This window comes from Cyanistes caeruleus, chromosome 2, assembly GCF_971803275.1.
Source record: "Cyanistes caeruleus chromosome 2, bCyaCae1.hap1.1, whole genome shotgun sequence".
NCBI classification, from domain to species: domain Eukaryota; kingdom Metazoa; phylum Chordata; class Aves; order Passeriformes; family Paridae; genus Cyanistes; species Cyanistes caeruleus.
The window spans coordinates 13,934,258-14,006,346 of record NC_141702.1 but is presented as its reverse complement, the minus strand read 5'-3'; the positions used below and the strand labels follow the sequence as shown (position 1 = coordinate 14,006,346).

Below are 72,089 nucleotides of genomic sequence, written 5' to 3'. Positions count from 1 at the left end.
TAATCTGGAGTGATAACAAAGAGAACAAACTTACCAACAGATCTGACTAGTAGTAAATTTTAAAGGACAAAATTATTTTTTGGTTTTGTTTTGCTCTGTTTTTAAACATGATCAAGAAAACTAAACTAATGAATAAAAAATACAGGCAGCTTGAAAACATTCTGGTTTTATAATTTGAATGTTAACTTTAATTACAGTAAAAGCTCTTGGAAGGACTAAACCTCCAGTGAAAATGTCCAAGAGAAAAAAACCCTACTTTGTTTGCTTTTAATTGTCAAGAAAACATTGATTAAAAATGTAACTTTTAGAAAAATTAGAAACTATTTTGAAAAACTAAATTGAAACACAAATTTTCCCCTGTGATTTTTCAGAAAACTGAAATTTTGCTTGTTATTTTCAAAGCTATGACAGCTACATCCTTATGAAACCAAATCCTCCTGTAAGGTAAATAACGTGCCTTCTTGTACCATCATTTCTACTGCATAAAGTGAGCTTTATGTGGGGTTTGGGTTTCTTTGGCCAGAGCATAGGAAGAGCTAATTAATATTTATTTATGTGTTTATACAGCTTTTTATTTATTGTTAAGAAAGATAACTTTCTATATGCACAGGCTCCACTTTGAACAAGTAGACCTTCTTTTTAATTGTTTCTCAAGAAAGAAGATGAGGTGCAGAGATTAAAGATATTTAATTTCCCTCCCGTGAGCACACATTAGTGCAATAGATTGTATTTTTGAGATCGAGTATTTAAGCAATTATTAAAAAAAATAAATAACCAGTTTATTGGTTTTTGAAGCATCATTAACAACTCAATAAATTAAAAGTGACTTCTAAAAGACAAAATAAATATTGCCTAAATAATTTTAAATTATTCATTAAGAATGAGAGATAGTCAAGGAACTGGAAAAAGCTTTGAAGAATTTATCCTACTGTTTACTAGATTTTATCACCTTCTTTACCCATTTTTTGCACTCACACAACTCCTTTTTTGTCTTTTGAGACTATTAAAGTGTGGCCCAAACTCAGTTTTGGAGCCTGGCCTTCATGATGGCAGCAAACTACTCTGTGCACTTATTAGAAATACAAAGTAAGCAAGTAAATATCAGGTGCTGAACTTCCTGCTTTCATTCTTCATAGTGAGAAAGAAGCAATTACTGTATTTTTCAAGACTGCCTTCCCAGAAGATACTTAAACTGGCATTACCATCTCTTTTGTATGTTGAAAATAATACAAACAGACTAGTATGGCTGAGTAAGGTCTAAGAAGAGACATATAACGTATGTCCTCCTTGTCTATCCTTTCATCCTATCCTAATCATGTTTCTTACTTGCCCTTCTTACTTCTTTGTGCTGAAAACTGATAAGGGAGAATTCAGCCCAAAGCTAATATCTCATTTTAAAGATAATGATTATGAGTATCAAACGTTTGGCCTGCATGTTTGGAATAGCAGACATATTAGATCACTTCTTTTTGTGGTGCCCTTGTTTATTTGAAAGCAACTTGTACTTTATCTTCTCAGTCACAATCATGTATAATATTTTGGGCATCAAAATCTAGTTTTGATAATGAAATTATACATTTCGAGATGCATTCTTATTGAATTTCCAGGTTAACTTTTTTTGTTGTGACTTTCTATTTAAGTTATGACTGCAGTAGGCAACAGAATGTCTCTGTCCTGACATAATGTCATGCATAAATAGGGAAGTTAGGAAAAAAATCCATTTCACAAAATAGCAATCTTACCATAGCATGTAAATTCTTTTGGAAAGACTATGATGTTAGCAAAGAATCTTAGTTGGCAGTGCATTGTTCATTCCTGCCCGAGACATTCTTCCTGAGCAAATCCTGCCATCAGTCTTTTTACATAATAGGACATAAAAAATAAAACAGCATACTGTAACTCCATGGTCAATGTTTACAGGCTCCCTGACAAGTTGCACTGTCAGACATATGGATATCTGCAATGGGGGATGCTGAAAAACAACCATAAACTGAAATGTGGCAAAGTGTGGAGACATAACATTAAGAAAGACTTCAAAATAATCGTGTATAAATTCTGTATGACTCAACAACTGTACAGGTAGAGAAAGCCCAGCATGACACTGGCTGATTTAAGAAAACTTGAAGGTAGAATTAATCATTGATGTGGCTATTTCTGGAAATGAAAGGGATTTTGAAAGGAAGAAAAATGTTAGAACCATACAGATTGAGTGACTGTACCATAAAATAAGATTTCTCTTGGTAATATAACAGTAAAAATAAAATGTGGCCAGCTCTAAGATCTCACAAGAATGTGTTGGACACAGAAATTGTCTGGATTTACATATGATATTTGCCAAGTCTACCATTCTTGGAAATCCCTCCTGCATTCCTGTTTCTCTAAAGGGAATTCATGGTTCATTTGTTTGCTTACAAAAATGAATACGAGCAAAATTTATATTCTTGTGGGAGGATGCACAATGTAGCCCAAAGTATCAATGCAAGCAAGTTCTGTTCCTTTCCTCACAAAGTCAAAGAGCAGAGACTGTCATCAGCAATCATAGAGGAGAACACCTGTGCTTCAGATATGTTCAACTTGATCTTCCACATTTCAGGTAGTGACTGCATTGGAAAAAAAATAATTAAAAGACTAAATAGTAGGATAAAACAAAACTAATAGGAAAGAATAACTGAAGTCAAAATTGTCTGGAGGCATAAAAATTTGGACAGAAACTATAAATTTGGACAGCATTACTTGCAGGGCATGGTGGTGAGGGGAACCTCCCACCAAAGAACCATGAAAATATTTTGAGATTTGTGACTCTGTCAGATGCAGTTTTATAGCTGAAAGATCAGCAAGGAAGAGACTTGCCCACACCTGTGACTATATGTGAAGCAGACTTGGTAGGAGTGTTACAGAAAGAACCTGAACTGAGTTTCCAGGGTCTTTGGTGTAGAAGTGACAATACTCATTTGAAAAGGTATTCTTTAAGGACCTGAAGCAGCACAGAATTACCAACTCCTAACAGGCTGTATGGACCATAAAAAATACCAGCAGGGCCTGATTCTGGTCTCAGGGTCTCCAAATTGTACAGCCAGAAATGCCTGCTCCCTTTGCAGATCTTATGGAACTGAGCAAACCAATTTCTTTCCAACAATGCTCCCTCAAGCTAAACTGCTAGTCCTGCTTGGTGGCAATGCTGAGTATTGTGAAAGGCTGCAGGGGGAAAACCCTTTCCTGAAATATGTGGGGAAACAGGTTTTAAATTCATCGAAAGCTGAGTGCGTTCTAACTTTACCCTCTGTCTGTGCTTACAAGTTAAACAGGTTTAACTCTAATCAGAGCTATCTAGGGTAATAACTGACTGCAGTAAAAAATACCAAGGCACACTAAACCAAAGAAATCCTCCAAACCTTCAGACAACCCTTCTCCCTCCCCAGCAGGTTGCTGTATTTTTCCTGAACTGATGCTCCTGCATATTAAGAACAGGCTGCTGCTAGAGCCATTGCCTTTGGAGTGTGAAATGGAGTGGCATTAAGTTCTGGCTGCTGTGACTCATATTTGTTTGTCCTCGTACAGCTCGGATTGCCTGCTGGCATCCTGGATTGCAGGAACCTACGCACGGAGCATCCATGGAGCAATGCCTGTTTCCTCAGACAAAGAACTGAACACTGTGTGACAGCAGGCCCACCCCTCTGGAGATCAGAGCATGCAAATCTGTTGTTATGATGAAATCCACAGATGACTTCATGGGAGAGGACAATGAAAGGAAACATTTCAGCAACCCTTTAGTAAAGTACTGTAGCACTCTTTCCAGAGGAGAGGCTGCAAATGAAAAATGAATATGTTAGTAATTTCTGATGCTGTAGATTCAGGGCAGATCTACAGCTGCTGATCTTTTTGCATCATTTTCCAATAGCCATACATTTTGATCTTCTAGTTCTTACTAATGAAAAGTTATGGAAAAAATGCTACATGAGAATAATTTAAAAAAAAACAACAACAACAAAGTAACAACCTTTTGAAGACTTCCTTTGTGATAGAAAATTTGTCTTGGCTCTGAAGGTGTTGACACTTACAGTTTATTTTCTTCATCAAATTGTGCTCTCAGTAATACTGTACAAGTTCCCACACCATGAAAGGCTCTGTGCTTCTTTTCCTGTGCTGCCCACTCAGCAACCTGACTGCTGCAGAATCACAGAACCAGCTAAGTTGGAAAAGACCTTTGAGACCATTGAGTCCAGTCTGTGACCTAACACCACCTTGTCAGCTAGGAACAGGAAGTCATTCAAAGTGTGACCATCACATTGGCAGGTGTAGATGAAGCACCTGAGCAGACTGCAGAGATGTGCACCATTGAATAGAAATGTGCAACATCAGGAGCAGGCAAGGGTCTGGTTTTCTGCTGGGTTTGGGACAACAGAATCACAGTGTTTTGTTGACTCAAAATTCTGGAAGGGTTTAATAAGAGAGGAGAAATTGAGCAATTAATTCCTTTTATAACACTGAATTTATGCAGCTCTAGGGATTGTTCCCCTGCACTCAAGTTCTCATTTCTGTCTGCAGCAGCAGCCCTACAATCACAAATCCAGCTAACCCAAATCTCATTAGGAACTGGAAGTCACTGACTCCAGTGTGAGGACTGATTAGCTAAAACTGCTTGTTATTGCTGTATAAGGCAGATATTTTTTCCTAGCAAGCTGGACATCCAGAGATCCAAAATCTATTTTTTCTTTACAGGTGGGATACTGCTTTGCTTCTGTGCAGGGAAATAACAGCCACTTTAGCAGGAACTGCATGATATTGTAACTAATGCCTGAAAATCAGTGATACCATATTGTTCAAATCAAAACAGTGATTTAACATACTGTTAAAATACTGAGCCTATCTGATCTTTGAGTATTGTTATATTTCTAAATTTACCAGCTTAATTTTCCTGATATACACTATCTTATGAATCACCATGTGGACAGATATTTTTTTTTCTGAACAACTTTAGAACTGAAACTCCCAAATAGCACTTCTATTCTGGAAAGTTACAAGATTTTTATATATATATATATATTTAATGTTTCAATCTTTTACCACTTTCTCAAATGTAGCTGAAATTTTGGAAAAAATGAGGAGTGTTAGCAGACAGCAGACAGGCACCTCAATAGACAGACAGCATGATCACATAAGCACTGTTTTCTTAGGAAACTGAATTATATTGGAGTACCAGCAGACTAGTTTTTTGGAATCTCTCATCTATAACTCTGGGGTAAAAGTAGTGTTCGTTTCTTGGTTTTTAAAGGTGTACTCCTAACAAACATTTGCTTAATAACTTTGCTGATCACTAATGGATATTCAAAAAACTGATAGAAACTAGGATGTTCTGAAACCTGCATTTCTATATTGTTATTAACAAATTTTATTTGCTTCATTTAATCAGTAAGCCTGTGATACCATCAGCAAAAAAAGGTTGGCTCTTGGCCAAATTTTCCTTTCTTGACTGTGGAGCAATGGCTTTTTGGCTTCTAATTATCACTTCATATTCTCTCACTTTTTGTTTTCATTTCCCACCTACTCAATATTACCCATTCTTGCCCTCAGTTTTGGGAAAATAATTATTTAGAAGGTTGTGTATGCAACTGATTAGGACTGTCCTATGTTTAGTTATCTATTGAATTGAATCAGATCATGATCTTCGCTCTGTAGGCAATCATCTTCGTAAACAATTAAATGTTGCCCTTCTTAACAGCAGATAAAATAAACAATTATTGAGTACCAAACAATTTATACAGAAAATCATGTTCTAAACTTTTAGAAATTGTGATGCCTGTGCTCCACAGCCTTCTCTGCCCAAACAGGGTATAATTAGTTTTCTGTAAATGACAAGAAGGTATGTGTAGACATTTCTGGTGTAAGAGTTCTTTGATCTGCTACAGACCTTTTGGTATCACCATCTTTGGAGCTAAGTCACCCTGTTCCCAAAATCCCCAAATATTTTGCTGCATCTCCATGCTTAATCCTACTGTGTCCTTACAACTTGTAGTCAAATATTTTAAAATTGCAATCACTTGAAACAGGCATACTATAACATAACTTTGCCAACTAAAACACACTTCTGCTTTCCAAGAAATTTCTGTTGGTTTTAGCCTAAGCATGAGAATAAAAAAAGTACTTTCTTCACCTTATTTCTCCCCTAGTTTAATAAACAAAAAAGAGAAAAAATTGCAATATATTAGTTTTATTATCTCTATTGATAGAAACGTTATCATTGTCATCACTATTAATCAGATCTTCCAGATTACTTAATTTTGCCATTGCCCAAGGAGGCTGGTTTGTACTCCTTATTTATAAACCTCTTCTTATATGAATTGTTGTGAAAAATTCTCCAAATCCCAATATAAACTCAACATTCAATTGCTTTCTCACTAGTGAAGTGAAAGTATCTACAGGGAAGTCAGATGAATGCTGTTTAACATCCTGAAGACTATAATTTGCATAATTCCATGTGGTATCTCTTTATGGAAGAATGTTGTAATTGCTGTAAGCACTTACCAAACTTATTGTGCAGATATATTTTTACTCCAGTGAAATGTTACAGAATTTACTGTCCATGTGAATTCTGTTGATTTCTGTCCTAGGAGTCTGTAGTAACAGGGCTTTCAATAGCTCCTATGCAATGTTCAATATTAACACTGAAATTGATCAAATTTCACTGGAAAATAAAAAAGACTGATCTCCACTCCCTAGTTCTACTGAGAAGATGGTCCAGAGAATGACTCCTCAGACTGTTGCCATCCAGTTTACAAAACCTGTAAACTGTGTGAGTTTAAAAAACCTGTTATTCTTCCGTCTTCCCAGCACGCAGTGATGAACAATGGATCTCTCTCACAAGGATGCTGAGATGCCTCTCTTGGTTGCTGTTTGCTCCATCCCATCAGGATTATTATCACAGAATTTGTAACTCTGGGTTCCTTCAGAAACTTGTTTGGTCTCTGGCTCACTGAGTAGGTGGCAGTGCTGCTGCACTTGGAGTAAAGTTGAAAGCATCCATTTATCATTCTCTTTTTGTCACCAGAAAACTTAGTTTCCTTGCAGTTCCAGTCTGGTGTTGTCCCCAAAACCTCTGCCTTCTTGGGTGTGAAATGGCATTAAATAACTGGTTCTATACAATATGTATTTTCCCTATGATATGGTGGCCTGATTAAATTTGATGTGCTGAAAAGAAGAATACATGAAATAAGGTTTCTCTGTACATATATAAAAGAAACAAAGGCCCTCTCTTGTGTTTTTAAGGCCAGATATTTGCTAGACTTTGACTAGTTATTATCTTTCGAGAATATCAGCTTAAAGCTGTTTTCTTGACTGCAGTGAAGGATTCACCACAAAGGATAAAATTTTTATAACCTGATTTTGGATGTATAAACCCTGGGCAATTTTTCCTGTTAGTAACATATGCCACTTATATAAGACAGAAGTATAAAGAGAACATCCCACGTATTATATCTATTTATTTTAAGTTACTTGAAGTGTCTCTCCCTCATTTTACCACACAAAGACCCTATTCAACCAGCTTAATTAAATTTCTAAATTTTAGACATGTCTTAGATAATTATCCCCCTAAAGGTTTTCAGGCACTGCCACAAATTTTGACTCTTTAATTTTGATAGACAACATTTCATACTTGTATTTTCTGGGGAAAAAACACCATTCATACAGAAAATGAAAAACTCCTATGCAGTCTGAGAGCTGGTTTTGCACAAGGGTTTTGCAGAGAGGAGGAGGAGGCAGACTGCAATGCTAAATGAGCTGAAATCAAGAGGCAGAGATCATAAGTGAGAGAAGAAAGATGCTCCTCATCAACAGAACATATGAATTAGTATCTTACCTCTCGTTTTGAGACTGGGAATTGCTGCTTATTTTGTCTCAATAGTTAATGTTTGAAATAAAAATGCATTCTTTAAATTTAATGGCACTAAGTGATATTTATTACTTTTCAGGTGCCAATGATTTAATTGGACATAGTTATGTCATCAAGGCAATAGACTGTACAGTATGAATAATGTTCCAGAATTCATTGTGAATTTTCTAAATTCCCTTAGTTCTATGTCATTAATTTTTCCATAGCAAAACTCTGACAGACCATAGCCTGACAATCTGCTTTCCTTCAGCAAAGGAATAGTGACATATATCAAATAGTTTCTGCAAATGACTAATTGAAAAATGCAGATTATCCAAAGAAAACACATTTTCTAGAACTCACCAAAATCTTAGCAATAGCTTTTGTGACCTTTTGCAAAACTCCTTCTACACATGACCTTAAACAAATCATTGATCTCTCTAATGATTCAGATACTCAGTTTACAAGAGTGGGATAATAATATGTTCTTTGAAACATGCTTCAAGCCATACAGATGAAAAACATTAGATAAGCAGCATCTATTATCTTCATTATTAAAACCTTGCTGTTCAGGACACAGCTAACATGGCAATTCCTATAAGGCCTCAAGATACAGTTTCATGCATTTTGCAGACATGATTCTGTACTTGATGCCCTAACCTACTTAACATGAGAAATAAGCAAGATAATTGTCTCCTGCTTTATGTGGCCTGACTTTTAATAACAAGATGTCTCCTGGGGAAAACATCTTGCTATATTTTAATAAAAATTTGGAACATCTGCATGTACTGCATTCCAAGTTCTCCTCCTTGTATAGTTTATCTCCAAAACCACCTTCAAGCAAACTCCACTTGTTTACTTCAGTGGAAGTTTTTCCACTAGGCACATAAACTCATCCAACCTATCTCTCTCCAGTGTTTATATTTAAAAATACCTAATCTGTCTCTGCCAGCAAATTCAAGGAAGAGAGTAAGTGTAGGCTATCCAGGGCTAAGCAAACAAAAAAGTCATCAAAGTTTTGGAAAAATTCATTAGTTCATTTTCTTTAGATGAACAAAGAAGAATAAGCACCACAGTTAGTGAACACAGAGTTCCTAATTTAGTGTCCCCTGTTCTTGAAAGGTTACCTTTGGCTCCTGTTAAACCCTTCACTGTTGCAACAATTTCTTCCCTTAAATCTGAATGAGGAAAAGACCGTCAGGGCTGTGCCTATCCTGGATCCACAGTAAGAAAATATTTTGGCTCCAGGAGAGTGGTGAACTCATAGTTGAAAGGGCAACTGAAAATTTTTGTTTCCTGAGAAAAACAAGCCAAAAGCAGCCATAGATCTGCACTAAATCACATCCAGTGATCAAATCACACAGTGCTGAAGGCCAAGCTTTAACTTCAGCTTCATCATCTACATGTTCTATTGGAGGACCTGTGTTTAATCCACTTCACTGCTGAAAAATCTGCAATGCAACCAAAAGCCTTATTTCAGCCAACTAGATCCTTTGATCCCTGTTGATAACACATCTGTTGTAGGTATAAGCATACTCCAAGGGAAGGACTAAATTACTAAATTACTTTCTCTTTTGTTCTGTTTATCAATACTGTGCTTCTACAACCTTACTGGCCAAAAGTATTCTGTATTATAATATATTATCTAATATATATATATATTATAATATATATTCTGTATATAATAGTGTCAAGTATGTCTAGTGAGATGCTGTTATGGTGAAATGAGGTTGATGTAAAAATATTTCTCATCCCATCAATAATAATAAACAGTATATTTATATTATACTATATATATACTAAATATATATACTATATATACTAAATATATAGATATTTATAAAGAACCACAGTCTTTTATTGCTACTAAACAGGCTGCAAACTTTTAACAGATGAATTTAAATTGGTTCTGCTTCTGTGCTTAGATGTCAACATGTTAAATTGGAGTGCACCTGCTTTTACAGCCAGTCAGGCTGACTGCTGCTTCCCTGAAGGGAGAAAAGTGACGTAGGATCCCAGAGTACCTCTGAAATATTAGTCAAAGGCTGACAAGTATCTGAGCAGTTTGCTGAGGCATGTGGAGGTGGCTTCCTCCCAGGGGAGTAACTGTGACCTCGGCCCTTGCACTGTATCTGCATTAGTACAAATCTGGAAATATTCAAGATAATTAAAAGCCTTCAGGCTTCTGTGTGTAGCTAACTGTTGTCCAGTCAAGGAAAAGGCCTCAAAAATAGCTATCTTATTCACACTCTCCCATGGCAGACTCAGTAAACAAGAAGTTGGATTGAAGTTACTATTGATCATTGAACCCTACTGGCAATATCACCTTTTAACCATCTTTAGACTTCTGGATATATTTGACATACACAGTACTCTTGGCTATGACACAGCAATGTTTGCTCAGGGTTATGACAAAAATCTGTGGGTAAAATAAACAAAATTAACAGCGTTGCTTCAGTCCTTTCTTTCAGGATGTTTCTGGAATGTGGTGTCAAGATGGCTTTTTCCATTTTCCAGAACATTTTTTGCTTATGTTATCAAATGAGAGGTCACAGGCAGTAAAAGAAGGAAGTCCCTGAACAAGTTACATAATAATTGGAGATCCAGAAGATTCATGACTGAATGTTTTCAGTCATGGGCACATGGTCAAGTTTCAATATATAGTAATACAAACTTTTGTTTAGGTTCAACCCCACATACACACACAACTGCTGGAGGTATGTGAGTGAACAGACAATTTTGATCCCATTTACACTGAGACAGAGAGAGGTTAGAAACCAAAGATGATATCCAAAAGAGATGTGATTAGAAGGTCACTCCTAGGTCATGACTTCTCACATGTGGCAGAAAATGCCCCAGCTATCATTCTGGTATGGAGTTTGGTTGCACTCAGCTCTGTTGACATAATAACTGTGGAGCTCAGGCCTGAAAAGACATGTGGGATGACACTCAAAGCCTTGCTACCACAAGCACCCATGCAAAACAGTAAATTCATAAAAGTAACATCCTTCATCTTCAAAGTACGAGTTAAGTAACATTCCTTCAGGATCTCAGTTCTTTGATGTAATACTACTTTTTTGATGTTTTTGGGGTTCAACCTGAGCCTTTTAGATTCAGTAGGGAAATTAAATCTGATGGTTAATAACATTTTTTCTTTCTCATGTTTTTGTCTGAAAGCCTTTCCTGGAAACAGATGGTTAGGAAGGGTCTTCTCGTATTCTTTCCTTGGAGCTGTCTGTGGGATTCAGTACCACTAACTTCTGGATATCTGAGTGTGTGAGGACATGGAGTCAGCTCCTCAGCTGTTGTAGGCACCATGTCTGATTATCCCATGCATTAAAGCCCCAGATTTCTTCTAAACAAGCAGCTAAGATTTCTGCGTCTATTTTGGTTGGAAGACTGCTTTAAAACATCATTATTCTGACTGTTTCAATTTTCAATTCCTGTTTCAATTTCCAGAACAATTTATTCCTGCACAACTTATAGTAGGGTATTGTAATGCCAGCATTGTTCTTTAGCTTAAAATAGATCATCTGAAACTCTCCTTGCCCCCATAAAACAAACACAGCTCCACTCAACTTTTGTTATCTTAGTCTAAACTCTGTTATTACCCTGGCAGTCTCTCGTTAAGTCTGTTCCAGTCTGTGTTCATCGTTCGGGCACACAGATGAACAGAATCGTCTTGATCTCTTGCACAACAGCATTAATGCTTCCTAGATCCTTTTGATGCTTTATTTCCCAATACATCTTAGGAACTAATTATTTTTTGGTGGTTGCATCAGTCTGGCTCAGACTGGCTCAGAACCATCCCCTTTCAAAACTCAAAACCTTAGAGGTGAGGGTTTTTCTGTTCAGTTGGTTATTTTTTTTCTTGCTTGTTTTCTTACTCTTTTAATAAATAAACAACTATCTACCAAATTCAACAACTGGCAGATTTTTGGGTGTTTCTTTAAAATGGCATCATTTGGTATTAAGTAAAGGAGTTTAAAATATAATTGTGGTGCTCCTGAGTGTTTAAGGCAGTGTCTTACTATCTCTTGCTGTCTAATAGGCATCTAAGGTAACTCTCTAGACTCTTCTTATCATCAATAGAGAGAGACAAGCACCTCTAGTGTGTGATTTAGAGCATCCTAAAATAGAGATCTAAAACAAGAGGGAGGCACTGGTCTTTGGAGATTGCCTGTCTCTCCTTGTAGATGATAAAGGCAGCCTAGCAACTGTCTCAGATGTTTTGCTTAAATTGTATGTGGCTGAAGTAAGAAGACATGCAATGATGAATCGTACCTTCAGTAATTCAGGACCGTGAAAATCTGTTTCAAAAGAAATTTAGCTTTTCTGGCATCTATATTGTACTGAAAGGCAATAACATTCGTATTTGTAACTCATTAGGAAACACTGGGCAACAGATTAAATACATACAGGACATTTTTAGTGACTTAAACAGCCCCCTCTTAAAAAAACCAAAAATACACCTGAATACATCAAATGTTTTTATGCTTGCTGAGTTATACTGACAACCCTGGACAGCCACAGATTCACCAGACAACTATGAATTCTGACCTAGAGCCTACAAATATAAATATGATAATTTATCTGAAAAGGACTGCTCAAACAAGCGAAGTTGCTGATGGATGCAAGTGCTCTCAGGATTTGGGCAATAATTCCTCACAAAGTTACAAATCCATTATGCAATACTGCAATAGTACCCTTTCTACTCAGTACATGATATGCTGAATTAGATCCAAATATTTTAGCAGAAGTCCTTCTATTTTTTAATCTCCATTTTATTATTTTAACTATTTTGTCTTGCATTCATATTAACACTTCCAAACAGAGTAAGATTAAATAAAAGTGTTTACCTAAAAGATGTTAGAGCTTGATATTGTTTCCTATAGACAGTTTTCAATAAGGGGAAGATTTCCTATTACACAGTGCCCTGCTACATTTGTTTAGTAGGTAATGAAGAAATGTACTTAAAATTTTGCTCCTTAAATGTCAAGAGGCACTCAAAAATTACACCCCGCTTTGTTGTGCTGAGACACAATTTCCATTCACCCACCTGAATACAAATAAAACATGAAGCCCAGTGAAAATTCAGTTGTTAAATATGAAATCACCTCTGGTCTTTCACTCAGTCCTTCCACAAATAAATGTAAAAATAAAACTGAAAAATCTACATCCACCTTTCCGTCACAGGAAATCTTGCTGAGGCTAATCTGCTTTTTAGAAGGTTTACTTTTAAATAGGATTTCCTCTTTCTGCATGTACATACAGAGTCAGGAAGCTCCAGTCTGAGTCAATGTTAAATGCATTTGGTTTTCAACTTGAGTCGGCTTGCAAATGATGGAGCCAATGATTCATAATTTCCATTCTGACCTTATTTACTTCATATTCACTCTGTGGCAGGTGAACTCTTGTGTTCAAGATCATTGCTTTATTTAAGGGGAAACTGATGCCATCCATTAGCTTGCTGTGTGAAAGACACATTTGCATGCAAGAGAATAAGTTATAGGAAGGTGATATGCCACTCAGATATTTCAGAGTTCACCTTTTTTTGTAAGTCTCGCATAATCTGCCTATTCTAGTAATGCTGAACATGTTAATTGTCATCTATGCTTGTTACAGGCCTATTTTTCAGTCATTCATTTCTAATATCTAATTAAAATAATTTTTTTTAAGGCTTGTCTGTCTGAGAATGGATTCACCATGTGGTATGCTATATCTAAGATACAGGAAGTCTAGTTTTAAACATGTGTATGTAGAGCTGTACTACAGTCTGTTTTTCTGGTTTAAGTTTATGAAAGGCCTATACTTCTATTTACCTTATCTCCTAGTATTCAACATAAAATATGAAGTAGAATTAGGAACTGAGAGTTTAATTATGTTATGTGCCAAGTCCTCTGAAGTACTGATTGCCTGGCATTATCATCTAGCCCTAAGAATTTATCAGAACAGATTTATTCATTCATTTTTATCAGTCCAAATTTTATACTCTATGAGGTGGTGTAAGAACACCAGAAAAAGATACTTGCAAATCAACCATTTTGAGAAGAAAGCACAGTTTGAAGTCTTTATTGAATATTTCATGGAAGTTGTTCTTGAAACTTAAGGCTTATGAGCCAAGTACAGTCCATGCCTCAGTGAGTGGCTTTGATCACTTACCAAACCTTATCAATCAATATACACTTTTTAAGCCCAAGATTTCTAAGGTCCTTTGTGCTAGGTGGAAAGTTTGTGGAGAAAACTGGGACTGCACTACTGTCTAACATTCCTCTTGATGTGAATTGTTTACCAGGCAGAAGATAAAGCAAATGGAAAGGGGTGTGTGGTTCTATCACTTTCTGATGAGAACACTCAGTATTTGTGAGTGGTAATTGAGGGACTGTGACACAAGACTTGAGTGTCTAAACTTGCTCAAAGTGAAAAAGGCTAGAACCTAATGTTCTCACTTCCTTTTGTGAGGCCACTATCCAAAATGATGCCTTTTCTTCAAAAGAAATCTTAACAAAATTCATCTGGGCAGCATAATCTAGATTTTCATGCTTGTTGGCTTGGGGCACCCCTATAGAAGCATTTAAGGCCCATGATTAATGGAGGCATGGAAATGCACTTAGTCCCATGAATCATTCTTCAGAGGTACTGAGTTTTCACACTCTGCCTGTATATACATCTATATTTAGGATGACTAGCTTCCCCCATTCCTATCTTAGGCTGACTGACTCACTATGCTGAGGGCAGGTGCTGGCTTTTTAGGCAATGACCTATAAAACTAGGTGATCTGGCTGTAACCACCACCAGTGTGATTCACTTTACCTAACATTAGACATCTCTCAATCAACTGCCTAAGCCTAAACCGTGTCTTTCTCTCTGGTCAATGGACAGAAATAGATATTTAGTGAAGCTCATTTCCCCCAATAATTTACAGACATGTGCATTAGGATTAGTTACATTACCATCTGGTGTTGATTCTTGCTTCTCAACAGCTAAATAAAATTTAAATATCTTACCCTTAGATGTCTGAGGGTTGGATCCACCTTTAATATTTTAACTCACCAAGATTGATTTCACTGAGCCCTGGTCAGGCACATTTACTCAAGTCAGCCTCAGTGCTACAAATGGCTGGAGGGTCACAGTAATTCTTTATAGGAAGTGTTAAGAAAGATGTGGAAAGTAAGCCACAATAAGAAAAAAACTAGAAATATGTGAAAGAAGTCCTGTGCAAGGACTGTTAATGTAACACTATTGGTTAGAAAGTCTCTAGGCATCTGCTCTTTGTTGAGTGACTTGTGCAATAGCGTGTCCCCAGGGACTGGCCATGATTTACATTTCCCAGGACAAACACAGCACTTGCCATCAGGGGTACTCCCCCACTTGAAGTGTGAGGAGAAAATGTGACTCATTAGAGCTTGGTAACACTTATTTATCAGGGGGTTTTCACTTCTGGCTGTCACACACCGTAGTCATAATAAAACAAGAATTCAGTAACCCAGATATCTATGTAAGTGGTTAAGAAATTTCCCTTTACCTTCTAAGTCCAACATGATCCCACAGAAAATGGCTTTTCAAGAAAATCCTAAATCTTGGTCAAGCTGACCAAAGGACAGAGCTTTTTGAGTTCAGCAGGGCCATAATAGTTCAGGCACAGAAGGAGAATCACAAGTGCTATGTTTTCAGTGCCTAGAAGAGGGACTTTACTGTACATTTTATGCCTCTGAAGAATGAACTGTAAATCTAGGCAGCTGTATTATAAAAGAAGTACTAAAATTTGCAATGTGAACTTTGCACAGCTGTACTATTACATCCAGTTGTGGAGAGCAGTCTCAATGCACAGAATTCCTGCAAAGACAAGAGACTACATTCCTCATTATTTTGCTGAGAAAATGAAGTCTAATACTGCAGCAGTAATAGTGGGACTGATTGTAGAGCTATTAAGGAGTAAAGATAATGATGTGTTTTGAAAACCCAGCAAGCTAAAAGTCCAAAGCTCAGGAAACAGATTAACAATAACTTTATATTTAGGAAGTATGCTCCCCTTAGAGATCACAATAATGTCACAGAAGTCCATCTTTTAAAGTTTTTGTTATTTTCTATAAGCTTCATTTACTGAATTCAATTTTCTGTTTTCAGTTCAGTCACATTAAATTAGTCACCTATAATACACCCATAATATAATAATGAAAGGGAAATATCCCAATTACATCTTCCCATGAGATAGCCTTTTTCTTGGCTTAGATCTCTCATCTAAAAAATCTTATTAAATTCTTGAGACATACCTGAGCCATATCCCACCTGCCTTCGGATAAACAACAGCAGGACGAGTATATCTGGGTCTTGAGTTACTGTGTAATCATTTTCTTGCTGAAGGTATTATAATACCAGGAATGTATTTATTCAGCTGTTATAAGAAAACAAGCAGCTGGAAATTAGTTCCCTTGCTGACTGCAAGAGAACTATTGGGAACTTGTTTATTTACTACTAAAATATATATGGTTTGCAGGGCATCTGGTCATATTTTATTTTGTCAAGAGTGGTATCCTGGAAGCAAGGCAGTCTGAATATCTGAAGACTGTTTGATATACATTAGAAATGTGGATTAATGATTAAATATTTCTAGATCTTGTACCAATTTTGGTTCAATTTTTTAACATAAAATGACCTTTTTTTTTAGAAATTTTTGAACAACAAAATACCAAAACCATAGTTTGAAACAAAAGTTTTCTTTGATCTATCTCTACAGTATTAAATATACTTTAAAAATAAACTGAGCTCTGGTTTCATATCCAAGTGATGAACCCATACTGATCACAAAGCTGTCCTAACAATATTAATGAAATAAACGGATATAAAAAGTCAATACAACCCAAAATATCTAGTTACCTTATTGATGTAAAATACAGATGCTTTTAACAAACAAAGTCTTCAAACTTCAGTGCTCTGAAAATGGAATTGACCCCATTTTTCCTTAACTAAGTAAACACAGGAATGCAAATGCCTTTTGTGAGTTACTATTAACAATATTTTAAACATACTTAGAATGCCCATGCATGTCATGGCCACAGAAAATGTGTGTACCTATTGCCTGGGTATGTGCACCTACCTGCTGAGCATCTGGGGGTGGAAGGGGGCATCCAATTGCTCACACTGGCACTGAAAAAAGAAAAAAAAGCATGGAAAAAAGAAAAGAGAAATGCTATCTTTCATTTTAATTATTATTTTTTGGTGTAGTAAAAGGCAGTATTTGGGAAACAAAAAGGACGTGAAAGTAGAGGTTTATTTTAAATCTTGACATAATTAGAAATCTGTAGATGAGACTATATTTTAACAGTAAGGGAACTTTAAATCCTGAAAAAACAAGACAGCCTGGTTTAAAAAAAAAAATAAAAAAAAAAAATAAAACTTGAGGTTTGTGGAGAACCAGAGTTATTTATTGCACTAAACTTGCTCAGATCTGAGAGCCCTCATGCTGGACAGACAGAGCTACCAAGCACTTGGTTCTCTGACAGCCAGACACATGGATGATGAACAGCAAGGAAGGTGAGCTGGCAGGAAATGAGGCAGATTCTGGAATCTTCTAATTTCCGTTGGCCTTATGTTGATGAACAGAGAAAGACTTCCAAGTTCTTTTGGAAAATTCCTGATCAGCGTTAGCTACTGACCTTCCTTCCTCACTTCTGCAGAGAATCCTCATGCAGCCATGGGAACAACACCAGTAAAGAAATAGAAAATATGTTTTCTTCCATAAGGAAGAAGAAGTGTGATGGAAGCTGCTTTGCAAACCAAGCAGCTTCAGAATGCCCTTTGCTTTTTGTAGGGAATGCAAACCTGTGGGACAAAGGAAAAGAGAAGAAAAGAATGGAAGAGAAGGCTTAGCCTAAAGCCACAAGTGGTCTAAAGTCTTCTCTCTGCTTTCTCTACCTTTCTTTTCACAGTGTTAAATGTTCTCAGGGAGGGCATATGATCACAATCCTCTCATGTCCTTGCACTGCAGGAGAGCAGCTTTTTTCCTAAGGATGCTGGCTGTTACTCAGAGGCAGAGGAACTTTGACAGCATTTGACAAGTTAGAGCAAATACACCTTTACTAAAGAAATGTAGAACTTTGAATATGGATTTTTACTTAAAAGACCGTGAATAGTGATGGTGACATACTCTTATGTGGCAATATGTGGTGTAACAGGTGATGCTGCATTCCAAAAACATGAATAACCAAAAGTCTTTGTTTTATTATTACGTTATTACATTGAGACAGGGAGAAGTTTTAACTCCCACACTGTCTCCACCACTCAAAATGAAGGGTGGTTTTGACACCTTTGGTACTGGCTTCAAGCAGGACAGACATGTTTTGACTGAGACAGCACCACCAAGAGTGCCCTGTGGCTGTGTGTTTCAGCTTGAGTCACCTGAAAGAAAACTTGTGCTCTGAAGCTAGGTAACACAACTTTTTGAAATCAAGTGCTTCTAAAATATCTCAGGAAGACTTTGAAAAATTCTGATTTTAGTCTTTCTTGGGGTGAAAGTGGTAGCACCATGGGCACTAAACACATCCCAGAAAGCCTTTCAACTTCAGAAGTCACAGACAATATACTCTAGTTATTTTTTAGAGATCATATTACATCAGTAATGACTATGTAATAAGGGGCATTTCATCACAACAATATTTTGCATAGCCTTGTACCCTGCAAGGTTTCTGCTGTGAGGCAGAAAACCTGGGGTTAGAGACCACAAAGCAGCACTTGGTTCTGTGTAGCACAGCAATTGTTCTGATGCTACAGAAGGCCAGGAAACTACAGAAGCCACTTTCTTAGGTTACAGGATGACATTTCTGGATTATTCACAGGAACACACATTAATATTTTACTCTGTTTGGCAGCACCTATGCATGGAAAGCTTTACAGTTATTAAAGCTGGATTCTGTAACTGACGCACAGAATCTTCACTGTGTGCCCTTGTTTGCTCTATGGCTTTGGAAGGATGTTGGGAGAAGGTATGAACAGTTTCCACCACATCTACAGACTATGGCAGAGAATTACAAAATGTTGTGGCCATTCTGTCTTCCACTAGGCCAAGCAGAAAGGGATGAATACAAGCTGCTCCTCTGTGTCCAAACAGGACAGGGGAGAGGAAAGGAAAAAAGGACAATTTAGACTGTCTGCAATCTGAGTGAGTGCAGGGATGTGTGTCCTGGTGTAGGCATTAGGAATGTATTTACTTCACAAATGGCTGTATCAATTTAAGGGATTTTCCCCACAGACCTCTGGCTCTGGCTGTAGTTTGCAGAGCCTGAACACACTTCAGTGTAATGACCAGTAAACTAAAAGGTCAAAGGACCGTAGATGACACTAGTTCTAGGCCTCATGCTGAAACACATAAGGAAGGTTCACACTTCCTTCCTCGTGCCAAAGTTGATGAGGTGTTATTCTCTGATTCATGGGAAGAAAATTTCAAACTGCTGTAGCTGCTTGCTTCAGTGAGGACTTGTCTAAGTCATAATTGAACAAGACCTGAAATACCCATATGAGACCAGAGAAACAATTTTGTGGTTAAGCAAAAAATGACCTGTGGTTAATTCAGGAAAGCAGTGCAAGTGGTTTAGAACCTAGGATGAGAAATTCAACCCTATGATGGTGTTGCTGATAATGGGCAGTTTCTGTTTCCAATTGTTTAACTCTTTCTTTTAAAATTAATAAAAAAATTGCAAGATTATGGCTTTATTATATTTTAAATATACTTATTATAGTTTTGATAAACCATTTATAATTAGAGGATGCCTATGAATAAAAACTTGAACTTTCAATACATGTTAGATTCAAAAGAATTTTATTATTGAATCAAGTATGGCCAAGCAAAGAAGAGAGGGAGGGGAGGACGGGAAAAGGGAGAGGACAGAGGGAGAGGGAGGGAGACTATAACAATCATAAGCCAGAAAAATGCTCAAGACTGGTTTTCAGTTCTCAGGATAAGCCATTAACAATATATTTTAAGTAATTTTTAATGCTTCTGATTTTCTTCATTACAATAAATCTTATATTTATTCTTATACCTGTGATAGAAAAATATTTCTAGTTGTAATATTTTTTTTTTTTAAATATAGCTATGTTTATTTTGTCTTAAATTAAAACTCCCACTGACTACAATGGAAAGTATATCCACACATATAGGATAGATAATGTATATAGTATATAGTGTACTTAAAACTGCCTTGGTAGAGCTGCCTTTATAGCTTTATCATAAATTCTAATATTTGATAGTCTGAAGTTGCAATTGACAATCTCGTTTAAAGGAAAAAAGAAATTAAAAACTCTTCCACAGTATAGGACACTGATATAACACAAAGCCATGAGATTTTTTCCTTCCACAGGTCTCAAATACAGGGGAGAATGTCACAGAATGTCTTTCGTTCTTTGGTGGAGTCAGAACAAACCTCTGTTTCAAATCCCCTGGAGCACAGGAATTATAAGACCAAGTATTTCCAAGCAACTCAGAGTATTTCTGATTCAAAAGCTTTCAGCAATCACATTTGCACTGCACTAAGAGTTCTGCAGCATGATGACTGCCACAGCCCAATTACCATGATGACGCAGGAGCCAAGGTCTATTCTAAGCTTCGATGGCTTTTCATTAGGTCATGTTAAGAGCTCCACTCACAAGGCTCAAGTGGCTCTGCTCTTAGTGGGAGACTTGTCCAGAGAAAATGCTTCAGAAGATGGCAAGTTTTCATCAGAGTTCAAGCAAGTTCAGAGCTTTGAGTGACACTTCCAGTAAAGGCAGGGAGAGCTATGAAAAGAGAAAGAGGAAGAGACAGCAATAGGCAGAAAAAACCATCAATATTACACTTGTTATTTTGGTTTTTTTTCTTTTGCCTTTCCTAATTTCCTTGCCTTTTTTCTTCATAATTCTAAAACCAGCTGTCTGGAAAATTTTCTAAGCCAAAAGAACAGTAATGTCTAGGAGGAATTAAGGCAAGGAGCTCCTTGTGTTCATTCAGTACAAAGTAGAGTAAAATTTGGTCTGGCTTTGAAATGACTGTAATGTCTGCAATCACAGCAGATTCCACCTGCTGCCAGAAATCATACCAGTAGTTCTGCCTTTTTAATACTTCTTCTGCTTCTCTTCTCAACTAAGAAATAGCCACTTATATTTCTTATAAAAAAACACTGCCACTGTGAATTGCAGAATATTGCAGATGCCAGCCTGGCTATATAGATTTTTCCTATATGAAAACAATTTAAATAAAGGAATTTTTTAAAATAGTCTAATGTGTTTAACATTTAAAATGCATCTCAGGGTGCCAAGTAATTCACATTTGAAAGCCACATCCCCTATCACACACCAGAGATAAATGAATAGTCCTACATAAGAAAAATTTCTCTGAATGCTCATTACAGAGTTAAGGAAAGAATATTTAACTTAGGAAACAGAAAATTGTTCCTGTCCCTTTTGAAAGATGAGGGCATACAATTTAAAGTTATTTTGTAGTAGGTCATTCTTAAGAGTCATGCACAGCCAAGAGGGTCAGCCTCTATTATAATGATAATATTTAATAATTATATATAATGGTTTTACTAGTTTAAAGGATTTTGCAGAAATAAGATCTGTCTCAGCATGATATCTCAAAATATCAGATTAATATATTTATTTTAATAAATACTGAATTAAGACTTATCAGAAGTTATTATTGAAATTATTGATGTTAATGACAAGTCAATGACAGGAAATGAATTATATTTAATTTTGAGCAATAAATGAATACCAGATCTAACACTGAGCGTTGGACTACTCTATCATGTTACAGAATTTTTGACACTGCACACATCTCATACCCTTCATACTGGGCTATGAAGCCAATGAGAGTGGTTGAAACTAAGGAAGAGTGTTTTGTTATCCTATTTCATTCTGTAGGTGCTGCCATCTAAGAGGCATCTTAGATGCCAAAAAAAATGGGTTTATGTGACTAACTATTGACAACCACTGTCTTTATGTCTCTTTTACTGTACTTTACTGATAGATATTATTTTAAATATTTAAATGAAAAGAAAGGGAAATATGAGAAAGTAAAATAAAAAATTGTATCAGACATGCTTTATTTCCAAAAATATAAAAACATTATGGGTCCATTTTCAAACGTCTTTTTGTTAATATATAATATTGCAGGTTCTTTCAAGAGCTTCTCAGACAGCCAGGTGTTAAATCACCTTTAATTATATTCCTGGACATCACAATGGGCATCTAGAACTACTTTGATGGATTGAACTACTGAGAATTTGATTGTCAACATTCAGTTGAATAGAATTCTCCTAAGTTTATGCTGAAAATAAGTTAGAGGCACCTAAAGCAGAATTTGAAAATTACCAGATAAAGCACAGATGGATTATATAAACCTATGTATAAACTAATAATCTAAATTCCTTTTACAGTTATTGGGGTAAATTTTATCATGTTATAGAACCACAAAAAACCAAAATTATTTGGGCTGGAAGAGACCTTAAAGTGTATCTAGTTCCAACAAATATTTTTGGGGTGAAAATAATTATATCCTAAGTTATGCATCTAAGCCTGATGAATCCTGCTCTGAAATATTCCTGTTTTCTCTAATGTTTGTCTCCACTGATTATGAAAAGGAGCATGTAGGACCAGGGGGAGAAGAAGGAGTCAACAAATAAAGACAGCTTAGAGCTGAAACCCTTTGAAACCCTTTCTAATATATCTCACCTGAAATCTCTTTCCAATGCCAGACAGATGACAATTAAATGCTGTGACTTTGGTCCATCAATTTACACACTGTAAGAGTTGCTTCATTTGACATAAATCACCAAAACTCTGTCAAAAATAGCACAGATATGTTAATCTACATAAACTGTCCTCCAAAACATAGATGAATCCTGTTCAAAACTCCCCAGACTAAATCCCTATTCCTGTGGAAGTTCTTCTGTTCTATCCAAATCATATATCTTGAACTCAAAGGATTCACGTCACTGACTTTTCATTTCTTGTCAATAAAAATGTTGATTTTTTTCTTAACCAATGGAAAATATAACACCTAGAAGACAATAACATCATCAAAAGGCTTATCATTAAAGTGAAAAAAGCAAGTGTAGCAGCAAGAAAAAGTTATTAGGAAATCTACATGTTTCAAAAGATGTGACTTTCTTACTCAAAACACTGGCTAGCAGCACATGTTAACCAAATTGTTATTGTAGGTAATAATTAAAGCAAAAATTCTGTTACTAACAGTTACTCCAATGAGTTTAAACTTATTCAATTCGTGTCTCATTAGTACATATCAAAAATAAATCACTCCCATACGCATTTGAAGAGCTTTTAAATCTTTCTGATTATGAGAGATAAGCCATTTTTTCTGCTTCCCATTAAAGGTCAGCCAGTACTTCTTCTACCACCTTGTTTCCAATGTTTATAAGTTGGCTGGAAAAAATAACTTTGAGTGGAAAAAGTAGGCAACCTTTTCTTTTTTTTTTATGGAGAAAGTATTCTTTCTGATAAGCAAGGAAAATCCAAAATAGATCTCTTTTTTAAAAATACAAAACATCTTGTAGAAATTCTCATTCACTTGCTTCAACTATAATTATTGTACTATGCCTACTTTACACTGGCAGGGGAACAAAAAGAGAGAGCTGGTCAGGGACAAAAAATATCTTTCTATGTGGGAAATAACAAATATTAGTGAGTCAGAAGAGCAATTTTTACCAAGAAATTCATATATTGCTTTTATATAAGAACAGAAGAAGTTGGAGGATGGGTTTTGGAAATACATCCCACTGCCTTTATCTTTCAGAGTTGCTACAGCAGAACATTTCTTGTGCATCAAATGAGTCTCCTTGGCCACTTGTGCAGCCCTTAAGCTCAAACAGGAGCCTTTTGAGTCAGCTTTGACATTCCCTTCAGGGGCAGCTGGAGTTCAGTCCAGGCTGAGGAGATGTGCCTCTCAAAACCCTGTACCTCGCTTTCCCTTGCAGATGATTTCTTCTGTAAATTATTTTCAGATATCTCAAAGCAGATTTTCAACGAGTTTTTGGATGCTAAATGACTGTGGGGAGTGGTGGATGTTGTACAGAACCAGGCCATTCAGAGGGATCCTGCCAGTTCAGAGAGATGAGTAGTGCATTTCATGAAAATTGCACAGGCAAATGTCAAGTTCTGCACAGGGGGAGGAATAGGAAAGAAACACCCATGAACCAGAACAGGCTGGGGCAGACTGGCTGAAAAGTGGTTCTGAGGAAGGCCTGGACATCCTTGTATTCAACAAGCTGAGCACGATCGCCAGTGGGCCCGTGCACCCAAGGTGACCCAGCATGTGCTGCACTAGCAGGGGTGGTGTGCAGTTCCATCCTTCCCCTCTCTTTGGCACCTGGAATATCACATCTCAATACTGTGTCCAGTCTGGGGCTCCCTAATTAAGGTAGATATTTCTACACTGAGAGTAGTCCTGCAAAGACCAGCAAGCTGGGCAGGGGGCTGGAGCACAGGATGCAGGGAGAGGCTGAGGGAATGGGGTTTGTCAGTCCTAGAGATGATAACATGGGGACCTTGCTGCTATCTACTGCCACCTTTTAGGAGAACATAAAGGAGATGGAGATGCACAATGGAGAGATGAAAGGCAATGAGAAAGATGGAATGTGGAAAATTCTGATGCAATATAAGAAGTATATTTTCTATGCCAGAGCAGCTTGCCTAAAGCGGTTGTGCAAACTCCATCCTTGGGGAGCATCAATACTTGACTGGGTAACCTGATCTTACTGGACTCATTTAGGGCAAAGGTTGCAGTAGATTACTTCTGGAGAACCCTTCAAATTCATGTGATTCTGCAAGATGGCTTTTACCTCCTTGTGAAAATTCACAATTGCATGTACACCTTCACTGAAATAGTTATCGGAGAGTCAAAACTTTTTCAGAAGCTGATGCCAGAGGAAGTTAAGTTTATTGTCTCCTGTAATGCTGCAGTAACACAATCAAATTAATATTTTCAATATTTTAGGAATAAAAATATTCAGGGAAAACACCCAAGACAAAAGACCTCAGGGCAGGCAATTGTAGCTCTAGCAGACCCACAAGAAGGCCTTACCATCTCTCTTAGAAGGCAATTGCAGCACTGTCCTTCTTTTCAGCCACTGTCTCCTGTTGGCTCATCTGTGGACACCCATCTGGTTTGAGGGAGGTTGTGCTAAGGTTCAGGTCTCATCTGGCCTGCACAATTATGTCAGCTTTACAATTAATTACAATTAATATGTAATTATTAATTACACTGACACAAGGGTTATTATACCTTTACACAGGTGCTAAAAGTCTGTAAGTTGTCATATTGTAACAGCTGCCTCATGGTGGTATAAATGGCCACAAAAAGTACTGAGCAGAGGATGTCAAGACTGTGATGAAATTAGTTGAAAGTAGCCTTTGTATTATTTTTGTTGACTTTTTGAATTTTGAATTATGAAGTTACACACAAAGTTTTCTCTAAGCTATGTATGTATACATACATATGTATGTATATAGTGATGCAGAATTTTGATACTCTGCTGTTTGAATTTGTTTTATTTGCAGTGTGCAATCCAGAATTTGTCAATAGTAATATTAGTTTCATTATGCCTTGATTTTTATTTTTTTTTCTTAAACACATCTATACTGGGTTGAATCTCTAGAAACACTGAAACACTACTCTCATGACAATAAAACTATTTGAAGAGTGACAAAAGAGCCAAAGGTTTGCATGAATTAACTCTGGCTACAGAGCCTTTTTGAAACCTGATAAACAAAGGAACTGCACATATTAAAACATGCCCTTTCAGACAGCATATATCACATTCTGCTTTCAAATCCGCTGGGGCAGCCCAACTGCATGTACAAAGAAGGATTTAGCTGTGTATAATATAAGTTGCTCTTTAGAAAAAATACTCAGGTTTTGATATACCAAAATATACCAAAGTGACAAAGCAAATGAACAGAGCCAAATATAAGCCAAGATTCAATAAAAGTAATTTTGGAATTCTAGGGCAGTGATAGCTTTCCATTTTTCTAGTGAACAATACAATGTGCTTATGTGACTACTTACCAAAACAAATTTCAAAAATCATCAGGCCCTCTGCTCTCTCATTATGCAATTCCAGATGCAAAATAATTGATGTGGTTTCAAAGTTCTTGGGATCATTTCCCAACTCATACATTTTATATATAAGAACTTGCAATCTGTGCCTACTAAAGTCCATTTTCCCATTGAGTTTTAAACTGTCTTTATAATCAGAAGAATTTAAATATCTAATGGTATATCACATCCTGTTAAGCTCTGAATTCTCATTCCTGTACAGAACTACTGAAATCTTAGGGAAATAATTATAATAAATTCAAAATAATTCACAAATCAGTTGGAAGATAAAGCTTTTTAACACCATAATTTCAAAGTTACAACAAACAGAATCCCAGTGTTACTAAGAAAGCCCCAACTTGTTAAAAAAATAATATGCTAGCAGTCTTTCAGGGGACAAGTTCCTAATCTGTTTATCTGGTAATTGCAGTCTATTTATAGCACACAAAAATTAAAATATTTCTCCAATTTTATTCAGTCACTTAAAGAGGATTAAGACTAGTTCTGGCTATTAACAGATCCAGCTGTTATGGTCATATGAAAATGGGAAAGATGCCTACTGAGAGGCAATAAAGAGCACAGTCATTCCTCAAGCTATAGCTCTCCTGCTCAGGAGCGTTAGCAAGCAGGAGCTTACAGAATGATGCTCCTCTTTGCACTGCCTTGTCAGAATACATCTCTAGCTGAGGCAGAGAGGGCTGCTGTGCTCCTTTTGTGGTCCCACCATTTAATAGAACTACTGAAAAAAATCCTGGTGAGCACAAATGCTGTGTTTAAAGGTAGGCTGAGGGAGAGGGAAGGGAAAGAAATGAGTAAAAATGTGGAGCAGATTTGGAGGCAAGAACTTTCTGCTTGTGTATGACTCCTATGGCTTGGTTTTCTGAGGTGCTAACAAAGGTGAAATAAACTGACAAATCATAATATATCTTGATCTAAACTATCCCCACTCCCCCATCACTGTCCTTCTCCCTTAGTTTTAGATGCTTTTGCTTGGGATTTATGTATACATTCAGTATCAAAACAACAAGATTAGAGAAGCCTCATTACAGTTAAGAAATCACAGAAACTATCTGAAAAAATCTTATGTGTAAATCAGAAAATACAGGGAAAGAGGATATTGAAGGTATGGCAGCACTGGGTAGGAAGATCAAGGGAGATCAAGGAAGGAAGAAAAGCTCTCATTCTGTACTTCAGCAAATCAATGATACAGATGGCAAGTGTTTTCCTTTGTGCTAGCATTAGACAGCACACATTTCATCAGGAACCTCTTTATGTATCTGCAATTAGATATCAATTTTTATATGGGCCAAGAAAGCCTAAAATACAAAATCTCATTCCTGCTTTTGCCAAAGAAGCTAAATTCTCACTAATTAAGGTGAAATATGCTATTTGTGCAAGATTCAGATGAATCTGTATTACTGTTTTTAGTAAATGTGGAATAAAGTGACTTGAAACATACTGATTCTAAAGTGTCACCCATAAATTCATGTAAGCATCCTTTCTTTTCCCCCCCTCAGCAACTCCTTCATTCCTTCCTTTATTAATCCTGTGCATTCATGTACCTGTTATAATAAAGACATGTAGTTAAGAGATTTAGACTTCTCATTAATCATCAGATAAGAACTCAACAGTAACAGCCTCTCCATCACCAACAAGATTTTGCAAACTCTCAAAATTTACTTTGAAAAGTTTAAATTCACCACAGAGGCATTCCTATCAACCCAGTCTAACTTTCAAACAACGTTTACAATGATACCTGCAGTCATTCATCATGCTTTTAAATATTGAGTTATCTTCTAGAATTCAAACATCTAAGACCTGGGACAACTTCAGTCCTATATCCATGGAGATTTCTCCCTGAATCAAAGAGGAAGCCATGTCCTTGTGTGAAACAGAGCAGAATTTGAGGGGTTCTGGTTTTGCAGTGTGTGAAAACTTGAAGATCTCCTTAACTGTTCACAAATTGGAGGAAAAAGGGTTGATCCAGGAGACTTCTGGGGAGGGACTTTGTAAGCAACTTGTGGGCTGGAAAGAGGTCTCCTCTAGGAGTACTCTTGTTATTTCTTTCTGACATGTGAATGGATGCTAAAATTTTGTGTTATTACTTTCACTTACAGCGAAATTGGTCATTGTGGTGCTTGTGATATTACAGCTGTAAAACAGACAAGGTTTTAGCTGATTAACTTCTACTGAAAGAAACTGAGAAATAATCTGATTCCAAAGGCTCAATGGTGAGGCAAGTTTATATAGCAAAATTGCAGGGATGACTGATGCAGTGATAAAAATTTGAAGATTTAATAAAAGAAAAAAAAAAACAACATGGTTTTCAAACTTCATAATACATTTCATGTCCAAGCATGAATTCTATCCATCTGCAAAGAAAAAAATGTCATGTATCAAAAAGAGTAGAGAGAAAACATTTAAATTGAGCAAACCATTTTTAGTCTTAGTTTTATTTCTCTGTGAGTTTAGGGACAGTAAATAAGACAAACAAATGAAGAAAGAAGACAGGTGGAAGATAGTATGGAGAAAGTGGTTCCCTGGGGAGAATAATGAAGTGAGGGAAGGGTAGGATGTGAATGGAAATCCAGCATACAAATTATAAAATGTGGGTGTCGAGTGACAGAGGGAAAACAGAAAAGATAGCAGCTAACAAAAGCCTGGAAATGGAAATGCATTGCATCACAGACTAAAATGACCATGTTAATTGTCTGTTGTAAAGAAGGTTGTGAGACAGGACTGCTACTTTAATGTGATTAACTCCATTCCCAGTAACTCAATCCTTTTGCAGTCTCAGGCCTCAACTGTGCATTCATCGGTCTAAAATCCACCTTGGCTGCCAAAGCAGGCTGAGTTGGAGGTAGTGAAGGGTTCTTCCTGCTTCACCTCCTCACTGGAGCTGCTCTCCTTCTCCTTGCTCCAGCCCCAGGAAGGTGATTGAGACCGTGAAGAACCCACGTGCAAAAGTGCAGTTAGGGAAGATGAGGCACTTCTCTACTTGTCTGCCTACTGTTCTCCTAGAACAGCCTCAACTTGATAACATGCCTGAACAACAGCAAAGATCATTGCTAAAATGGAGCTGACTCAGAAAATGAGGAGAATGAACTAAATATAAATAATAACAGTTAAAAATCAATTTTCAGGCAGAGATAAAAAAATAATTGCATAGGCTGCTGTTCTACCCTAAGACAAAGCTGGCCAAAATTATTTCTAAAAAATCTAAGGGTCTTCAAAAAGATCACAATACTATTCAACAACTTGTGTTTGATTGTTTTTAAGCATGAATGTTGTGAGACAATTTTGGAAATTATATTTTATCTGTAGCTAATTTAGTCAAAATTTTCAATCAGCTGACTGACCTGGGGAGCCTCCATATAAATACAAGATCACATTGATTTTATGTACTCATTCAGCTGTTCCTAAGTGCCTGACAGGCCTGACAACTTGATCAATAAGTGATTCCATTCACCCAGACCTGCAGGTGCTTTTTGTACTCTCCCTGCTGGAAGATGACAATCATACTCATTAAAGGCAACACAAAGCATCACCAATGACATGTTTCCTGTCAGACAAATACAGCCAAGGCCTATTATGATTTTATCTGAGAGAAATTGATTTAATCAGCAGTCTAAGATTTAACCTATTGTTAATAATGCAATTTAAAGCTTTTCTCTGTTGCTTCTGACCAACCTAACTGGAATTTAAATGGGTAGAAGTGACGTGAAAAAGCTCACAAGGGTCAGAGTTTATCTTCTCTGTCTGTGCCAGACTCTTTGATGTTCAATGTGAAGGACTAATCCTCATGATTCCAGAAACCATCCTGTGAACAAGAAATAATTTACCAAAGCTATTATGTCACATATTGCTGTCTTAATTTAGGTTTTACAGAAGTTTTATGTTCTGTGAGCTTGAAACATCTGGAAGAAGCATCAAACTAAAAGCTGACAGGTTGTGTAAAGATAATGTTTGATGAATATGCTGTAATATGGTCTATTCATTTGCAGCTTTTTTAGTGTTGTCTTTCTTTCTTTTAAACCAGCATTATTCAATTAATTACAAACTACATTAGCTTTATATTTGTGGGGAAAAATGTTTTCAGTGTTTTTTTGGTGAAATTTAATTCACTGAATTTACAAGAGAAAACACATACAATAACACTTTATTGATGACTGAAAAAAGAAGAAGATACTGGTTTCTTGTAATGCAGTAATTCTACAGTCAGTAACTGCCAGTTTGTAGTACAAACATTTTTTATAACAGACCTGAAACAATCATAATATCTTCTGGTAATGACTTGCAAATTTAGTATTAAATATATTAAAATGAGATTGAATATGAAAACTGGTTATATAATAAAAAGACTTTCTTACTCAACAGATCAATTTCCCCTTAGTCTCTGACTATGCACCTGCTTCTGTGGATTGCATTCTGCTTCCCTCATATCCAACCAGTATTTGATGGGTAAAAGAAAAAAAAAAAACCCAGACAGCTGGAAAAGGAAAAAAAAAGAAAAAGATAGCAACACTTAGTCTGTGTTCCTGTTAAACAACATGATTCTGGGGAGAATGTATGGTGCAGGTTGTCCTGAAGGGAAGAGTTGAGAGGATGGGTTCACAGATCTGTTAGGGAGAACATGTCATGCCCACAGGAAAGCATGGTTAGCCAAACCACAAAGACATTCAGAAACTTAAATTCACAAATAAAAGACCCTAAAATTTTCACAGTCACCCTGAAAATGTGAAACCAATGATTGTGGGATGAAGATGCTAAATAAGAGATCTAAGTGACTCTGAAAACTGAGGGAGTAATCTGTGTGTGAAAGAGAAGTGAGGATGAAATTATTGCTCCAATCAACACTGCAGAAGATAAAAATCTTCTGATTACTGTACAGAAAATTGTGATTTTTTCCCCCAAATTGCTGTTACTCCATGTTTTTCTCTAGCTGGGATACAGCTCCTGAGATCTGATAAACATCAGCTTTAGCATCTCAGGTACTTTGTGGAGGAAAGGCTGTAGCTCAGCCCAGGATCCGAACAATACACAAGGCATCCTCTCATATTTCAGTCGCAGTGTTAAAGCTTCAGCCCAAAAGCTGTCACCTGCTGGATGGAGTGAGTCCAGTATCTTCCAAGATATAAAAAAGATATATCCATCCTTGGTGTCTGAGCTAGGAGTTCAGTTTTGTCTTGCTAAATTTTATCTTAGAGCAGACAAGTAGAGGAACGTCGTGGTGACAAGCCAGGATACTTGATTGTAGGAAAGGTAGGCTTTTCATTCATCAGCAGAAAAATGGAAGGTGAAAATGCAGCACAGGTTGGTTTTCCCTGGGGAGGCAATACTGGGAGTGCAACAAAGAGAGAATGATGCATACCCCCTAAAGGAGAACCGGAGAGTTAGTAATAGGGAGAGGAAATAGCAGACAACTGTAAAAGCTACAAAAGAAAATGACTTTGCAAGTGCATTACCTGCAGTGACATTGTCAAAACAAAGCTGTTTCTGCAAGACAACTGAATAAAGATCTTACTAAAAGGGTAGAATGGCAGTGTCATTGCACTGGAAGTCAAAATGGGACAGCTTTAGCAAGGAGTGAGAGAAAAGAAATTACAGTAAATCTCTGGGTGAATTTAGAGGTGAAGAGAAACAAGAGAAATGTCTAAAAATATATTGGTGGAATCTCTAGTAAGTTCTGAGGAGTAAAGTGTCTTCATAGTAGCTGTAGTTTAAAGGAAACTGAGGCCATACACATTCTAGTATCATAAATAAAAGGAAGTTATTTATTATCAAAGAGATTTTATATGTTTTTTAATTATAATTAAAGTCAAACTTTAAAAATAGTTTCTGATGATAGAGTAAGTATGGATCTTCATTATGTTTTCAGTAATGCTTAGATAAAAACATCTTCTGCAAAGTATTTTAATGTCACTCTTTAGACATGCACAAGTTACTGCTGAATAGCCAGTCATCATGAATCATCTGAGCTGTGTTGATACTCCAGGGTGACTTTTAAAAGAGCAAATCCAAAGTCATATGACTTAGTTAGGTACTTTGCCATATGCTAAGTAAATTTGGTTTGCCTCATGTGAACTTGAAGGTGCCTATATAGACACTTACCCATTTGTAATGTGTTTAATGGTGTGAACTTTCAGTGTGAAACCATACAAGAAAATCAGAATAACTCTTTTAATCCAGTGAGTGACCGTTAATACTGCTACCAGTGTCCCAATAAGTCAAATTTTAGTAAAAATGAACACGTCCTTCGATGGTTGCTACTGATTGTAATGATTTTTTCCTATACTGTTTGTAGTGACCCTTTTTTTTTTATCATGCTAGTTTTATCTACTAGGAATCTTACAATAGTTTCTGCTTCCTCTTGAAAATTCTGAAAAGCTTAATCCCTAATTCTGTTCTAAATTGCTAATGATTCATGAATATTAAATCCAAACAAACCACCTGATATTGATTGTTTCCTAATATTTCTTAAAATCAGAGGCCCATTTTCAATGGCCTTTACAATAGAACTCTGCAATTAGAAATCCACACAAGCTTCCCTCTTTTTCATCAAGCTGTGTGTCTGCTCAAAGAAAATTGCTACAGCTGTCAGCTTCAGTGTAATGACAAATATGTTTCTCTGCATATTTGGTTTCAACTAGTTTGCTCAATTCAGTATGACTTCACTGGCATGACAAGTTATACAAGTGTTTCCAGGGAGTAAGAAAGATGAGCTGTCAGGTGTTTAACACAGGTTAACCCAACCTGGCCTTACACATCCTGCCTGGATTCAGCCCTGTGGTTATTAGATAGCAATACTCTTTCTAGCATCAGTGGCAGGCTGCTACATAACATTAACATGTTGCTGTTTCTCCTTTCCCTCAAGGTTATACGTAATCTTACTTCATTGTTTCTGGTGAATAATCTGGTAATGATACTGTGACATTTTAAATATGTGATTTGAGATAGAGATCTCCCATTTTGTTTATCAGAGCCAAAGATTTTTTCCAAACCACCTGTGATTTCTGTGGTTCTGTTGACAACTCTTTGCCCTCTGAGTTGCACAGCCCCATGCTCAAAAGCACCACAGCAAGTCCCTGAAGCAATTCAGTAACTTGCTAGAAAACAAATCTGAGAGTGGAAGAGGATTAACATGCCCAACTATCACAGCTTCCCTTTCATGAAATCTGAAGGAGTTGGGCCAACTGTTAATAAGCTTGCTGCAAACTGAGTGCTTATTTGGAAAGTTCGGTCTATGGAGAATATAGTGACAGATTTTGGCATTTTCAGTGATGCTCAGCTCAACCAGGAACAACTAAAACAAATAGGAAATTAGACTGCCATGGATATACTAAAAAGGGGTGAGACTGGGCTGGTAAACTGAATGGAAGGACTTTTTATTATAAATGATAATTTGCACAGTAAAGGTTTCCTCTGTGTTCAGAACTGTTACCCATTGCTGCCAATGACAGAGCCAATGAAACAATACTGAATATTGCTGCCATTGTTAACAGAAAAATCATATTGATAACCATATGGAAGTCAGTGCATCACATATGCTTTAACCAAGGCTTCTGAACTGATCCTGAAAAGGAAAATCTGGGTTCACAATTCTCATCACAAGTATTTGGATTACTGTTTGAGCAATGGATGTGCTGTTTTCATTAAAAAAAAAAAAAAAAAAGAAAAGAGAAAAAAAGCAGTGCTTGCAGAATGCCCTTAAACAGATCAAAAGAAATAATGAGTTTTCAAAGAACCTCATTCTGACACCTCCAATCCATCATATCTGTATTATACTGATAATCTCTTCTCTTTTAATCAGTGATGCTCAGGAGAAGAAGGAACCTGTGAATGTAAGGATGAATCAGTGTCTGATTAGCTGTCTTCATAGAACCTTTACTGTGTTTATTCAGAGAAAGTGAAATTCAAAACTTTGAGTGATGATGATTATTGGTCCATACTTTTTTTCCTGAGGGAAACACTGTTTTAATTTTTTTCCCCCACAGTACTACAGTTGAAAGCATTTCAGTTAATACACCAAACACACAGATCCAAATGGACACCACTTTGGAAATCCAGCGATCTTACACCAGCTTATAAGATGTAAGATACTGCACACCTGGAAAAATTAAATGTAAGTTGTTTTCCAAATTGTGATCTGGCAAACAATCACTAAATAAAGAGAAAAAGTAAATTATTTCTTTTTTTCAGAAACTCTTATTATGCACTTGTACACCTGCTCTTTCTCTTCCCACCCATCCTAAAGCAGCCATACTGTTGGTTGGAACTTGTTAAAACTTTGTAGAATGCAGCATCTTATCCTGGAAGGAAACAGCCAACTGCCACTGGCTTCTGTGCTTTTGGAGTGAATACCAAGCTGAATTTTCATTAATTTCTGCTACTTTTGCCTTCTTTCATTTAATTTTTGCTTCGGGGGCTTTGCAGTCTGGACTTCTGCCGCTGCTGTCCTCATTGTCCCCTCATCCCCACCTGAACACTGCAGCAATGTTCAAACTCCCCTCCCACAGTGTGACAGAAGCTGCTTGTTGAGCTCTGCACCACAGCCTGCACACAGACTATAGGGCAGCAGGGAATATGGTTCCAGGTATGCACTAATCCGAAATAAACGCATGACTCGGTCTGTCTAACCTGCCCAGGACCTCCCTGAACAGACAGCTCCAGTGGGTGCCTGTGGCTCCAGCTGTTTGGGGCACATCCTGCCAGTCTCCTAAGGGCTGACTGCATTTCAGGATAGCTGCCAGTCAGTCATTTAGCCTTGCCATTATTGTTTCCCTCAATGTGAAGCAATCAGTTACAGTTCTGCTCACCACTGTCTCATTACCAGCTCTCCTTTGATGGTCCAGAGTCAGGAGAGGATGTCTGTCCTTTGTGAGCACAAATGAGTCTCAGTTAGAAAAAAATTGTGACTGCTTGTGGAAATACTGGCTTGAACCAATAATTTGAAAGACTTGCAAGTGTTAGGGTTCCCACCATGTCACACAGGCCTCTCCTTGCATGCATAATCTTGGTGTTTGAAAAGGACAGCCACCCAACATTGTGTATTCCAGAGGAAATCCTGGATATCAGATATCATGTTTCATAGATCACATTCTGGACTAGCATTTGGCTTATTTTTAGTCAAGTCTTAATCAGATAGAGCTGAGTAAAGGTGAATGTGATCATCTCATTATATTAGGTGTTTGTAACACATTTGCACATACATTTGTATACATTTTAATAGATATAATTTCTACTAACCCACTGCACTTAGTCTTTATACTTCAGTACCATCACCTCCACCAGGACAAGCCATTTTTCCTTTGGTAGGTCTCTCTGAAGTGGTTCAGGAAAGCAACATGACAGCCTATAATTTCCTTACCTTCACCTCCTCTCCATGCAGATACCGAGGTGGTGTGTAACTAAATGTCAGTTTCTCATTTCTCTGGAGGTGCAGGTGGGAGTATGTTTAATCACTGCAAATTCATTCATCTGTCTTACTGATCCCTCCATCTGCATGCTGTCAGCCTTCTCCTATAAAGCTAATTGTATAATCCTTGTTCTTAGCACTGACCTTGTCCCACATGGTGCTACATGAGGATACAGGGAGGTAGGTGGCATTTGCTGGTCAGGTTTACTGTGTTGTCACACTAGTGCCTCTGACATCAGTGATATGCTCTAGTATTTAATCACAGAAAAGAGAAAGCCTTGCACTAACACACTTTTAATTTCCACTTGGGATGTAATAGTCCCCTTTCTTGGTACAGCTGACAATAATTATACATCTGTGAATGCAAGTACAGATATAGGTTGAGGAATGGATGTACACTGAAGGACTGATGTGCATATGAACATGCCTGATATTGGTTCAGCTGTGCAAACCTTGATGAGTACATTTCTGCAACTGCTGAACTGTTGTGGTCAGACACTTCTTATTTTGAAAATAGTTTGGTAAGGCCTTGTTTTAGAAAAACAATTAAAGAGCACCATTTATAATAATCTAATGCAATATTTTCTGTTGCTGTGGCCACAGAACAATTCAGGCATACATCAATTTGTGGGGAAGCTGTCTAAATTACCAAAAGCTTTAATAAACAAGCTAACAATTGATGTTTGAGGGCATGTAACCTTGCAAATGAAAATAAATCTGAATCTACATTTAAATCTCCGCATTAAATTGCAGGTTCAAATGTTTAACTTCTAAACCTTTGACTGCTTGTTTTTTGATTACCATCAAAAAATTAATATTTGTGCCTGCAGTAAATTGTGCCCACAGAACTGTAATGTCTCTTTCTCTTTTTAAAGCAGGCAATAAATGTAGTTATATGTGTTACTCTGCAGTATCACAGCAATAGGTAACAGTTTTTGATCTCAAGTTATGTGAATGTTCTTCATTCATCTGTGTATTAAATTACAATTTTAATCAACATTAACTTTCCTTTCACTGGTAATATTTGTTTTTATTTTTGTGCTTCAGTATGAGCATAGGCTGTTTTAATTAAAATCCTGATGACTAATACCAGCTGCTGCGAGGAGTTGAGGACTCTGAGTTGGTCTAGTCCAGAGAAAAGGAGGATGAGTAGAGACCTCATTGCTCTCTACAGCTTCCTGAGGAGGGGAAGTGGAGAGGGAGGTGCTGAACATTTTTCCCTGGTATCCAATGGCAGGACACATGGAAATGGTTCAAAGTTGTGTCAGGACAGGTTTAGGCTGTATATTAGGAAGAATTTCTTTACCAAGAGGATCACTGGAACTGACTTGCTTGAGAGGTGGTGGGTGCCCCGAGCCTGTCAGTGTTTAAGAGGCATTTGAAGAAGCCTTTAAGTTAATGATGTAACTATTGGTCAGCCCTGAAGCTGTTGGGCAGATGGATGAGATGATCACTGTAGGTCCCTTCCAACTGAACTTTTCAGTTCTAGTCTGTTCTACTCTTTTCTAATATTTCTGAACAATAGGAACTGTTACACTTGACTTTACCAGTCCACTTATCATGATCTTTTGGAAAGCAGCATTTCAAAAATATGGAGGGACTGAAAAGCTTGGAGATGAGCTGAAATTAGTAGTGACTGGCTCCTGGCTGAGCCACATGCTGGTGCATTCTCAATGACAAGTCATCTCTCTGTTGGTTTCTTTATTATAAAATGGAAATAGCCACTCACAAACAATACCCTGCCCTGAATTAAATTGTAAAACTACATAGGCTTTTGTCTTCAGATTGTTGCTTTCTTTTCTGTGTGTTTTGAGAGGTGAATACAGAGGTGAAAAAGGCAGCAAGAAGATTCATTACCTTTCTCCAGATCTCAGAAAGAACAGGGAAGAGGAAACAGCAATTAAATATGGATAAAGGCCATGGGAAATTCATAATCATTTAGTTGCTACAAAAGGATAAATCTAAAAGAGGTACTGGGTCAGGGCGAAGAATGTTGTCAGTGTTCAGCTAGTTTTGAAGACCTCTAAAAAGAAAGTATAGGCAAACATCTGTTCAAGAAAGCAAGAGAAAGTGACACTGTATTATGCCTTAAGAATAGGTATGTGCACAATTTCTGCTGTGAAAGTGAATTATTTAGTCCATATTTTCCATGACAACCTTCTACCCATGATTCTCTATTATTCTCTCTTTCTCTATCAGTCTTCATTAAGATTAGCTGTGTGTGTGTTTACTCTGCTTGCCCCTTTCCTACCAGCATAGGTAGGCATAATTCAATCCACACCATGTGTGGATTAATTTTCAGATGCATAGGCAACTGATTTTATAGGTTGCCATTAAATGTAACCTATTGAAATAATAAACTAAAAATTCAGCTCCATAAATCTGCTAAGCTTCATCAGTTTATACTGGCTAACACCACGTGAAGATTGAATTAATATTAACTGAAATAAGAAATGGAGTTAATAAAAATATGAGAAAAAAATCTGGAATCTCTAATGGCACAGGGAAACTGGAAGGTTTATTTTAACACTCTATCTATTAATAAGAATATTGTGCAAGCTAGATAATGTTTGCTAAGCTAAGAGGATTAAAGAGAAGGAAATACTGACTTCATACATATACTGAATTCTACAGAACAGGGAAAACCAGAATACAAACAGAGAGTAAATGAACTACTGGAATAGGTGAAAAATCTCAATTAGACTGATGGATACCTCTTCTGAATCACTCTTCTCAGATGTATCCTTCTACTTACAAATAAAGAGATCTGTACACTTTCAATCTTATGTGTTGACTTTTTTAAGGTATGAAACTGAATTTTAACTGAAAATCAGAAAAGCTTGGGTGAGTGCAGAAATAATAGGGCAGAATTGAAAAAAAAGTGGGAAAAATCACAAATATTTTTTGTTGACCCTGCTTGGACACTGTGTGCCCACCTAAGCTGCTCTATCACTGCCCTCCTCAGCTGGGAAGAGGAGAAAAAACATAATGGAAGGCTCATGGGTCAAGATAAGGGCAGGGAGAGAACAGTCACCAGTGACCATTTTAGGGAAAGCAGACTCCACTTTGGGATATTAGTTTAATTTATTAGCAATCAGGTCAGAGTAATGAGAAATGTATTAGATACTAATGTGATCTTTTTATCCTGAATCAGCAGACTCTGTTCTGAGGCATGTTTGATCCTGTTCATAAAATTCATGACATCTATTCTTAAAATTACCTAATAAAGGGTATTTTCACTCTTTAGAAAGTCATACATAGTAATTGCCATAATAATAATAATCTAAACAAAGAAAAACCCACAAACCCACAGACTGGTTTTTACTCTTTTTTGTATTTAAAAAATTCTGTCATGGTTTCTTTTTTTTTTTTTTTCCTAAAATAAGCTCCTCTGCACTTTTATGCAATATTAGTTTCAAGAAAGTCAGACTGAGCATAATTCAAATGCATTGATTTCTATGGAAGTTATATTCATTCTCTTAGGCCAAAGACCTGGAAGACTGAATGCAACTATTTCAATGAATAGTTTGTTCCGGCAAAAAGATCTTCAGCCTTCAGATAAGCACAAATATAGATTCTGTTTCACACAGTAAAATGCAGTGGGAAAGAGGGCTCTGTTCTTGCAGAATCATGTTCCCTGTATGGGTATTTCCTGTTCAGCATTCAGAAGCAGTTTCTCATGAATAGACTGGATTTGAATCAGATTCACTGATTCTCTTACCTTGGTTCTGAGAATGTTCATAGAAAGGGAACAAAACTCATAAAAGCCTCCGAGGGGATGTATTAATTTCTTTTCTTCCTTTCCCAAGAGAGATTTTATGTAGTTGTTTCTAAGTTCAGGAAAATAGCATAATTCAAATCCTTTCTCTATAACCTACAATTGCAGAATGCCAATCTAAGAATTTTTAGGCAGTTTTAAATGAATGGTATTGAAGTGACTATTCAGTAGATGAAGAATAGACATTTTAATTTCAGTTTTAGTAGGAGTGGAACATAAACAAGGCTCTCTTTCAGTATTTTCCAACAATATTCTTTTAATCTGTATTGCATTAATATTGTGTGAGCTAGTAGTCTAGACTAGTCGGCAGTATATAAAAGAGACTAAATTGTGCTGTGGCTGCAATCAAACCTGATTAAGTAATGCTTCTGCATAGCATAATTTCACCACCACACTTGGAAAGAACTGCTAAAAATGTGTCTGTTGAGAGAAGCTCTCTATTGTAACTCTAGAGGCAATCTGGTATTTAGTAGTGAGGGTTCCAGCTTCCAAGGATAACTTCAGCTCTTCATATCTCCAGCAGATCAGTGGTAAAAATGTCCCCTCCTAAAGTCCAGAGGGTGCACTAGGAGAGAAGAGTAAAGTGACCACTTGCCAAGGATTCTGGGATGGCCAGACAATATAATGTCCTTTGGAGACTATTCATGAATCCAAGCTAAAGCTCAGTCACTCAACCACTTTGGCCATCTGGAGCAGGAACATGGAATCAGAAACCTATATGAACTCCCCAGCAGCCCCAGCCTATAGGCTGTTTCCAGCCAGCACTGTGGGGAATAGTCTCCTGCACAGAACAAAAACATATGTAGAGATCAGTTTCCTGCATCTTCTCCCCCATGCCTGAACCACAAAGGATATGATATTACTGTCCCAGGCAAGGAGCCTACAGTTTTGAGCTCAAGCCAGAGAGGCTTACTCTTTTCACTTGGAAGATACTCAGCTCAAACTCAATTTATCAACTAAAATTGCAGTCGTTGAGTGAATCTGGAATAAATATACATTTCTTATCCACATAATTTACAGCTTATCTGGTATTCTCTGCTTTTAGTATTTTCCTGCCATGCTCAATTAGATCTCTTCCACCACCCACTTTGAAAGTGTCTGTATTCCAGAAATGTATGAAAACTTCTATACAAAACCCATAAACTATGTATGCCCGAGGTTTTGGTTTGGGTTTTTTCCTTTTTTTTTTTTTTTCAAAGTGGCCATAAAAGCTCACTTAAATAAATAAAATATAAATTATAAAAACTCTTGGAGAGCGATTTTTTTTTTTGTTTGAGATGTAGTATTTAAAATGAATTGTGCTTGTACTGGTATTTAGCCTGCAGCACTTAGCAGCATTTAAACAATTCCATGTTCCCACAGAACTAAATGCATCTTCTACCATTAATTATAGTAACAGTGATCGATTCTATTCCCTCAGTGCCTGTGGGAATACTCCCAGGTAATTTTAGAGGATGTGGGAGTGGGGCTCAAATTCATTGTTCAGCAAGATGACCAACTCCAGAGTTGTAAGTGATCAATTGCACGAATGTCAGGGTGCTCTTGTTGCAGCACTCAAATAAAGATGACTTTCCCATGTCTTACAAAAGAGGAGGATGAAATCTCTGTGCTTGTGTACTTCACAGAACACATATATGGAACCATTCCTGTGCATCAAATGAGGCTAGCCCTGGCTTTGATGAATGCAGTCCCACACCTGTAAATAACTCAGGGCCAATCCTGAGCTTACTAGAAGCTCCTCTGAAAATGCATTTCATAACAGTGTTTCAGTCACTGAGGCCAAGTTTTGCTGGCCTTTTTAATGAACAGCAGATTTTCCTGAGTAGCAGCCATGGAACAGCAAAGTAGGACACTACAGAGTGGTATAACTCTGTACAGACATCCTCTTTTGATTTGAGCAATGGGGATAGCAACCAGCCCTAAAGTAAAACAGGTATACTTACCTTTTCTAGTTTTTTACTATGGCACTATTATTCATAAATAAGAGAATCATTGTTTAATCTCTTGTGCTGACAACTATTATGAAAAAATGAGTAGATATTTAAAGGAAAATTATAATAGAATATTTATGTCAATTAAATTATTAAATCAATCAGAATTCAAACAGGCTGAATTATTGGTTGTTATAACTTTGCTTTTCAGGCAAGTGCCACCTTTTTAAAAAGCTATCTATTAATAATTGTCATCATAAGATGCTGTTAGAAATAATTAATTTCTATTGTATTTCAGTGATACAAACTAAGGTACTTTTGCTAGGATTCTCTAAGCTAAGGTAGTTCAATGAGCAAGAAACCCAAAACTGACATCTCAGTAAATCTATTGAGTTATTCTTCTGAATTTCTTTCTGAAATTCAGTCCACTCTGAGTCCTCTTCCATTCTTAATACTTCTCCCAAGGCTGTGTGTGAAATTTTAATTTTTGCATTTGCTAGTAGCTATCTTTTGAAAGGTATTCCGCAGCTCAAACAAGCAGGGTGATCTCTAGGAGGGCTTTTTGAATGTACATAGGTTTAAAAAACCCTCATCTGTTTGAAAAGAGTGATAGATATTTCAATCAAAAAATTCAGTAGGTATCAACCTCTTTGTACTTTGGATGAGTATTATTGTACTTGGTTCTGTGAATTTAAGTGGAAATTAAGTTCTCAATAGGAGACCATAACGGTTATTGCAGGGTATTGATTTTAACACAATAAAATTATATCTTTTGATAAACACCTAAGTTACAGGTTATCACAATTCTATTTCACACTATTTTGCTGTATAGCATAGACTTGTTTAAACATGGAAACTATGTCTGCTTCCAAAGAACAGCAGAACAATCCCATGAAAATTGCAATTATAATAACTATAAAGAATTAAAATAGCTCTTGGGCACTTTTTGTTATTGTTGTTTTCAGTTGTCAAGGGAAAAAAAACTGAACAAAGAAAAAGAAAGATGTGCTCCCAGCAATAGGGAAAGCATTTAAAAGGATCCTGTAAACAAGCTGACAACAATTCATTCAGGGTTATGCATTTATAAGTGAAAAAAACCAAAAAGTATGCCTGAAAAAAAAATAAGGCAGGGCAGTGGGAGCTGCAAAGAGACTTGTAGCAATAAACCTTTACTATGATTAACTCATGGTAGCTGAAAAGACAGATTTAGAGGTGGTAGAAAAGTAGATACTCTCCTATTAACAGCCACAATGCCACCTGAAGAGAGAATATGTTTCTCTTGCCATCAAAAGACCCAAAACTGCTGGATTTTTTTATGTTAAAAAAGACTGATGGATTTTCTTTCTATGAACTCTACCAGCTGCTTCTTATTCCAATGAAAATTACTAGAAGCAGTGAGACAGACAATTAAAGACCTGTTGTGGCTTCTTTATCTTAGTGGTAATCTCCAATAAAACCTGAGGCTATTTTTGCACAAACCACTAAGAGCAATCCTCTCTGGACCTGTAAGGACAAGACCTGGAGACACAGAAGCAACCTTTTAAATGGTCTGCTTTGAAAAAAATGATTAGCAGAGTGCTTTTACTCTGTGTGTGAGACAGGCAGAACAGTACTTCCATGGAGCTCTGGTCACTGCATCACGACAGCATGAGCTGCTCAGTGGGGCATCAGGCAGGACAGAAGATGAAAAGCTTCTTTCTCTATAAATATCTGTTGCTGCTGTTGTCATTTCAGTAGATTTGATACGACTAAAAACCTGCAAGTAGAAGATCAAACTTTTAGAGGTACTTTCAACACAGAGAATTGTGTGTTTCTAATCTACCAAGTCAAATAGATTTGCTGGGGAGATCAGGAAAAGTTCAGTTTAAACCCAAATGAGAACCAAAAGTATGGTTCTTTCCCTCAAAATCATTACAAGATTGTAAACCTTCCCAATGGATATTCTTGCCTTAGAATATAATATGCCTTCCCTTGGAAGGTCCTCTCATTGGTTGGGGAGCACCATCACCTTCCCTGGCCAGCCCAGCTTCACACTAAGCTTCCTCTCAGCCCATGATCATTTCCTAGAAATATCCCTCAGATTCTTTCTAGCTAAGGCTTGCAAAAACATTTTCAGATCTTGTGTTTAACTCCTTCCAAATTGTCAGCATGGCCCCCATGCAGACTTGTCAGTGTCTGCCAGATGTTCCATCATTCCAAAATGAGGTCTTGTGGTAGCATCACCACAGCACTGACAGCATTGTATGTAACCCACATAGACATGAGGTCTGGAGAGATTCACAGGCTAGATTTTCACTGTTGAGGTCCCCATCGAGACAAATTTCACGTAGTACTCATCCTTCACATCCAGGTTTCTAAACAGGGTGAGAATAGAAAAGGTGAATCAGAAAATCCTTTTAAGAGATGTTGGGAAAATCAATGCACAAGGCTTTGGTGCTGTGCACTTATGTGCACAATGAAAGGTCAAGAGATAATAGACACAATATTGACTGTGAATAAGGACAAATTTTCACAGTGAGAGTGGTTAAGTCCTGGAAGAGGTAGCCCAGAAATCTGTCAAGTCTATGTTGGAGAAACACAAATTCAGTGGACAAGGTCCTGAGCATCTTGATCAGCTTTCAAGTTAGTTCTGCTCTGAGGAAATCCTGGTTTGTGTGACCTTCAGAGGTCCCTTTTTCCAGCCTTAATTATTTCTATGACTCTTTGCTTGTACAGCTGATCTGATCCACTTTTCTAATGAATCATTTATTCCAGCTGGTGGCTAGAAGACTTCCCAGAATCACAGCTCTTGAAAGATCTTTCTTTAGTAAGAGAATTTGGGAAAAGGCATGTAAAATAAAAAGTAAATGCCATGCTTTTTTTCTATCACTGGAGTGACAGGCAAAAAAGGGCATAAGAAGAATTCCTTTTGTTTTAATAAGATGTAACTAATAGCATTTCACAAAAATCTTGTATTTCACAAAAATCACAGAAATGAAATTAATTAAATATTAAATGAAATGAAAATTAAAGGAATGAAAATATGAAAATATTAAAATTCAGCCTTTCATCCAGACTGAGGGTGCTACTGTACTTTTGTAAAGTTTTGATGAGTGAATGGAAAGTGATTGTACAAGAAACTTTTATTATGGTTATGCAGTGACTCTGCTACTTTTCAAATGCAGTCAGATGTGAAGCAAAAAAGAATATATTTCTCTTCCTAACTTCCAGCTCTTCAAACTCTCCTTGAAGTTCAAGAGGCTTTGTAATACAGCATTGCAAATAATAAAGATTGTGGCTGATGTTTTCAGGGCAGTGCGGTGGCTTTTCTGCTCAGGCCCCACTGATTTGAGCAGATGGCATCCTTAGAAGAGAACTCTTTTTCCTCCCTACTTTACCTCATTTAACTGTTCATTTCATATTGCATCAGACAAAAGAGACTCCAGCTGTGTGAGAGAACCAATGACTTTGTGGCACTACATGAAGCACAAACCTAATCGAAGCATACATTTATCACTGTTCTTTTAACCATCAGCAGTAAAGAACCAAACAATATCTTCCTTTGTGCTTTCTCTGTTCTCATTTGGTGAAGTCTGGTCACAGTTTGATTTACTAAGACCAAACTGAAAGACATGTTAATGATTTAACCCACCATATCTGGGAAATTTAAAATCAATATATTTGCATGTCCTTCTTAAGGAATTTTAATCACTTCACAGTCAGAAGTATTACAGTGCTACTAAACATGTGATTCAGGAACAAATAAGTTGATAAATATCACATTTTCCATGTAATCTTTTTGTGAATTGCATTTAAGTTAACAGTTGAGTCACATTCTACAATCATTCCCCTAATTTTGAAGTAGTCTGGGGACTCAGTTGGCACAAGAAACTTAGAGAAACATAATTAAATTTGAATAATGGCACCTTCTTACATCAACACAGCTCATTATTTAATACTATCAAAACATCAGCTTTAATTACATCTGAGTAGCTAACAATAAATGTCATAGATTTTCCTTTTCTTTCTATTATCTCTCCTATGGGCCCCTTCTTTTTCAAGTTCAATACTGCCTGAACAATGCAGTTTCCCTGACTGTGCCTATAACCTGATTTACTTACATTTGTACTCTATATCAACTGGGAAATAAATGAGATAAACCTAGTTGTGAATTCCTGCATGTGAACATTGGAATTATCTGAATGGCTAGCAAACTTCCTTATATAAAGCTGATGACATTACTTCAACAGGATGGGGAAAATACAGGCTTGGCAAGGTGAAGGTTTTGTTGCTGTTTATTCAGTGCAATTAGCAGAAAGTAGAGGCATTGCACTGCACGGCAGGGTGTGATAATTACACAGAGCTGGAAAACCTTTCTGTTGGAGAACTCAGGTTCCATTAACAAACTCTAGAGTGCGCTTGAGCCAGCTTTAATCCCTTAAAGTTCCCTGGACAAAACAGGAATCGTGTTTTCGTCTACAGCCCGAGGAGGAAAGATCAGCCACCTCCAGAGGGCAAGTCAGATTACTACAGTGTGAATGACTGCAAGACAGGGCTGTGGCAGCGTGGAGAGAGCTGGAGCAGTCCATCTCTCTTTAGCAACTATAGAAGGAGCTACAGGACCACATTAGGTTAGACCTCTATGTTTTACACCACTCAGAGCATGTGAAAGAACCTCGAGAATACAGCCTGAGAACACAGCCAGTGCAGGCACAGCTGAGAGAAATGTTCTTCAGAACAGTGCTCTTCCTCCTCTGCTGCCCAGACCCAGAAATGGGAAAGGGAAGTACACACTTTTATTCAGCCTGGCAAAGAGAAGGCTCCAGGGACACCTGATTGCAACCTCTCAGTACTTAAAGGGAGCTACAAGAAAAATGGAACTTTTTGACAGGGCCCATTGTAACAGAACAAAGAATGATGATTATAAACAAAGTTAGGGTCAATTCAAAATTCATACAAGAAGTTTTTTACATTGAGTCTCATGAAGCACTGGCATAGGTTGCCCAAAGAGGTAGCAGATGCTCCATCCTGGGAAACATTCAAGGTCAGCTTGGATGAGGCTCTAAGCAACCTGATCTACTTGAGGATGTCCCCTCTCATTGCAGAGGGATTGGACTAGATGACCTTTAAACTCAAATCATTTTATGACTCTAAGAGCAAGGGACACCTCACTAATGAATGCTTTCTTGGACTTCATACTGATGAACAGGCCCAAACAGAGTGTTTCATGCTTACTTACTACACAGGAAAGTGCCAGTGGGTGAGGACATTACAATATTAGAAGCCTCAGTTCCATATCTGCCCTGGAAGGTATTAATCATCTCTTTTCAGAGTCCAGTGGCAGTCACAAAATTTACTTTACTGATCTTTACTTTGTTATCAGTGGGAAATTACCTACTGCAAATATCCTGAAAAGCAGAAGAAAGTATTGAGTTTGGTCTTCAGCTGTAAAATATTGGTAACAATTTGTGACAGGGGCCACTGCTGCATTTGAGTTCCTATAGTCCATATTAAAGCCTGTTTTGTTACTACATCCTAAAGAGTCTAGAGTTCTATGCTAAAGGAAATCTCCAATTTTTATATCCTTAAAACTAACACAGAACAATTTTACCCCAGAAACAGATTGACTGTCACACTGATGAATAGGTTTTACAATTTTTTGGTTACAATTTGTTGCTTTCTATGCTGAATTCTAGCTGATATATACAAGCATCTATCAGGTGTCAAAGGGCATACAGCTAAATGGAGGTGATCATACTTTTTCTTGAAAACTTAGGCAAGTCTACAAGTAGCACATTGATCTGACAATGCTGCCTAATTTAGCCTTAAACATTTTCATACAGTGGAATATAAATGAGACCCTGCCAGACAAATATTTGTTAAAAAATATTCATATTGCTTCATTGTCAGCCAAAAGAGAGATTACTAAGTTGCTGAAATCAGGCAAAACTCCCACTCATATCTCTTGGCTGGGAAATATGTATAGATTTTCTCTACTGAAAAAGGCTTGCTGTCAAATCAGCAGATGAGCACAAGATTTCAATGAGATAAGGCACTCACCTTTCTGAGTCTTTGTTTAGTGATATACTGATGGTATTATCAATGAACCTACTGCTATTTCCTGCCTTGCAATTAATCTATGAACTTGTTGCCTTTCTGATTAAACCAATAATTTCTCCTTCATGAGTCTCCCTCTGGCTCTGGAATCCCACTCCAATGAGTAAACCACAGCAAAATGAATAAAATCAACAGACCATACCCCAGCAGTGCTCAGACTGCAAGATGTTAAAAAGACTCCAGTGATGTACAGAAAACTTTCTTACAGTCTCTGCCACTAACCAATCTAAGGTGAGCAATAGCATTTTCCAGACTAATCAGGGTGCAGGAAAATAGACTGACTTATGGCAAACATGCACCTGTGTCTCTTGCTTTCTCTGAGAAGGACTCCCCAAACAGCTGCTCCGATTAGCAGCCACTAACAAATGTAGGATTCTTACTTTCTCCTCTGTTTTTAACTTTGCTGCTCATTTACACATTGTGCATATTAGTAGCTTGTTATTTTAATAGTTATCACATAAGAAAGAATGAAGTGCGTCATGTGTTATGTGTTCAGTGCTTTTGAGAAAAAAAAAGAACTCTGTTTGCTTTGGCAACTGCAGCTCGAGTAATTTGTTGGAACAGGAGATGGTAATCTAACAGCATATGGCTGTGGATATAAATACAGATCTAGAATTATATGCAGACACACTATACATTAAAATGAGAAACATTTCATGGGCAGTTGGTCACCGTGATAATTCCAAAATGCAGGATTTAGTTACCATTCTCAAGTATTTAGCCCTTGCTATCCACAGTATTATGTACTCACAAATCCTTATTGTAATCTAAATTTATCTGGGAGATGGCAGATGACCAGATTCATGCCTAACTGCTCAAGGCATGCCATTTTCCTCTGATGCATCTTATTATACCATGCTAAGACCAGAGGGACCCAGAACTATATGGTGTGCTTCAAATACGCTTATGATTTATCTGTACCATTCGCTTTGAATAGAGACAAGAGAGAAGAAAGTGACGATTCTCCATTAACTCCTAGGGAGAATTATGGCTTGAGGAATGTTACTTAAAATTCTTCATGATCTGAATCCTTGCTTACAAAAAACCAGACTCTTATACACAATGAAACAAGCAATAGCAATGGAGGTTCTTCAGTCTTGAGCACTTTTGGAGTCAGAAGGTTTTGATGAAGGATAATAACAATAGGAAGGCACACAATGTTATATGTATTTAAAATTTAGCTGTTTAATTTAAATCAAAATTAATTTTCCTCCCTACTTTCTTGAAACAATTCATGTTTTTCAATTCATAAAATTTGAAATCAATGTGATTTACCCTCACTTCTTCAAATTTCCCTGTTGCTGAGCTGCCAAGTTATTTCTGTTTTTTACCAGATTACCACACTAGTATGTGGATCAGCCTACACAATGATGGATGTGGCTTCATAAAACAAAACAACAAAGAAACCTCTCAATTTCACTGGTGAAAGTGAAATCTTCATTCCTTAAATATTTGGATATCAAAATATGGCTATCACCTGCGTGCCCTCTGTTTGGGAAGTGTAAGTAGCAATGTTTCATGGGGAGGACTGGAGGAAAAAAACAGGCCAAAAATACAGATTTGTTTGGAATAAGTAGCTGGGGGGAAAAAAAAAGAGAAAAAAAAATTTGAAGTGAGCTCTCTGTTCATGTTTATCTGACTGTTATCAGGGCTGTTACTGGGATCATTACTGCTGTTTACTTGCTGCTGTGCTGAGGCAGTTAGGCACAAGGATGCAGTGATGAAGAATGGCCCTACAGTGTGAAAACACATTCCTGACTAAATTTACCATTAAGCATAATCTCAAGCACCACTGAGATATACATTATTTCAAGTATACCAAAGGGGTAAAAAATGCCAAACCTTAGATTTTCACAGTATGCAGTTTAATCATTCTATGCCATTTTAAAATGCTTTTAAGTATCTTGTTGATCAAACAGTACAGTATCTACAGAAACCATCAGTTAATGATACTTTAACAGGTATTGTCTAACTGATAAAATTCTATTTTGAACCAAGAGCCAACTCTAAATTCAATAGGCATTATAAGGACTTAAAAGGATACAGTAATCCCAATTATTGACACCGAACAACAAAATAGAAAGGAAATTATATACGAAGATAAAAATATTTTTCTATTATGAATCTTTTGTTAAAATAACTAGACTGATCCTGATAATGAATAGCAGTTTATCTTTTGTTGCTGAGGGATTTTTGTTTCCTTATGTTATTTTGCAGATACAAGAAGTTAGTCACTAATGCAATAATATGGAAGAGTATGAATTAGCTTTCAAACCTATGACTCATGTCAGAGTGATCTGTCATTATTTTTAATCAGATGGTTTTAAGAGAAAGAAGCAAAACTTGAGTTGCAATTCTTGTTTTATCACTGCTGAAGCATGAGGTGATTTTTTATAAGCCTGACTTGCCAATCTGACCTTGAAAACAGTTTTATTCATTAACCCTCTGTTTACAAAAGAAATACTGATGTAGTAGGAAGGCAAGTCTTGACTGTTCTTTACTAGGAAAGGAAAGATTAAGCAATCCATAATGCCATTGTCAAACTGTAAAATGAGTTCAACAAGATTCAGTAGAAACATGTTGCAAGAAATGTTTTTCAGACCATAGGCATTAATAGCAAAGAGTTCAAGCTCATTCTGGATGAATTTCGATTGCTACAGTAAAGATAATATCTCTCTTCATATAAAGACAAGAAGTGGTATATGACACTCTGTGAATATATTTCTGTTGACCATAATTAAAGTCTAAATTTACATAAATCCAGAAAATAATGGAAGACCTGTGAAGACATCTGGTTAAGTCCAGTGTTTTAATTTAAATATGGAAGTAAAACATATTGCCAAATGGTCCCAAGTTTTGATTTTTATAATGGTTTTCCAGAATTTACTGGAATTTACCAGTATACAATTTGCTTTCTATTATTTCAAACAGAGAAGGACAATATCTAAATATTTGTAACAACCATTATTTATGTAAAGCAATGGATACATTTACAAAAGTCATAACCAGCAGTAGATACTCAGGTTATCTGATATGTACTATAAAGGCATTATTTAGTTTGGTTAGACTGTGACATTCATCACAGTATCCAGGTGCCTTACAGCTGCTCAGAGAAACATTTGTTAACAACTGCTGTATCTTAAAAGAGTTGGTTCAGAGGAGAGATCATTTGTTGGTATGCCAGACACAGCTCTTGAAAATTAACCCCCATGGCCAAAACATATGGATTAAATGCATGCAGAAATTAATAGATGACTGGGCATGAAAAAAATGAAAATGAAATAATTTATAAACTTTGGAAGCTACCACACTGCAGAAACTTGAAAATTCCAGACAAAAAGTCCTTTTCCAGGAAGGACACATAACTACTGCTTATTGGAGTCCAGCCCTTGGGACCAGTAGTGAAGCTGCAGTGAAAGACATCATGAGGCAGTGCTGGAGACCATGGAGACCACCAGGAACAGTGCCAACAGCTGCTTTTAAATTATAGCCAATACCTTGATATCCATCCAGTGTGCAGAGTGAGCCAGTACAGAGACACATGTTCAAAGAGCTGGGTGTTCTAACTGGCCTAGCCCACCTAAGTGCCTTTCTCCCTCTGCCAGCACCCCACACTTAGATCCTGTTCTTCCTTTTTTCCCTGGCTCAACTAAAAAGTCTCCTCTTCAGCTATCCCATGAGAGCTTTTCCTTTTGTTTCATCTCTTCTACCTTCTAGTGCTGACCACCTAGGAACTGGAGTCATGCCATAATCTGGCCCTACTATTTTTAAAGTAGATTTAACTATAAAGTTATTTTTTAAGGCAGAATTTAAGCAACACTGAAGTTTGTCATCCCTTCTGCAATTCTCTCCACCTGCCCCAAAATAGCTGACCCTTGACAGAGCCACAGCACCACAAGGCTTCTGACATAAGAATGAACTCAGCTGCAGTATTTTGGCATTCACTTATGATTGCTCCCACCTGCCTCTATTATTTATGCAATGCTGTTTTGGAGACCAGGTCAGCAGGAGGAAAAGTTTACCAATATAACTGTCCTGGCAAACTGTCCTCGTGTGGGTGCAGCTCCTACTAGCCAGGGAGAAAAGAAACTAATTTTACTGGCACAGAAAACACTTCTTCCCAAGTGAAGTAAATTATACTGGCAAAAAAACTTTCCATCCCAGTGTAACCATATCTACACTAAGCTGCTGACAATACAAACAAATGGTTAAAATAAAAATAATCTTAGTTGATACTGCTGTGCTGGAAAATATACCTGCTGTAGACCAACAGCAAATTAATTGTATGGCCAACTTTTATGGCAGAAAAGACAGTTCTATGGAGAAGCAAAGCAAACCTATCTTCTCTAGTAAGAAAAACAGTGGGGAGGAAGAGACCCACAATGAATTTGTAAATATGAAGCATTCATTATTTCTAATGATAATTGTTTCCTGTGAAAATTCATAAATAGGGTAGAGTAATTATTCAAATTGTCTTGGCTTTTTATTGGGTGATCAGGGCAGTTGAAGGGGGAGCAGAGTAAGAAATGTTTCAGACTTACCATGGGAAACTGGCTAAAAGTGGGATTTTCCAAGGAGCATCCTTATATTGTAAAAGTGCACGTTGACTCATCCAAATTAAAAAAAAAATCATTTAGGCTTAGGTAAAATGTAAAGTAAAAGCTTCTCCTCCTTCTTTCTTAGGGTTAAAACCCATCATTAAGAGAGAATAAAAAAAGAGAAGCATTGATAGCTGTGGCATTTACAGGTTCGTTTTTATGTTTCTCTCCAGAGGCTTCCATAGACGAGCCATTTTAATTTTTCTTGCTGACTCAAAGGGTTCTGGTGTTGCAGAAAATGCTTAAGCTTTTCTTAATTGTTACAATTGCACAAAGAAATATCTGTGTTGTTACTGCTGTTAGAACTGCTATCGGCTCTGTTGTGCAATTTGTTTTCAAAGGAGGTCTGGCAGGATGAGTGCTCTCATTTCTGACTTGCTGCTGCCCAGGGCAGTGGGTGACTGTGACAACATCTTTTATTGTTTCCAGCTTCCAAAAGGTAAGCCTCATACTTGCAAAGTGTGAGAAAAATCTCATTTTGTCTTTGTTTTATTGAACAGCTGTCATGCTGTCAATGGGAGTTGTTCATCAACAGTGCTTCACAGCCCTAATTGCAAAACCACCCTGTCCCCTAGCAAGGACATGCATGTGTCTGGCAGGCACACACACTGTATGGAAGCATGAAGGCATGGCTAAATCAGCCTTTTTGCATTATCAGGCATAGCTCTGCCTTCAGGTGAAATTGTTTGTACTGCATCTAGGCCACTGAGGAAAACCTGTTAAAACCTAAAGCTTTAGTGGTGTGAATAGGGCTCTGCTGCAAGGGGGCAGGTGGAGAGGAGGCCATGCAGAGGAGTCTTTGCTGTCCTACTGGGCTGAAAACACAACACTTTAAGAGAATATTAAGCTTAACTATCAGACTTGCTTCTGGTGGTGTGATAGTTCCTCTCAGTTGAGCTCTTGGGGTAGCAGTGTATTGAGGCCACCTGCTAAAATCAGTGGAAATTAGTCTCAAATAATCTTAATCCTATACAAACAGAAGACAGATCAAGGTTTCTACATTTCTGTAAAAATTTCTCAAAGACTGTCTGTGCAATGCTTCAATTTTTGTACTGTTGTGCCTTTTCTAGTATACCTTTTGTGTGTTTGTAGCTTATTGGTGTAAAATTATTTCTCTTAGATCTCATGCCTTAATAATATATATAAATTTCTTAAATATATACACTGTATTTCTTATACTAGTAGAGATGATTTAAACAAGTGTTTGCAAAACAAGGCTTTGGGGTGGATATTTAAGGGTTGTTTTTTTTTTTGGTTTTTGTAATTTCAGTGAAAATAAAAGGAACTTTACAAACACTGTGCAAAAACACCTAAAGCATTTTCTCCCTGAAGGGAAAAAGTTGATTTACTAGGCCTGAGCTCTATGTCGTGCTGTGCCAATGACTCACTGGGCACATCTCTGTGATTTGTAGCAGCATCATTAATGTCTGTGCAAGGTCTCCCAGCTTTATGACAGAAAGGGTATGCCATTACACAGGAGTAGCTCCAATCAGGTCAATGAATCTCCTCAAGGGAGCCAAGTTTCATCTGTGTCTGGATGTTGGAAGGAACATGAATTTAGGATACAGGATTTAAAGAACCTAAGGTGCAGAGTACTGATTGCATTGACTGCACTGGAGGGAGAAAGACCTTGCCAATAGGTTCTTATGAAACCTTGCTTCACTTTTCTATCTTAAAGCTTCCTTTTCACATTTCAGGGCCACTTGGTGTTGCATCACTGCCATTACTTGCACACACTCCTAGTTGCACTCAGGTCTCAGATTAATTTTATGACATGGGGTTTTACAACAGTGAATGTAAGACTAGCAGGCAGAAGACTCTTTCAATCATGAAACCACAAAAATTAGACAAAGAAAGATCTTATTAAGTAATTTACTCCTTCCTAGTGCCAAATGATTGTTTTCTGGAGGACTTATTCGAGCTTTTTGTCCAGTTACATTTCAAAAGGACTTGGCCACACAATGACTGACAAAACACAGCTCATATTTTCATGGACTTTACTACTCAGAAAGTTTTTTCAGAAAGTTCATCCTAACATTAATTTGACTTGTATCCACCATTCTGATTCTTCTTCTCAGACCCAACCATAATAATCCCCTTTCCCCTCTTTCAGTGTCTCCAGCCCTCTGACCTCTCTACTGGGAAATGGTTATCAGACTTGGCCTCTCCTGCTGTATCTTTTCTCTTGTGTAAAACCATACTTATAGTCCTGGGGGGACCAAACACACATGCAGAATGTTACTTGTTTTTGCCCCAGCTGTCAGACAACAGTACTGGCTGGCTGTGACAGGAGCAAGGCAGACAAAATCAAAATTACACCATCAAAGAAATATTCTGATATTAACACTTCAGCGTCAAAAACTTGGTCAGTGTGTCAAAATTTTGGGTATAGTAGTTACAGCAGTACTCCTTTTCCTTTAAAAGACTGGACAGTACAGTAATTATACACAAAAGGTATCTACAAGCACATATAGACACGTGTGTATATGTATATACACACACACACACAAACACACATATATATATACCCAGAGATGTATGCAAAATAACACCACTGAAGATGAGTAACTTTAGACGGTAAAATTTCAAGATTTAGACTACCACATAAGAGAAGCTTAAAATATAAAGCATTCAGGCTAAGAATCACTAATTCCCTCAAAGCTAAAACTTGCTGCTTCAACGCAAAGAAAGACCTGGGGATATCTGTCCTTTGCAATATTCTGGTGATTTTGGTTGTCATCCTTTTTTCTGTGTCTGTCACTAGCAGTTGACAACTTGTCTTCCCACTCTGCAGATCCACACCTGACAAAGCAGTGTCACCTGTCAGTCACTGCTCCAAAACATGTAACTCTATTCAGCAGAAGACTTTAAAGCAGCATGTGTAGAGAATTTCCTGCATTTAAGATGTGTGATGAATTTTTCTAGGTGAAAGAGAAGAAACAACAAAAAGAAAAAGGAAAGCAGGAAAGCAGTAAAAAAAATGTGGTGATGAAAAAGAGAATTCTTGGAGAATAAAGGGTTAAATATTCAACTCATTTTGCCAAGGGGATGGCTGATACTTTGCTACAACAGCAGCTGATTCTCAAAATAAGTGTTGGGAAGGGCAATCAGACATCCCTCTCTTAGAAAATAATTTCAGACATCATGAGGCAGACACAGTCGTTCCTGAAGTTCACAAGGAAATCAGGGTGGCAGACAATGAGTCCCCAGCACTTCTCTCAAAATATCAAACATGCCTGTTCTCTTCTGCAATTCCCACTGTGTCTGCTTTTGAAAATAGTCAAACAGCTTCCTTTGAGTTTGAGCTTTCCCCATCTGCTGACTTGCAGGCTTTTTCTTTCATCCTCTCTCCTGCACAGAGACCTCATGCTCCTGCCAACAGAAATTCCCACACCACTGTCTCCCAGGAGGAGACTCCTTCCTACCTCTTTCTTGAAATATTTTTCCCTCCAGTTTTTCTGAGTAATACCCCAACCACTGCTCCTACAAGAGGGAAAGTGGTGGATGGCAAAGCACGTCCAAACCCTGCTGTAGGGTTAATGACTTTTGGGAGGGCTGTTAAAGAAGGGTATAGCCACATGCTTTGACTATTTGTGAGGAAGAGAAAAAAATACTTTTGAATGGACCCAGTGCTATAAGGAAATTGTGTCTGCTTATGGGTTTCCTGGCTGCCAGGTGCTAGTCTATTGACTGGTACCAAAGACAGCCTGGGGGAGGATTTCAAGGGGTGCACAGTAGAGTCAGTGCACACAGGTCAGTGAGGAGCTTGCCCTCCCTGTCTGAGGGGTGTGCACCCCACCACATCTGAGCTTGGGCACTGTACCTCCCACAGAGGCAGGGTGCTGAGAGGAGGTGATGCTGGCATCCTCTCTCTTCCCGCTTTTGAGATTGCCAGGAGCTGGGACTCTCACTACCTCCTACAGTAGCAGCTTTTTCTGACTTATACTGTAGGTCTGACAATACCATTTTTCTTTAGCTAAGAACAAAAATGCAGTCTAGATGACCATGGTAGAGAAATTGCTGATCTTAGGGTTTAGTGCAAGCCCACATATTTTTTCCACCTTTTCACTGAGGACAGCCATCGTTACACTCTCTACTCCTGTTTTTTTTCTTCTTTTTTTAATATTTCCAGTTAGTTAGATTTTGATTCCATAAATGTCTGTGTTTACCCAGAGCCACACCAGCAGTCCTCTTCCAGAAACAAATGATGCCTTCAAGAAAGGTGAATGCATGGAGAATACAGCATTTAAGAGTGCCATCTTTGATTGTAAAATTCTAAAAGTGAACAAAGTATACATGGGATTAAGTATCCTGTGGAAGGATTTAAGCAAAAAAAAAACCAGCTGAATGAGACAATGAGAAAATAACAGCAACATCAGTACATTTTATCTAAATAAATATTTTACGTTGAAAGGCAGAAGCTGTGAAACTGTAAAGCATGAAACTTGCCTGAGGCCTTTGATACAAGATACAGACTTTTCCAGAACACATAAACTAAGAGTATAAATTGATGTAAGTACTTTTCATCTCCCCTTTTTGTCCATGATGTAATTATTTTGGCAGTTAATAAGACATTCAGGGTTGTACCTCCATCTTTCTTAACTTGATACAGCCAACAGATGAAATAATCCCCCGCAACAATTCAACCCCTAGCTATGAGTCACTGTCTCTGATGAAGATGTGTCACTCTGTGTTATCTTGGGCACAAGAAACAGCCAGGGCTTTTTTGAAACTTTTTAACTGGGAATGAGAATTTCCTGGAGTGTTTATTCAATTTGTATGTATTAAGCACCCAACCAAAGGGCTGTTGACCTGCCTGTTCTCAGGCACTGAACTCTTCAGAGACACAATATCTTGACAGATAAAGAGAAAGAGACTGGATTAATGGAGTTAAGGAGGAATCAAAACCAAAACAGTCTCTTGTATACACACACAAGTGCCGTTCTCCTCCCCTTTTCCTTACACAAGTCTCAAGGATTTCTCTCCTAGGAAGACAGAAGGTATACCCTAGATCCTAACCCTTTCCATTACAATAGACCTATTTCCTTTGGATCAGAACACATTGATTAAATATCTCTAAATTAATTTTCATATATTTAAATATTTTTCATCATGTTTTATTTTTTTTTTCTATGTACCAGAATTATATTCCCTGAATGGTTTAAGAAAGGACCAGTTTTAAGCACATACAAAGCATATTCCCAGAGAGAAGCAAGGCTCAAGAATTAGATGGACTATGAGTATCTCTGTGATATTGTCTCTGCTTTCTTCCAGGTGAGAAATGAGTGATGAAGGGTTACTTAATGGAATACTTAGGTGTAATTAGACAGGGTGGAGGAAGACATTGTAGTCTGCTCTTCCCAAACTGTGTGACAGTTACTGAGAGTTTATATCAAGTTTGTTATCTCCAAAATGGGAACAGCCTAAACAAGCATTCACAATAGGGATTTCAGAAAATAGGAAGAGATTATCTGAAATTAGAAAAATCAGATGTTATGAGAGAAGATAATAGATATGCAAGAAGGAAGACCTGTGAAGCTACCAGCCAGTCAGCCTCTCCTCCATCTCTGGAGCAGATAATTCTGGAGCTCATCACTATCACTTTTTTTCTGTGACCCTGGCAACAGGGCAAGGATTGGTGCCCATAAACTGAGGTACAAGAAATTCCAGATCAACATGAGGAGGAAATTCTTTGTGTTGAGAGTGGCAAAACACTTGAACAGGCTTCCCAGGGTAATCACAGAATCTCCCTCTCTGAAGACATTAAAAACCCACCTGGATGTGCTCCTGTGCTTTAGGTCATCCTGCCTTGGCAGGGGGATTGGATTAGATGATCCCCTAGAGGCCCCTTCCAACCCTGGTGATTCTGTGGTTAAAAAAAGAAAGAAAGAACTAATCCTGTAGTTATCAATACTGATTTGGTATTGGTAACTAGTTATACATGGAAGCAGATATAACTAGTACAACTCAATATGTCACACTGCTGATCCCTCCCACTGACTTTCTCTGCTGAAGAGAGGTGGAAAGCACCAGCAGCATTAATGCAGTCTAAAGCATGTGGCTCCTTTCAAAACTTACCACATCCTGGTTGGCACTGGAGGCAAACTTCAGTATCTGACAAGTAATCTGAATGGCTGAAAAATGCCCATGGCAGCATGATGGTTCTGAACAGTCTTTACAAGGATTACTCTGTTATTTTTATATTGCTTTTGTAACCTATAGCAGGCTCTTCAGCATGCACAAGGATGCATTCACAGCCCCGTTTGAGGAGTAGATCCTGGAGAAATAATACAGCTGTGTCTGAAACTTTTACAGAGGCAAGAGACTACCATCTTCTCAGGATATCACAGTGGATTCCTTCTGCTCCATAGTCATGCTGCTAACTCTGGTGGGTCCACCTCTACATCATTGAGACAGTTTATATGGTTAAACACTGGCTTCAGCTGGTCACATGCAAAAAACAATGAAACCATTTTGCATCTGTTCTATGGAGAAAGCATGAGATGAGCTTGTTGCTCCTAACTGTGGTGGTCCATTTTCTCTATCTGAGTCCAATAGGCTGCTGTACTAAATATGTTTGCCTAACATATATAATGTGTATTCTAATCCCTGTGAATGTGTATTCTAATCCCTGTGAACTGAAGGTTGTCACACGGGCATGTCATATTCATAACTAAAGATCTGCTAAGCAGCAAGAGAATAGTATGAAGTTGAGGATATATATGTATTCTTGTGCATACATTTACTGCCTTAATCTTCTTCAGCTATATTCTGTCAAAAGAGGCTCCACTGTAGGTGCCTCTATTTTTGGTTTTGGGAATACCTATTGACCCATATCTTGCTTACCATCACCTGTTTTTAGAGGGGTACTGATACTTCTGGAGTAAACTTGTACAGCACATATCTCAGAAGACTGATTTCTTCCAAAGCTTTTCATGGTTGTACAGAATAGTTAGCTATGCACACCAAGGTGTGAGAGAGTGGGAGATTTCTGAAGCAAAGACTGGACAGCCCAAGGAACATCACAGGAGATGATATGATCTGGCTATTTCAAGTTAGCCCTGTGAAGCCTGACTAGCATTCTTGATAAGTAGTGATGGAGCAGAAAGAGCAAAGTTCAGCTATGTATCCACTTGAATGCTACTGGCAGAAATTTTTCACAACTGGCAAGACTGCACCAGGAGGTGGACATCAAGAAGTGAATCCAGGGGTGCTCCTGTAGAGAAAATTCCCTTAACTGCTGATGGGAGGTTATATTCAACAAGGTAAAAGCATCTGGATTTTACTGTTGGAGCTCCTTTCTGGAATTCTGGATAGTTTTCAATAAATGACATGACAGTAATGTGCTGTCCCAGGCTTTCAATGTTGGAGAATGGGAGATGCTCCTGTTTCCCTTGACAGCAACTGGAAGTTGACCACCTCAGCCTTGAAGACTGAGTATGTTTCTTTTTTCGTGTTATTATTTTTTAAAAATCTCAATCCTAATTTAAACTTTAAAAATACCTAGAACAACCAGGTACCAGTGATCTTCACCCAGGTGTCACATCAAAGCTAATATGCCATGTGCACTCTGATGACACAGCCAGAAACATATGGTTCACTTCCTTGAAACAAGGTTGTTTTCTGGGGCTCTGGGCAGCGCTGCCTGTGTGTGCAGCCTGTGTGATAACATGTAAAGAGCTGCAGACATGGAGAGAGAGCCACAAGGGTTTAGCATGAGTATGGTGGTGCTGATCACACTAAGACCTTCTGATTACACATTGGAAAACCAGGTTTCCTCAGTCTGGAGCCATCCTAAATGTGGAGTTAGTCTCACCACATGTGGAAGGGACCTAGAGTATACAACAGGAATGGTGTGGATAGTTTTGCTTGCTGAGGACTGCAAAACTGAGTGAGGAGACAACAAAGCAGTGTTGTCATGAACTCCAAGAGTCAGGCACAACTTTGTTCCCAGCTTCTAGAAGCAAAGACCTTCCAGGTCATTAAGGGTTGCTGCAAATCCTGCACACCTGTATGCACCTCTGGTTGTGGCTCTACCTGCAGAACAAGCTCCTGCTTTGGGCTGTCTAGATATCTTGAAGAGCGCTGTCTGAAATGCAGTGTTTCTAGGGCACCTCCCAGGTTATACCCCACTCACCTCCCTCCCTTCTCCTTGCACATTCTGAACTCCAAAGGGCTTTCCTCTCACAAACAGAGATGGTTAGAGAGACCATCCCGACCAAGGTAGCAGCTGGACTTCTGATTTAGTCAGATTCCTTAAAAATAAGTCTCTGACCTTGCCCTACAGCAGTGTCAGTTAAAAGGGTCCCCAGTGGCATCAGTGAAATTACCATAAAATTACAAATGGCACAAAAATATCAAATGGAAAGTGCAGTCCCAGATTTTCACAATACAAGGAGTATTCAGTGAAATGACCAAGCACTTGGTTGAAAGGAAAAGATTTTTCACTTAAAACATAATGAAGTTACGGAGTTTAGTGCACTGGGATGTTGTGGGGCTCCCAATATCCACAGATTTAAGAAGGGATTAGATCACAGAGGAGAGGTCTGTTTGTGGCTATTAAACTGAACCATTGACTACAATCTCTGTCTCCATTAAATTAGGTTCCAGTTCAAAGGCTACAGCAGGAGAAATATACTTTATCTGCCTTATCCATGTCATGAGCCTTTGCTTTTGCACACTGTTCTCCAGGTCTGAAGTAAAAGGACTAAAAGGACTTTCATGCTCACCAGAATGGCAGGTTTTATGTTCTTATTCTGGATTTACAACTCTGTCAGTGAGGCTGGAGCCTGGCCCACTATATGTGGTCATTTTTCACTCTGTTCATTTAGCTCTTGTACTACACTTAAAGCTTTGGGGACAGGAAAAGACAAAAAGCACAGAGAACCCTGTCTGCCTTTTTGTCTGTTGAACTCATTTACACTAATTGCTTCAATGTACTGACTGATTTCCTTTTAATTTATAAAGTATGCCTATCCCTGGCTCCCAATACTTGTGCAACAATGGGCGGGAAGGGGGTGGGGGGAAAGAACCTTACTAAAATTTGTTCCATGCTGAGATAGGTACACCACAAAAACATCCATGAAGAAAACAACCAGTTCCACAGAGACTTTAAAAAATTGCCCTTCCTTTGCAGTAAGAAAGAAAATTAAACTAGATTCTGTTAGTGCCAAGGAAAAGGCAAGGCATATCTATAGGAGAGTCAGAATTAGGATGCCTGACTTCTGTGCTAAAGCATTACAAGTATATTCTAGAATTACATGATATAGTGTATCTATAAATAGACAAAAGGAGCAAGTAGGATACAAAGAGGAACTATAAGGTGGGGCAAACAGCTGATGAGAGGGAATGGCAGCTCTTAGACACATATGTGAGGTTTGGGAGAGGCATCTCTGGGACAGCTGAGGCTCAGACTATAATCAGACAGTGCAGAGAGTCACAAAAAAAAAAAAAAAAAAAAAAGCCAAACCAAAAGCTGACAGTCTGAGGATCAAATATATAATAAGCAAGAAAATCCAATGGACAGGTGTCATTTTCATGTAGCATAACCCCATTGCTTAGGGCACCAAGACTATCTCTGTGCATGTTACAAATGCTCTGCATTGATTCTTAACATACAGCCCACTCAGAATTCCCTTTTTATTATATCACTGCTTTTTTGAAACTTAGAACTCAAATTTTAAAATATTCTAGATGCATGAACAGAGTCTGTTCATTGCAACATCAAGTCTGTTACCAGTTCTAACTACTCTCAATTCACTTCCTAAAGCTCTGTAGAAAAGAACAATATATATTCTTTTCACAAAGAAAGGCTTCCTCTTTTCCATTTATGTAAATAATAGGAAGTGCAATATCTGATAAAGACAGCAAGAAAAAGATTCCTTAAAATTTATGCACGTAATTTATACTTCATTCAATACAGTCCAAAGGAAAAAAAACAGAGTAGGAACCAAGAGATCTAGTTTTGTTAACAGTTCCCTTTGTTCTTTGGCATATAATTCATTTAGTCTTAGTTTATGAGTCTGTAGCTTCCCCAAAGTATAATGGTGATAATAACACTTGTTGTTCTTTGTAAAAACTGCATATTTCTCAAGAATGAAATTCTATATAAGTCAAATATAAATCCAATGCTAGATCTTAGCCATCCTATCTATTAGTTTATTCCTAATGTTAACACTTGGATATAATTTAATTCTCAGTAAATCCTTCTGTTCTTTTTTCCTTTACTTAATTAACCTTGAATTAGCCAATGTAATTCAAATGCATCAAAGTTTTCAAAAGAACTTTCCTGGCTTTTTTTGCTTTAATTTTTCCTCTAAAAGCAATAACATTGCTACTATAAGCAATAAAAATGGCTCCAGGAAAACTGAAATCCCTCATCCAAACAGGTGAATTGCACAAGAATGGGTGGAATGGAAACTTCACCTCCACTGCTTTCCATGGGAGGTGCTTTATTGGGATATTTAAAGGCAGCAGGACCATGAGTTCTTATTTTTGCATTTGCTATATGTCTTTTTTTTCTTTCTTTTTTTAAAAAAATAAATCTTTCACACTTATCAGTAACACAGTGGTAGATAAATAATGCTGCCTTTTAAACCCCTTAATCTGGTGCAGCCTGGCTGGCATGACTCATAGACCATACAAATGGGAGTTATGGAAATGGAGCAGGTGGAATTTTGTACACAAAGCTCTGCAAACTGCCCAGGTGTGCCTGAACACAGCTGGTTCTTCAAGGGCCACTACAGGCACAAGACAGACAGAAAGTGCCTGTGTAAAAGCATCCATGAGTTTGGACTTCCATCTCCATGTTTAGAGGTTACTGGCAGCATTTTCTTAAGAGACAGAACCTGGAAGAAGCAGGGAGTGGATCCAGCCCTGCTCTGATTGCACGGGTTACCAACTGCAAATGAGCTTCCACAGACAGTGCTGGAAGGAGGTGGAAACAGCCTCAGTTCCGTGTTCCCTGGCTCCCCATACCACATCCAGCTGAGGACAGTGCTTTGTGAAGAGCTGACAGTATGCAGGAGCTAAACAAATGTCTGTCACACAATCCACCTCACAGACAGTGTCAGATGACACAATAAGAGCCAACAAAGGGAGAAAAAGCCATGCAGTAAAAATTAGAAATTGAGCATGCATTTTCACCTGGGATGCATGTAATTATTGTTTAAGGAAAAAGAAATATTTTCCCTTGACAAGGGAACCACTGGAGACTTCATTTTAAGACCTTCTCACATCCTAAGTGATTGCCTTGCTGAAAATAGAATAAGCAATGTGCCATGCTCATTGCAGAAGGAACTGGAAACAGTTTGATTGCAGTTTAACATAGAGACTCCAATGAACTGAACCATTTTTTATTCTAAAATTTTGAGCAGTGAATACTCAATAGAGTTTGACTCAGTCACAAACAGCCTAGAAGAGAAAACAGATTATCAAAGGCTATTCTTAGCAAATAACTAAAACCAGCACATAGATGAAATATATAATTAAGACTACCATATAAATAGAAAAGATTTTGGTAGATGTGACCAGGTAGGTCACATCTTTAATATTTTTTCCAATGGAAGAAATTAGAGGATAGATTTCACAAGTTTCCCTCTCCTTACTTCCTTACATGTCTTAAAGTAGTATAACAGCAACCTGACACCCAATGAGACATTTGTTAGAGAAACCTAGGATATGCAAAACTTTGTGCCAGACCATCTTTAAAATATATGTGAGTACTGTGACTTCAACCGACTTGCTATCTTTAGCAACAATGCTGCATCAATATTAAAACTTTTCCTTGGATGAAATACTTGGGCAGACACCCAAGATATCACTACTTTAGATTCTATACAAAGATGACTTTCATTTTTAAGAACTTAAGAAATGAATACATTTAATTTCACACTATATTGCTGAAAACAAAAATGGAGAAGAGAAAACAATGTCCAGTAGTCAAAAATAGTTTCACAAATATGGGATAAGAGAGATCTAATGTTACAAAAATATCTTCTATATAAATGCAACATTAGTATAAAACTAAAGGAGTTTCTTTTTTTCAATTTTTTTGAGAACACAGAAATTGCATACCCATGTAAACCAATGCAATAATGCAATTTAAAAATAAAATGAAAGGCTTAGAAAAACCTATAAAATGAGAGAATAATATAGTACAGTTGAGAGATCATTGTGCAATTTGATATAACAGACCCTTGGAAACAGCAGCTCAGCTCGCATCTTTTACTGAAGCATATTAATGGAATTTGTGATATCTGGGGAAATGTGAGCCATGTAAAACAGCTAGGAGATCTAAACAAGGATCCAGTCTTCTGATTTCTATTGCTACAGGATTTTTTATTCCTGAAGTAACTCTCCTCTTAGTCTGAAAAATTCAGAGGTGTTAAATGAATCCCCTGCACTTGCCCAGAAGCAAGGGGAGATATGTGCTAATCTCTCCTGCAGGAGTGCCGCTGCCATCCAGATGAGGCAGGGAGGGAGTTAACCCTGCCAGCTGCTGGAAGACCTGATGTGATGATGAGGCTTGCCCTGCAGATAGCCCCAGGGACTCCAGCACCATCCTCACTCCCTAGGGGACTGCCATCTGACTTAAGAAGATCACCTTGAGGATTGATGCAGTCGGTGGAGAGAGCAGTTTCCTAAGTTATGTATGTGTTCAAGCCTATCTCACTCCACTGAACTACTGAAAACTTAGATATGTGCTTGAGAAGGACTAGTAAATCAGCAATCAAATCTAAGCACTAGATTCCTAATTTAATAAATATAGTATTGGTCAAAAAGAAAGCTGTCATTCCTTCCCTGCCCCCCTAGAAACTAACTTTCTTAAATACAATTTTTTTCTTGCCTGCTGTCACACAGACATTTCTGTCTGCTGTGAGACTTAGGTTAGCAGAGACTTCTGCCTCTCTGACAAAATCATCAAATCAAAACCACACACAGACTGAATTCAGGGGAAGCAAATATACTCCTTTAATTGCTTGTTTGTTCCTTCCCAACCAGCTGTACCACCTCGACATAGATTATTAGTTAAGCTATAAATGTCAGCCTTGCATTGACAGTCACTGCCTAAATTGGATTATGTGAATTGCAACTTAGCAGTGGGTGCTCCAGAATACATGAGGTCAGATTCACCTACATGAAATAGTTTCTTATCTGAATAGTTTTCTGAATTTCTTTAAGAATCTGTAGGAAAAAATAGGCACTTTAGACCTTCATTTATCTCTTCCTAATAGAGATAACTAAAATAGGTCAGATGACTCACTCTTTAAAAGTATCTATTTCCCTTTCTTGAGCCTAGAGTCACTAGTTCTGTTGTAGTCACCTAGAGTGTAGATGGTGAAAGTCACAAGAGATGGATTGCATGAACCATGCTCTATTTAGCTGTAGGCAGCAGATTTTTAGAGGCATTTGTCTTCCAAAACTGGGTATGAACTTAATTTCAGAAATCCTTCCTACCAAGTGCTAAACTGTATCTTTGTGTGCAGAATTCTTCTAAAGCCACCCTTTTTTCTGAGTGCAGGGGACTGTGAGTCAGGGTGAGCTGGGGAGCTCGAGTCCAATGATTACATTTATCCTGGAAGGCACACATGACTCTGACTGTGAGCTTGAGATGGGAGCTGCCAGGCCTTGCCATTCCTTGCCTTTAGTATTCAAGAGTCTAGTCAAGGAAAGTGCATTTGGAAACTTGTGTTTCCCAGCTCTGCAGTGTGTCTGTTCCAGAACACCTTGAGCTGTAAGGTGTACTCTGCACCCAGCCCAGAAGACCTCATGTGTCCCTTTTGCTCCTACAAAATTAACACAGACTCCTTCCGAGAGTGGCTTGCTGTGAGGGAATGAGACTTGCCTGAAGTCTGAATAGAGGCTCAGTGCAAGGAAAGTCGACAATTCTGACTTCAGATACCTCCTCAGACCAGTGAGATCAGTTAAATACAGTCATAGCTCATTTGACTAAGAGTTTTTGGCTTCCCAACAGTAGAAGAAGACAGGTTGTGCTACTAAGGGGCACACAAGCCCTTTTCAAGGGAGTGCCTTCTCACTCTTCTGCTCCTGAGTATGTAAAGTCCCTAAACACTGTCCCCTCAGTACCAGCGGTGCCATGACCACAGGTATCTCCTCCTCTGATCTAATTTCTGTATGGACTATGTATCAATTGCATTATGTCTCCTTGCTGGACTCTGAGACACAGTGTGTTCCATCATCATCAGAGATGTTAACAAGAGCTTTCCTCATGGACTTCTTTGGAAAGTATCACTACCTGGACAAGCCTTAATATGACCCCCCACTTTGGTTTCTGTCATATTCATCCCATTGTTTTTTATGATTATTTGAGGAGCATATTGAAGCATATTAAGTAGCATTTTCTTTTTTTCTTCCAATTCCCTTCTCTTCCCCTTCCCTTTCCCCTTTTTCCTTTTCCTATTCCTTTTCCTTCAGTCATTAATGAAAATCTATTTAATGCTAACGGCAAGGTCAAGAAATACCTAGTACAGCAGCCTGTACAGCTGCTCTTCAGACAGCCACTACATAGGATGCAAAAAGAGAAAGTTTCTCTTTCTCGCTTCCAGACCTCCCTAGAGCATCTGCCCATGTCTAAAAGTTAAAAGTGTAAAATCCTGCCCTCAAATAAACCAATGTGAATGTGAGGTTCTTTATTCATTCCCTACTCATTGTGAAATATAAGCAAAGTTTTTATTTTTCATCCTGACTGTTTGATGTCTTGTTAAATTGCTGTCCAAGGGCAAATTCTTTTTGTCATCCAGACATGTAGGGTTGCTAAGCACACACAAGGATAAAGATACATTCTGATTACTCAATACTTGTTTTACAAAGTCTTCAGCTGAAAACAATATTGCGTCATACAGTCTACTTTTGCAATACAGGGTGGATACCTAGAATCTCAAATTAAACAAGTTTCAGCCATAGGTATGTGTTTTGGAATCATTCAGTTTTAGGGAAATGGAAAACTCCAGACTGTTCAGCATAAAAAAAAGGAGACGTTAATTAAGGCTGTATAAAGGCCAGCAAAATGTTAAATCTTTTCAGGAGTGGGATAATGACTATTTTAAATACATTGACTTTCCTGAAAAGTTTGGATAAGGTAATGTCTCCCATTTTAGGGCATATTCACAGCACTGAAGTCACTAGAGTTAATTCAAGAATTGAAATTCAAGTAAAAGGGCATTTTCAGATGTTGCCAATGGATTTTAGACACACCTGTAGGGCATGAACAGAAGTTGATGACAAGGTTACCAGAGATGTAAAGAGTACTGATGGTTATTTTTGTCTTAGGTATTTCTTCAGCTCATGGCTCATGTTGCATATGCAGATGTGGCATTCAGTTGGAGAAATTACTCTAAGCACCTGACAAGTCTGAGAATATGAGGCTTGGGGAAGCGAATATTCAGATTGCAACAAGGTGATGCAGAATCAATGAAGAGGTTTGTTTTGATTTATGAATAAGCATGACATAAAGGTTGCAAGTCAGTGGTATAAATTATGTTAGAAGGAGACCAACTTCTATGTAAATGGCACTTGGATGCCCAAACTTTCATTAATCTTGGCAGCCATCCATAGGATGGGCTCTGTTTTCACAGTGTTTCTCAGAACAGCAAACATAATAAACACTTGGAAATTATTTGTGCATATAGGCTGGTAGGTAGGCAGGATTTAGACTTTAAATTTAGGTGAAACAGCATTCTTGTTTCCTGACCAGAAGTGCCAGGAATTCAGGTGTATAAGAAAGAATCTGTGAATGAAACCTCACATCCTCCCAAAAAAACAGTAACAAAATTTGGGATTATGAGTCACAAAATGACTATTGCAACTCTGAAACCACATTCTTGTAATGATGACTATGAAAGGAGAGAATAAGGAAACAGTCTTGCCTGGGAATCTCAATTGGAAAATGAAAGTCTTTTGTCCATTGGTGATTAATCTAGAATAGGAAAATTATGACTTGCAAAGAAAACTGTTGGACACTCATGAAGAGTTACATGTTACTTCTAGTAGATCTGTCCATTTGGAACAAAGATTCTCCCACTAAAACAGGGCAGTGAATATTTTCTCAATCAATTAACTGAGTTTGCCAAAGCTCTTCTTGCTTTTGGTTCCAGTGACTTTTCTTGCATCGTTTTAGTACCATGTTCTCCAAAACACCTATGAAATTCACATGACAGAAATATTTTAGGGAATGGCTATTAAATTACTTTCAGTAGAATCTTGGATGTAAAGGCTGCATTATACAACTCAAACAGGCAAAGAAAATACTTAGCTTTTTAAAAAGTCAATTTTTCAATTTTTTTATTACCTGCAGATGCTGAAAGGCAAGATCATTTTTAGAAAAAGTTGATACAGTAACATCTTTGTGTGAAAAGCTGAAGAAAGCCATCAAACATTAAAAAAAACCCCAAACCAAATCCCCAAACCAAAACAAACCACTATAAACCCAGACTCCAATAAAATGTTTTTTAAATGACTCCCGCAACATGAAAGAGAACAGCAGCCTGAATTATTGGTAATGTATCTAGCAAAACATCCCACTCAGAGTTTGAAATGCTTGGAGAACAAAACACGTACCACTGCATAGTGATCAGCCACAATCTGCAGGGAAAGGAACAGTACAGAACTCATCATGATTTAGTAGATAATTTACCACTGGGGTAGACTTTAAATCTCACTACTGGCAATGTGTCATGAAGAAAGTAGAAAATGTTGGTGCCACCTATTGGTAAGAAATGAGATTTGGAAATGATTCAAGCTAATTTGCATAAATCCAAAGAAAAGTGAAAATAAACTGACCATGTTTTACTTCATGCTTTAGGAGTTTTGAATGCAGTATCTAGAGTGAACTCTTTACTTTGGCTTCCATTCTGCAGAGGCTTTCATATGTGTTTAACAGCGAATTACAAATTATCTGTGCTTGCAGTTAAGAAGAAGATGAAGAATTTAGGTTGTATTTCACTTCAGTTTGCTTGCAGTAAAAGTTAATTGAAACACCCAGCACTCTAGGAAATGCTGAACGAGGAGATGGGTTCCTAGACTCAAAATACACAGCCTTGCCAGCCAATTTTCATTGGGTAGTACATCCCCTCCAGAGTTTCTCTGGAGGTGGTATGTTTGGCATGGTACATTGACACTGTTGCTATTCAGTGGTCTGAAAGAAGGATTCTGTTTAACTCTGCACACCCCATTTGCCATGCATGCTGGTGAGATATACTGACTCAGAGCAAAAGCAATCCTTCTTACTACATGGAAGTGACCTTTATTACGTTATGGCAGAGCACCAAGTTCTGTTTAGTTCATCACAGTAATAGCCCTGGAGTTGCAGGGACACATTCAAGGCACATGCTGGTGTTCCTTGGTGTTTGCTGCTGCAGTTTGTTTCTGCAGATGCTGAAGACATGAGTCTGGAGTACAGAAATCTTAACTGTGGCTGTGGTTAAAGACACATTTTATACACATGGAATCAAGCATCTGCTGCCAGTGCTAAAAGAAGACTATCTTGGAGCCCCTTGAAATGACTATTGGTGATGTGAACTCCACAAGAAAAAACAGGCTCATAAATGAGATTTCAGGCAGCAGATGAAAATTTTTAATGTGTAGCTTCAGTCATCTCCCAATATTTGCTTCTTTTTGTTAGCATTTTCTGCAGTCAAAAAATTAGTAGACACTACTAAAAGCTTCTTTGCAAAGTATCAGAAAAACTGGAAGGTGAAAGCCTTCGGTAGTCATCTACAGATTTGATTTTGGGTTTAATTTACAGACATAGCTCACTACAGCAGGGCATTAAAAATCTTCTTGCAGGTCACCTTTGTTGCCGGAAGTTTAATATATTATGTATGCATAAATCCTGCTTGAACACAGCTGAATGAAGCACTAGAATGAGACTGGAGCAGAAGGACTTGGTGTAAAAGCACTGAGATATGATTTAACTGTTTCCCATGTCAAGTATGTTTTCTCTCACCATGTTGTGACTCACCTTTGCATCAGCAAACACTTCTTCCAATCTTCGTCCTGTCTACTTAGACAGACACTGAGACTGTCTCTTACATCATCAGAACACATCCCATAATTCAATATCACCTCTTTGCACATGAGAATTCTGGGCACAACTATTATTAAAATCCTATGGGTAATAAACAGGAGATTACATTATATGGCTAACTCTTCACCTCTTACTTGTTTCCAGTTGTAGCTGATCATCTTAAAGAAGTTTTTCTGTATAACAATACATCTATATTAAGCTAAAGAAGTCATTGGACTTAGTATTGACAGCTGAACAGATCTGTGCCATTTCCAGGTTGTAAAATAATCGCTGTTACAGAGGCACATTCACTGTTAGTGATGCTCCCATTGTGGGTTGCCTGCAAATGAGCACAGAGCAGTGAAAGCAAATTGTATGTTCAAAAATGCCGTGGTCTAGCAGGAAGCTGAAGAGTTAATCTAATTCTAAGAACTATCAATTTCTTTATTCCTCTCCCTTACACCTGCTTCATCCTGGACTGCCTGCTGAGAGACATCTCAGACAGCCAACAGAGCAGCAAACAAGGAACCCGAAGAGCCTGGAACAGCAAATGGAGGCAGAAGCAGCCAGAACCAGTTCACACGTATCAGTCAAACGCTGGTTGCCTGAGGCAGCAAAATGTTTAGTGTCTGTTTGTTGTGCAAGTGACTGCACGCTGCAAGAAGCATTCATTTCACAGATTGCCCATAAGGCAGCGAAACACACAACTGTGAAGTGCAAGTAATGGGGAAAAAGTGTCAGATCTTCATTACCAGATCACGGCGTGGGTTTTCTATATCACAACTCCACATTTTTCCACAAAGGAGCTCAGGGAGAGAGTTCCAACACTGCAGTTATCCTTATCCCAGCAGCTGCTCTGGGTACAGATTTCCCGGTGGCACAGAGTCAGAAGGGAGCAAAGCTGCAGATGTAAAGGCTCTCTCCTCTCTCAGCAGCCAACAGAGCCCAAACCAGTCTTCACTCAAGTGGCCCTCCCAGAGGCAGTAATTGGGAAGAGCTGGTTCTGTGCCAGCCAAATATACTGGAAAGTCAGAGGAGCTGCTGCAGAGCAAGCAGAGCCTAGGTGGAGCAGCTAACCCTGGGGGTATGTGTTTTTATTTGTGCCTTAACCAGATTGCAGAAGAGGGAACATTGTAAGCAGAACTGCACCTGCTGGAAGGATGCCTCAGAGCCCTGACTGCAGCTGGTTGCCACGCGAGCAGTCAGGGAGCAGAGCAATAGCAAGGGAATGGGAGGTCACTGCCTTTCCTATTCCCACAGAATTTCATTGCACTGCAATATGCCAAAGTTCATCCTGGTTAAGGACAACTTTTCTTTTTTTATTTTTCCTCCCTGAACCTTGACATTCTGCATAGTAGTGAAATTTGTTTCCCAGTCAGCTCTAAATGAGAAATTTAGTGATTTAGTCAAGTTCTCACAGAAAATCTGTAGCAAGCCTGGGAATCAAACCTGTATCTTTCCCTCACAATTTATATTTTTTTTTCCTGCTGCTCAGATATCCGTCAGTTGCACAGTGAAGAAAGAAGGGAAACCCACTTGTTCATTCCTAGTGGGAGGTTACTCCCTGTACTCAAAACTTTTCTCATTTTTTCCAAATCAATTTATGGTAATGTTTTCACTGGCTTCTCCAGGAGATTATTTCTACTGTAACAAAGCCCACTATTAGGAAAATTTCCACGTTTGCAACTTAGATTATCTTTTTAATTAGTTTCATCTCATTGTTTTATTACAACTTAGCTTCTTTGCTAAATTTCTTTTACCTACTCGCTATTTACTGGCTAGCAGATTGTTCCTGTTTATGGTGATATTAATCCAACTTCCTTTTTGTTATTCCCTCTTCTGTGTCTCACAAGTATTTCCATGCTATAGGGAATGAAATTCCTCTGGATTTCAGGGGGCTGAAATTTGGAAAACTGCAGACCAGTGAGTGCATCTGCATACACAGTGGTGGAAACCATAAGTACACACAAAACTATATACAAATGGTGAATCATAACATTGAATAATACCATGAGCATGTGGAAAGACTCCATGTACTTCTGATTGTGAAATCAGTTCAGTGATTATACAAAAAAAAACCTCCCAAAAAAAACCTATGAGGGAAACTTTGGCTTTAGATCAGAATAAAATTACATACTTGTGAATAGGTCTGAGCACTGAAGTTGTTACAGTGACCTAATCCTCTTATTTTGCCTCTTGGAGAAATGCTTGGAACTCACTCAAATTTACTTAAACTATTTCATTTACATCCAATCTACAACAATTGTGCCCAGACTGGTCAAAGTACACTT

General features: G+C 37.8%; 3 long non-coding RNA genes across 3 annotated transcripts; 1 reads left to right on the top strand and 2 right to left on the bottom strand.

Moving 5' to 3' along the window:
* Positions 1-19,665: 19,665 nt before the first annotated feature.
* On the bottom strand, positions 19,666-51,958 carry LOC111926106 (uncharacterized). Its single transcript, XR_015282749.1, has 4 exons — positions 51,717-51,958; positions 24,942-25,063; positions 22,574-22,681; positions 19,666-20,638 (listed from the first exon to the last, which is right to left on the bottom strand). It is a non-coding gene; the product is annotated as an uncharacterized LOC111926106 (long non-coding RNA).
* LOC111926107 (uncharacterized) lies at positions 33,719-42,177 on the bottom strand. The gene is made up of 2 exons (XR_002862688.2): positions 35,323-42,177; positions 33,719-33,788 (listed from the first exon to the last, which is right to left on the bottom strand). It is a non-coding gene; the product is annotated as an uncharacterized LOC111926107 (long non-coding RNA).
* A 134-nt stretch (positions 51,959-52,092) lies between the features above and the next one.
* LOC147654621 (uncharacterized) lies at positions 52,093-60,128 on the top strand. Its single transcript, XR_015282750.1, has 3 exons — positions 52,093-52,212; positions 56,188-56,285; positions 57,048-60,128. It is a non-coding gene; the product is annotated as an uncharacterized LOC147654621 (long non-coding RNA).
* Positions 60,129-72,089: the final 11,961 nt, after the last annotated feature.